The sequence below is a fragment of the Nicotiana tabacum genome, chromosome 16 (assembly GCF_000715075.1).
Source record: "Nicotiana tabacum cultivar K326 chromosome 16, ASM71507v2, whole genome shotgun sequence".
NCBI classification, from domain to species: Eukaryota; Viridiplantae; Streptophyta; class Magnoliopsida; order Solanales; family Solanaceae; genus Nicotiana; species Nicotiana tabacum.
Genome location: NC_134095.1, coordinates 94,623,687 through 94,695,775, shown reverse-complemented (window position 1 = coordinate 94,695,775; position 72,089 = coordinate 94,623,687). Strand labels below are relative to the sequence as shown.

Here is a 72,089-nt window from a genome sequence, read left to right as displayed (position 1 = left end):
GACTCTACTAGACACGGCTCATAGACAACCCCTAGGATAGACTTGCTCTGATACCAAGTTTGTTACGACCCAAACTAGAGGGCCATGACTGGCACTCGGACCATACTTGTCGAGCACCAACGTACATTTTATCTAACCTTTCTAATTATCTATAAGGGCCGACGAGATCAATATAAATGGTAGACATGAATCATAAACAACCAACAATTACAGATAATGGCATGAACATACATAACATGGGCCGACAATGTCACACCCCAACCTAGGTGAAGTGTGGCTGGCACTCGGTGTCTTACTGGCCCGAGCGAACCACTCTGCAACTCATGATTTTTCGTCGAAAACTAGAACATATATAGGCTGACTTGGATGAATTGATTCATTTTGTAACTATCATGGGCCAATATAGCCACAACTCGTACTATGTAACTGTAAGTAGGAAAATGTTGTATCAATGAGCCATCATACTCAAAATATAAATACACATGGGCTGTCAAGGCCTCTGACATGGTGTACATACTGAACTTGTGTCTACAAAGCCTCTAAGAGTATCTGACATCAAAATATGGTAAGGATAGGATACTGACCTACCCACAAGTATATATATATATATATACATAGGACAGTCTAATAACCTCTAGACTTGGTTGTACTCTATATGAAATGGAGCTTTGCCAATCCTAAGCTAGATATCAACTCTATATATGATAAGAGCCTGCCAAACTGGATACTTGAACCTGTAGGTATGAATGCAATGCCTCGACTATGGGACATTAGTACAAAGAAATGTACTAAGTATGTAACGCAGATAACATATGAATAACTGAATTGAAACTGAACTAACATGTATATATGATATACTGAAAGTAATCTGGAGGGTCAATGAGAATCATACTTACCTTATTCTGACTCGTAACATATCTGAATATTGAATTATCCAACTTACTTTACAAAGGATGTAGACAGAAAAGGGAAGGCTCCGTTGGCCGAGAACATCTAATGTCGTATATACATCTAATTCGTGTCATGATATACCTGAACTTGTTCCCATATGCTATATGTACTGGAAACCATCATATTATGGAACTTCATCTGTAACATTCTTCTAGCCATCATACCTTATATCTGAATACTTACCTCAGACAGATCAAACATCTCTAGGGCTACACTGAAACATAAAAGTGGCACTTACGTGTTTCATAGGAGACCGTCCGTAAGGCTCACTCATAAACATAAATAACTAGTGGCTCGTACGCGTAACATAGTAAACCGTCCGTACGACTTATAATACTGAGGTTTGGCTATGCGTGCAACTGAGACCGTCCATAACCAACATTCATTATGCACTTATGTGTGCATAGACCGTCTATAGGTCTTCATTGTACACCTATGCGTTCATAGACCGTCCATAGGGATCATGTCTTATACCTTTCATTTCATATCACTCATGCAGACATCATTCAATCATCATTAGATAAACTCGTATTCATAAACATACAAGTTCGCGACTAATTCGTTACAATAACCAATCCTTATTCCTTAGCCACTTTCTACGTCATCCTTCGTATTCCATATTATTTAGCCATAAAGAACATTGTAGCTATTTTTAAATCGCACTTATATCCTTATTTCACATCACCACTCATTTCTGGAGATTACATGATTCTTTCTACTTGTAGCTATGTAATATTCATAGCTTGTGAGGCTACTCATTATATATATATATATATATGAGCACATGATTTTTGCCTCACACGAATTACTCCAAAAGAATTCCCAAAATTAGGTCTTTTATTTAATTATGTGTTATTTTTTGGAATTATTACGCTATTTTCCTGATTATTTGCATATGTTTATGTACATGTTTAATTTTATTAACACATTAGAAAATACAAAAAAATATAGTATCTGCATTTAGGATTTGAGTTTACATTTTTTGGATTAATTAATAATTAGGAGTTTTACAAAAACGAAAAAAATAACATATTTTTAGTCAAATTGTGTGCTTTTCTTTTAATTTAGTGTCTAATTATTCATGTTAATTATAATTTAGAGTGAATTAGTATTTTTAAGATTAATTTTGGTTTTATAACTTAATTTAGGATTTTAATTTTTGAAAAAATAAAACAAGAAAAGAAGGAATTAATTTGAAAAGTAAAGAAATCAAAAATCAAAGTTTGGGCTGTTCTTTAAACCCAAATCTGCAGGCCCAAAAAATACGCCCATACCCGGTCCAAACTTTCAGGTCTCTGAGACCAGCGAAACGACGTAGTATAGAACTACGTCGTTTCAATTTCAACAGATCTCAACCATCCATTCATCTACATCCAACGACCAGAACTTTGCCCCATCACCCGTATCCGACCCTGACCCGCCCCTGAACCGGTCTTGCCCCATGAAACCAAAACGACCCCGTTTCCCTTTTACGATTTAATCAGAGCCGTTGGATTCCAATCATCCAACGGCCCTAATAAAATCAAACATTTAATATATCAAACCCCCCAAACCTTTACCCCTCTCAAAAACCCCTCTCCTTCGTCTCTCTTCAGAGACCAACCGACACACCACCGTCTTCTGCCCGCCGGAAATCGCCCACGGCGATGGACGGTGCCCAAACAACCCCAAATTAACACCATCGACTCTCCTTCATCTCCCCGTTCCGAATCCTCAAACTTTTACCTTCGAATCATCTCAGAACTCATCGAATATTTGATAGAAATTCGGACCCCTGAACCCTAACCTACCCAATTGACCCCAAATTAACACCACACAACCGCCTTGACCCCCTCATACCTAATCCATCAATAGTTTCCCTCGAATACCATTGAAACCCCTCGAATCTGGATTTGGAAGAAAAAAACGAACCCTAAATCCCAAAAATCCAAATCGTTAGATGTTTGAAGGTTTGAGGCCGGAATCGACCTTAGTTGTGTGTTCTCAGTCGAGAACACTCGATTAAGGTCTATTCCGACCACAAATTCGAAGAAAATTAAAGGCCTAATTAGAGACAGTATTCAAATATTTGGAGGTAGGTTTCCTAATTTTAATTTTTTCTATTTCCTTATATTATTATCTACTTCTACTCCTTTCTGTTATTAGAATATTTATTTGGTCAGTTTTGTTCTATGTTTTTTTAGTTAATAGATTGTTTGTTGATTTCGTTTGGTTTTTGTTTTGTTTCTCAGTAGTTTAAACTCACAATAATTCTTGAATTGATTCTTGCTAATTTCATTGAAAGATTGAAATTGTTTCATTTTAAGAGCTATTAGGCAGTCTGCTGGGAGAGTTTGTTTGTATAAAGATTGAATAGCCTTAAATGATATGAATTGGGTTCAGCCTGGTCCATGAATTTCAAGTTTAAAAACAGAAAATTTAAGATAATAGTGGGAATTATTTAAGTGTTCACCTAATTAAGAAGCTTCTCAATAGTGGTAGGGTTAGAATTACACTAATTAGGTTAAGTGGACAATTAAGAAATGAAAAGGTAAATTGGTAATGGAGAAGGCACTAAGCTGAATGTTTATTTAAAAGGGCTGAACAGACTGAAAAAGGGGGAGAATCTAAGAGATATAGAGCTTAAGAGTTAGAAGGGGTACTCGGAAACACAAAGAAAAACATTCAGAAAAATACGGGAAAAAATACAAAATATTACTGTTCCATTAAAATTTCTGAAATTCTTGAGGCTTTTCATTTCTGAAATAATTTTTGAATAATCAGAGGTTAAAAATGATTTGAACTTGTCGATTTTCAAGTGTTTGGTTCAAGTGTTGGCTGCATTTTGATTGCTGAGCATCATTTGATCGTTCTACTGGTTTGAATTTGGCTCAAAAATTGGTTTTCCTTGGTGTATTTCTACTGTTGGGGCTTGTTGTTTCTACTGCTGAATCTTACCCCTTTTTACTCTCATTTCCTGGTACATTGTTACTCTACCCGCTGTAAAACCTTTTGTGATATAGAAATCAGGAAGATTTGAAGCATGTTGGCCATTTATTCTCATTAGAAGAGTTTAATTCTGTCTTTATTTCGAGTTTTAGTTTGAATATGTTTACGTTTGAATGTTGGTCAGTGATAGTGCATTTAGGGGTTGAGTTTGGTTTAAAAATGGATATGGGATTTGATTTTGGTCGAATATTCTGTAATCTAAAAACCAGCACTGTGTAAATGGACCTGGTCATAATGTTTAAATCTGCTTAAAAGTTAGGACAACATGTTTGCTTAGTTAGGTCAGTAATGGAGTTCTGCATATAATATTGAGTAGCCATTTGCTTAATTAGATATTGAATGATCAAATATCACTAGATATGGTAACTTCTATGCAAGAGCAGTGTGATTAGTTGCGTTGTTGTAAAATTGAAATTGTTAAATTCCATTGTCTTTTGTTTATCGTTGAAATTGGAATTTAATATTGCTTTCATAATCAAACAATTATTAGGTTTGATTTGTTTGGCTTTTAAGTTTGAATGGAAATCTGAAGTATGTTGAATTACGATCCTTCATTTCTACTGCAATGAACTTGTCGTAATTTCGAAATCTGATTGGTTCGGTGTTAACATTCAAGAAATCTCGTAATCATCTTTCATAAAATGCATAGGTCCTTGGTTGAGTCTGTTAATTGGTCAAATCTGGATTAAATTGGGGTGGACTATAATTGAACTCGTTTATTATGGATTTTGAACTTGGATTCCTCTTAGATTTGGACTTTGTTATAATTTAAGGTGAATGAGCTCAGTTTCTTCTAGTTGAATGAAAAATAAATCTTGGAATTTGGTCATTAACTATAGAGTGTTGGTATATGTTTGTTTAAGTTATTTCGATGGCTATTCTCTTTTAAGGGCTTTAGATATAAACTAATAATCATTTAAAGCCAGTAATAATCGGCGGACTTGTATTGTTCTCTTGGTGTGTAAGAATTGAATAAATATAATTTGTCTCCTCTGTATTTATTTGGTCATTTGCTAGTATTCATGATTTTGCTGTTAGATTCTGTAGCTTCAATCTTCAGTTGGAAAATAAGCTGTTTGAGAAAAATGTGAATTTCGTTAAATTGAATTCCAATTGCCTTATTAATTGATAGGCTGCTTGGTTAGCATTTACATTGGTTAGGCCGTTTGTTAGTCTTAGGAAGATACAAAATTAGATTGGGATTAAAACAAATATGATCTGTTGGTTCGAGCCATTTCATATATGAATTGGTAAAGCAATTAAGTCATAAAGCTAGCATATTTTTCCATTTAGCAAAATAATCACTTATGAACATCCTTAGTTTGTTTTGGCTAAGTAAAGTAATTCGAGGTGTGCCATATTGAATAAAATCCCAAAACTCATGGCCCTCACTTAATTAATTTTAACTCTTTAGAATTGAGATTTGCCATTTTTATTAAATAATCCACGACCCTCAGATAATTAATACTAACTCTTTTATAATCGGGGGTTGCCATCAATTGAATTTTTCATGGTCTCCGCAAATTTCTTTTGTTATTTTGAACGATCGTAGTTTGCTTTAGACCCAATTTAGATTAGTATTGTGATTATGTATACGCTCGCATAACTTAATTGCAAATTTAACTCTAAAAAAAAGGGACTCGAGGGATGCGTTCACGCAGCTTCAACTAAAATTTTCTTAAATAAATAAACGTTATCAATTATGGATACGTACGCGTGACATGATTTTTGACGCTCCAAAACAAAAGATTATACGTACGCGTAACTCAATTCTTTAATTACGAATAATCAAGTGATTTTTTTAAAAAAAAAGCGGTAAAAGTAAAACGCATGTAGGATATTAAATAATTTAAACCAAGTATAAACTGTTAAGCAATCGTGCTAAAACTATGGAATTCGGGAGTGCCTAACACCTTCTCCCGGGTTAACAGAATTCCTTACCCATTCTTCTGGTTTCGCAGGCTTAAAACTGAGTCAACCTTCCTCGATTTGGGATTTAAAACAAACCGGTGACTTGGGACACCATAAATTATCCCCAGTGGCGACTCTGAATAAAATAAATAATCCCGTTTCGATCGTCACTTAAATTGAAAAAAACTCCCTTATACCCCATCTCGGGCAAAAAAGGAGGTGTGACAGCTCTGGCGACTCTGCTGGGGAACGGACCCAGAATCTCTGGTTCAGGGTTCAAGAATTTGAGCTTAGAATATTGTTATATTTGGCTTTATTTATTTTTATTCACATGTTTGTGCTTAATGTGTGAAATGTTGCTTTTTACCGCTTTGATATTATCTGAACTGTATGTATAAACTATTACGAAACCCTTCTTCTTTATGAGTCTTCTGAATTTATGGTGCATACGTGCGCGTGACCCACCTTTCTGTTAGAGGTCATACCAAATAGAACGAAGTTGGGCCAAGTAACTAGGTCGGATAGACTTTCGTGCTCCCGGTACGTTGCCCCCACTTCGGCTCAAGCTGTCCGCTTGGGAAAGCCAGGTCTAGAACAGTATACCCCAGGTTTTACACTTAGAATAACTCTTCTTCATGCCGGATCCCTAGTAGGAACGTTTGTTTGCATCATGTGCATTTGACTTCGGAGACTCAACACAGGGGTTGGGTCTGTCTAGGACAGGTGAAGACCATCTTGATACATCTTACTTGCTACTTGTGCATTTATTTGTTTCGGATTTGCATGTTGACCAGCTTATAGGAAAAAGTTAGAAAAGGAAAATCAATGTGAGAACCGAGAAAGAAAATTGGTTGTTTTTCGGAAAAAAAATAAATAAATTCCAAAATATTTTGAAATTCTGTCGAAATTTTGAAAAAAAAAAGAAGGAAATTTTGTGTTTCTTTTAAAAATAGTTTTATTATTACGAACTACGTAAGTTTGATTCTCGCCGTATGTGAGATACGTAGGCAACCCACATCGGGCCCAACTATTCAAAAAAAGATAAAAAAAGGGAAATAGATAATAAATAAATAAATAAATAAAAATGTAGGTACATAAATGTCGTTGTGTTGTCATAAGTAAGGCGATGCCATTCTTGTCCAAAATATGCCGAATGTCCCCAAAAGGGCGCTGGAAGGCTATTTTTGCAAGAACAACCACCTTTAAATCTTCTTCATCGAAGTGTTTTTTCTTATGAATTTTTTTATTAAAATATCGATGATTTTTTTCAAAATGAGTCTTGATTTTGGTTTTTAAAATTAAAATCACTCACAGGTACAAAATGAGCACCATCCAAAACCCACCGTTCACAAATGTAGATGAGTGTCTATTTCGGCTTCAGATGTGGTGGTATGAATTAGGAGGAGATGGTCAGAAATGGGTCATTAAGTATTTGGGACCTCTTACAGATATTATGAAAGTTAAACCATGCGATGATTTGATCATAGCACTAGTGACTTTTTGGGACCCCGTTCACAATGTCTTTCGCTTCTCTGATTTCGAGCTTACTCCCACATTAGAAGAAATAGCTGGATATTCCGATTTTGACGGAGATTTGAGAAACCAGAATCTTATATTCCCAAAGGCTCCCTATGTACACCGATTCTTTGGTCTTCTGAATATCAGTAATCAAATCAGAAAAAGCAACGTTGTCAAAGGGTGTTGTTCTTTCAACTTCCTATATTCAAGGTTCGGAAAGCCGGATGGATTTGAAATTCATGAAAAGGGCCTTACTAACAAACAAAATAAGGACACCTGGCAGATTCACCGTCGCTTCGCTTTTATGGTGGCTTTTCTGGGAGTCATGGTCTTCCCAAACAAAGAGCGGATGATTGATATTCACATAGCCAGAGTCGTACAAGTCCTCACTATCAAAGAACATCACACTCTTGCCCCGATCGTTCTCTCAGACATTTATCGAGCGTTGACTTTGTGTAAGTCCGGGGCAAAATTCTTCGAAGGGTGCAATATTTTGTTGCAAATGTGGTTGACTGGACATCTCCGACATCACCCCAAGTTCATGCAGTATGGTCCGAGCAAGGACAATTTCATTGAGAGTTATGAAGAAAGAATAAAAGATTATAAATCTCCAGAAGGGGTGGAAGCCTGGATATCCCATTTAAGATCTTTAATGACAAGTCAAATTGAGTGGACTTTGGGATGGCTCCCGGTAAGAGAGGTGATACACATGTCAACCTTAAAAGAGTTATTTGCCGTTGTTGGGTTTAAGAAGTGTCCAGCCATATGCGCCACAGAGAGTTCTAAGACAGCTAGGGAGATACCAAGTGGGGCCTGATGATGAAAATTTGAGTGTGCAAGTGATTGAGCTACACCCCGAAGCCACATTCCCTGAGGCTTTAATCCAACGGATTTGGAATGGTTGTCGATACTTGAAAGATGATACCCAAGTTCCAGATCCTGCGAAAGGTGATATAAATTCGGGTTATGCTAGGTGGTTTGAGAAAATATCCCGTGTGGATGATGCACCCGAACCCGATCCCAGAAGGACCATAAAAAGACCGCATGTTCAAGCCTTTGATGAAAAAATCCAAGAACGGTTGGCTTGGGGTGAAAAGGAAAAGGGGTACAAAGCAACTATTCATGCCTTAGAAGAAAGCCCGAGGAACCTCAATTTGGAGAAAGACTTACAAGCACAAGAAGCAGAAGGTGAAAAGAAGAGTCTGATTTGCGAGAATAAAACTCTCCGCGCTCAGTTTCAACAGATGAAGAAAGCCTCTGAAGCACCAGTGAGAAGTTGGAAAGATCAGAAAATCATTTCCAATATGATGGAAAGGATGCAAGATTATGACTCCATTTTGGCAAGAACCAAAAAGGCGTTAGATAAAGCTAAGGAAAAAATCATACAGTTGAATGAGGAGGCCAAATCTAGTAAAAAACACCAAGTAATGAGATTTGAATAAGAAATGGCTCATTCGAGAAAGAGAAGGATCATTGGATACGTTCAAAGGCTCAGCTCCATGCAGAATTAGAAGAAATGAGAATGTACAACAGAATATATCAGCATACAGATATTGATAGGGAGATAGCACAGGCAAGACTCGAGCAGGCCAGACTTCGGGCTCAATTGGAATCGGCTTTAGATCGCGAGGGCCACATAAGAGATATAGCCACCACTCGCCAACAGGAATTGCAAAACCAAGACCAAAATCTCCAAGATTTCAGAGCACAAATCCATGATTTGACCGTTTATACTTCTCAAAGTTATGTGAACTGACAGGGGATGGATTATGAAAGGTTTTTGGAGCATGCGCCTACTTTTGCCCGTCATCTTGCAGTAGAGATAGAGAGGACGTACCGTACATTAGGGGGTCATCCGGGACAAGCTCCGCCATAAGCAGATTTTCCAGTGATTGAAAGCAAAAGATTGTGGAGTGAAGCATAGTCATAGTTGTTGAAACTTTTCATATAATAGTCATGTTTTAGTTTGAGTACATGTCGAGTCTTTCAAACTATTTTCTTAAAGTGTTGTCCAAATGTAATGTCATTTCTGTCTTTGTACTGTTTCGTTTGTTAAAATAAATAAAAATAGTAATAATTGTTTCCACCAGAACTACGCTCGGTCTAATTCATGCAGGGTCATGATACGTAGGCAATCTTCATAAGATTCGACCACAACCAAAAGAAAAGAATAAAATGAAAAAAGGGGAGGGGAATAAAAGATAGGCGTGAGTGATAATAAAAGGGAAATGTTAGGAAAAGCTGGGATGATACAAGCAACCGAGCAAATACATGGTAGAAATGACTAATTGCCTAGGTGCATTGTATCCCTATGTGTGGTTATTTATTTGTTAAAACTCTAATCACTAACAAGTTTGGTTGTTGTTCCAGAATTCAAGCAGTTAGTACACCTAAGCATACTGGCAACCCACCCCTACCAAACCAGATCCAAAGGAGAAATAATCATGTTTATCCCAGATGTAGACACCAGTGTCATTGAAGGAGAAGAGTTGGACGTTAACTCCATAAAAGAAGAGATGTACAAGTTAAAACAACAAATGGCCGAAATGTATCAGGCCTGGGATAGACAACCGCCATCCGCCTACCCGGCTAACCCTACCTTCACTCCACCACCGGCTCAAACTCAGGATCATCCTACCACCGATCTATCCCTGAGCTTTCCCATTTACCAACACTATCGGGGCACCACTTCTCATACACCACAATCTCCACCCCCTAAACCGATTCCATACCCTCCTTCACCAGTAACTCCTGTCTTCGTAGCACCTCCACCAGCTACACTCCACAAATCTCCTAGTGAGCCTATGTTCTAGGCCCATGACAACCAATACTACCCCTCGGAGCCCACTTTCAAAGCTCCAGAAACCCATTCCTATACTCCTCGCTTTAACCTCCCGATAGAAGTTGATAAACCAGTCAAAAATACCGAACAGGAGGAGATGTTCGGGAAAGTTAAAAGCTTAGAACAATCATTCAGAGACATGCGGGGGTTGGGAGGGCAAGCCAGCGTGGCCTACAAGGACCTATGTCTGTTCCCAAATGTGCAATTACCGGTAGGTTTCAAGATGCCCAAGTTCGATCTATACAACGGGCACGACGATCCAGTAGCCCACTTGAGGGGTTTTTGCAGCAAGATGAGGGGAGCTGGAGGAAAAGATGAATTGTTAATGGCTTACTTCAGTCAGAGTTTGAGTGGATCAGCATTGGAATGGTATACCCGCCAAGACCATGGGAGATGGTACACATGGGATGATCTGGCGCAAGCATTTGCTTGTCACTTCCAATACAATCTTGAGATCATTCCAGATCGACTGTCCTTGACTAAACTTGAGAAGAAGCACAGTGAAAGCTTCAGAGAATATGGTTTCCGATGGAGGGAGCAAGCAGCAAGAGTAGATCCCCCAATGAAGGAAAGTGAGATGGTAGATTACTTCCTACAGGCTTTGGAACCTACTTACTATGGCCATTTGGTCTCAGCTGTGGGAAAGTCATTCAACGAAGTGGTAAAGATGGGGGGCATGGTAGAAGAAAGCCTCAAGTCGAATAAAATCATGAGCTATTCGGCTATCAAAGCGACTACTCAGGCTATTCAGGGCGGCATAGGAGGGATTGGGAAGAAGAAGAGAGAGGAAGCATCAATGGTTGATTCAGGAACTTGGTCCGGATCTAGAGGTTCACCTTACCACTACAATCAACCTCGACCCCACCAACAAACTTATCACCACAATCCACCCCAACACTACTATCCCCCACCAGAACCTCATTTTTCCGTCCACCATGCACAAGCATACAACCAACCTCCTGCCCACACTCAATGGCGTACTCCCGTCCTACAAAATACTTATCCACATCCACGAGCCTACCAAAGAACTCCCGGACCAAGTTTCCGGCCTAGTCAAGCATTCAAGGGTGAAAGGTTGCATAAAAAGAAAACCTTTACTCCGTTGGAAGAATCATACACTAGTCTGTTCCACAGGCTAAAACAGCTAGATATGTTAAGGCCGATACAGTCCAAACTGCTAAATCCTCCTCCAAAGAATCTTGACTATACTGTCAGCTGTGAGTATTGTTCTGGCACTCCGGGTCATGATACAGAAAAGTGCTGGCACTTGAAAAGTGAGATACAAGAGCTTATTGATACCAATAGAATTGAAGTTCAAGCTCCTGAGGCGCCCAATATTAACAGGAATCCAATGCCAGCCCACCAGGAGGCTAATATGATCAAAATAGTGCATGCGGAGGGAGAACCCAAGAAGCCATCCCAGACCGTCATGATGATTCGGTCTAGTGGAGTCAAGACAGATGAACAATCAGCAGGTGAGAAGTTGGTGGTCAAGCCAAGTAAAAAGAGTGTTGAGCCATCTGTGGCAGTTGAAAAGGGGTCTTTAAGCAAAGTTGCAATGAAACAGGAAGGGGTGAAGGTGATTGTACAAGGAGCGGCCAGCAAACCCGTCATAATCGTGGAAGGTGCCCACGCAGATCATGTTATTATCAAGCCGGTAACCCAGTTACCAATAATCAATAGCAAGGCTATTCCATGGAATTACGAACGGGTAACAATGATGTACAAAGGGAAGGAAGTCAAAGAAGAAATCTGTGAAGTACAGGGTTTGACTCGCTCGAGAAGGTGTTTTACTCCCGAGGAGTTAAGAAGAGCTAAAGACAATCCAGCGCTAGTAAAGAAAGCCGTAACTGAAGAAGAAGCAGAAGAATTCTTGAGAAAGATGAAGCTACAGGACTACTCTATCGTGGAACAATTAAGAAAGACGCATGCTCAAATTTCCCTATTATCATTATTGATCCATTCGGATGAGCACCGTCAAGCTTTAATGAAGATCGTGAATGAGGTGCACGTTCCTGATAAGATCTCCATGAATCATTTGGAAAAAATAGCCAACAAAATCTTCGAAGTAAATAGAGTCACGTTTTCTGATGATGAATTGCCTGTGGAAGGTACTGAGCACAACAGAGCTCTTTACCTCATAGTAAAATGTGAGAACTCTATGGTGACCCGGGTATTGGTTGACAACGGGTCAAGCGCAAACATCTGTCCTCTCTCCACTCTAAGCAAGTTGAAAATAGAAGACAAAAGGATCCATAAGAACAACATTTGCGTGCGGGGATTTGACGGCGGAGGTAAAGATTCAGTTGGGGACATAGTGCTGGAGGTGACAATAGGGCCAGTTGAGTTCACAATGGAGTTTCAGGTGCTGGATATAGCTATTTCCTATAATTTGTTGTTGGGTCGACCATGGATCCACGCCGCTAAAGCAGTCCCATCAACACTACACCAGGTAGTCAAATTTGAATGGGATAGACAAGAAATAGTTGTGCATGGGGAAGACAGTTTATGTGCTCGTAGCAATGCCATTGTACCAGTCATTGAAGTGGAAAATGACCAAGGACCATGGGTCTACCAGGTTTCTGACACGATGTTGGTAGAGAAAGTTCCGGAAGGGAAATACATTCCAAATCCAAAGATAATCGTCGCATCAGTCATGGTAGCCTATGAGATGTTGAAGAATGGTTTTGTACTCGGTAAAGGTTTGGGCTCATCTTTGCAAGGCATCGTACACCCGGTGTCCCTTCCTGAAAACTTGGGAACATTTGGTTTGGGATTCAAGCCCACTGCCGCAGACATAAGAAAGGCCAGAAAGCTAAAACAGAAGGCATGGGTCCTTTCAAAGCCAGTCCTACGTCTTTCCAAATCATTTGTCAAGTCCGGTACCAGAAGTTGCCCTGTAACAACAATTCCTAGTTCTGTGATTGATCTTGACAAGGAGTTAATTGAAAGATTTGAGAAGTTGTTCGACAGTCTGAACATGGTGGAAATTGGAGAAGGTTCTAGCAACGCGGATGTGCAATTTGTCGGGCCAAAAACAAAGCTTAACAATTGGAAAGCTACTCCTCTCCCCACTCGGAAGGAGTCTTGGTAGTTTATTTTGAGTTTCCTTCAGTTTGTCTGGGTTATTCCAGGGTTGTAATCCAGATTTTTTATCTTTCAGTCTGTTTGAAGTGTACAAACCTTGTTATCTTTCATCATTCAATGAAATGTAGTTTCCCTTTCTTTATCATTCCTGATAGTTTTTCTTTTGCTTTTCTTTTCTTTTCTGTAAAGTTCTTTTTACGCTGGTTCTAATGACATGGCATGCATGAGGAATCCTCAGCTAGTCTTAAAAATCAATCTGATTCCAAAATAATAGTTCAAGAAGTAGATTGTGACTACGAATCAGAATACGATGAAGATGAAGCCTTAGAAGAGATTAGTAAGGAGTTAATTCACTTCGACGAAAAACCCAAACCCAACCTGAATGAAACAGAAGCCGTCAATTTAGGGGATACAGATAATATCAGAGAAACTAAAATAAGTGTCCATCTCGAGCCAAAGATCCGGGAAGAGTTAATCAAAGCACTCATTGAATACAAAGATTTTTTTGCATGGTCGTATGACGACATGCTGGGTTTGAGCACTGATTTAATGGTCCACAAATTGCCCACTGATCCAGCGTTCCCTCCCGTCAAGCAAAAGTTGAGGAAATTCAAAACTGATATGAGTGTGAAGATTAAAGAAGAAATCACCAAACAGTTGGATGCAAAGGTTATTCGGGTTACTCGATCCTGTTTGGTTGGCTAATGTTGTGCCTGTGCCGAAGAAGGATGGCAAGAGCAGAGTATGCGTCGATTACCGCAATCTCAACAAAGCAAGTCCGAAGGATAACTTCCCACTACCCAATATCCACATTTTGATCGATAATTGTGCCAAATGTGAGATTGGATCTTTTGTGGATTGCTATGCAGGGTATCATCAAATTCTAATGGATGAAGAAGATGCAGAAAAGACGGCATTCATCATACCATGGGGGACTTACTGCTACCGGGTAATGCCATTTGGTTTGAAGAATGCCGAGGCAACTTACATGAGAGCAATGACTACTGTGTTTCATGATATGATACACAAGGAGATTGAGGTATACGTGGATGATATGATCATAAAATCAAAGCATCAGGCCAACCATGTTGGGGATTTGAGGAAATTCTTCCTGAGACTTCGCGGGTACAACCTCAAGCTTAACCCTGCCAAGTGCGCATTTGGTGTTCCATCCGGAAAGCTATTGAGATTCATAGTCAGCCGGCGAGGCATCGAGTTAGACCCATCAAAGATCAAAGCCATCCAAGAATTTCCACCTCCGAGGAACAAGACTGAAGTGATGAGTCTGTTATGGAGGTTGAACTACATCAGCAGGTTTATTGCTCAGTTCACGACAACTTGTGAGCCTATTTTCAAATTACTGAAGAAGGATGTTGCGGTCAAATGGACTGATGAGTGTCAAGAAGCATTTGATAAAATAAAAGGATACTTGTCAAACCCACCTGTGCTGGTTCCGCCAGAACCAGGGAGACCTTTGATTCTTTACTTGACAGTCCTAGAAAATTCATTTGGCTGTGTACTGGGGCAGCATGACATCACCAGCAGAAAGGAACAGGCCATCTGCTATCTTAGCAAGAAGTTCACGACTTATGAGGTTAAGTACACTCATTTGGAAAGGACATGTTGTGCCCTAACTTGGGTGGCTCAGAAATTGAAACATTATTTGTCATCCTACACTACTTACCTCATTTCGCGCTTGGATCCGTTGAAGTATATCTTTCAAAAGCCTATGCCGATAGGAAGACTTGTGAAGTGGCAAATCTTGCTCATAGATTTTGACATCATCTATGTTACTCGGACTGCGATGAAAGCCCAAGCATTGGCTGATCATTTGGCCGGAAACCCGGTCGATGAAGATTACGAGCCATTGAGAACTTATTTTCCCGATGAAGAAGTGATGCATATCGATGAACTGGAGCAAATTGAAAAACCAGGTGGGAAACTTTTCTTTGATGGGGTTGCCAACATGAAAGGAGTCGGAATAGGAGCTGTGCTTATTTCTGAAACAGGGCATCACTGTCCTGTTACGGCTCAGCTTCAGTTTTATTGCACCAACAATATAGCTCAATATGAAGCCTGTATTTTGGGTCTAAGGCTAGCTACAGACATGGATATCTAGGAAGTCTTGGTCTTGGGAGACTCGGATCTTCTGGTACATCAAATTTAAGGAGAATGGGAAACGTGAGATTTGAAGCTCATACCGTACCGACAATGTTTGCATGATCTTTGTCAACGGTTTCGATCAGTGGAGTTCAGGCATATTCCAAGGGTCCATAATAAGGTTGTCGATGCTTTGGCTACCCTGACATCAATGTTGCACCATCCGGACAACGCTTATGTCGATCCTCTGCATATTCAAGTCCGAGATCAACAGGCTTATTGTAACATGATTGAAGAAGAACTTGATGGCGAACCATGGTTCCACGATATCAAGGAGTACATCAGAATGGGGATATATCCAGTGCAAGCCACGGGGGATCAAAAGAGAATGATTCGACGGTTGACAAGTGGATTCTCCTTAAGTAGAGGAGTTTTGTATAAAAGAACACCAGACCTTGGATTATTAAGATGTATAGATGCTAGACAAGCTACGACTGTTATGTCCGAAGTACATTCATGAGCGGATATGTACTGGCAAAGAAAATTCTCCGAGCAGGTTATTATTGGCTCACCATGGAGCGAGATTGTATTAGTTTTGTGCGCAAATGTCATCAGTGCCAAGTACATGGAGATTTGATTCATTCTCCACCATTGGAATTGCACACAATGTCAGCACCATGGCCCTTTGTTGATTGGGTCATGGATGTCATTGGACCAATTGAGCCAGCAGCATCCAACGCACACAGGTTCATTCTGGTAGCCATTGATTATTTCACCAAGTGGGTTGAGGACAAAACTTTTAAATCGGTGACCAAGAAAACAGTGGTCGATTTTGTTCACTCAAATATCATCTGTCGATTCGGAATCCCAAAGGTGATCATCATAGATAATGGTGCTAATCTTAACAGTAACATGATGGAAGAGGTATGTCAACAGTTTAAGATTACACATCGCAATTCTACCCCATATCTTATCTCTAATAGTCATCCAAATTTGGATTTTCCTCTTTATTCTTAATTCTCAAAATCATTGCATTTCATTACTGTTAATTTTACTCCTCTAAAGCTCTTCCAAGGTTAGCCTTGTTTCAACAAATAAGAAGGAATGTCAGAGTGTACTACCAGATTCAAAATTGCACAAAGCAAAATGCGGCTAGAACATGCCGAAGATAATATGATGAAAAGTGGGACATGGGGTGTAAGCAAAGGTTATATCGGTGGAATGGTTCAGTAATGTCGTGGGAGATGTACGGGTTCAGGCAGAAAGGTCAGGAGGGGAGAATAACAGTTGGGGGATCCAGCAGTCAAGGATCAGTCAAAAGGTCAAAACAGTCTTTTCGACCAGTTCAAGGCAGACGAAGCAAAGCATGGCAAAGAGAAAACCACCCCCAGCAAGAATGCCACAACTAACTGCCACATTTTAAACGGATGAGATTTTCTTTGATTTGAAACAGAAGCAAAGATGGCATTTGCTTCAGGAAGCACCCTGTAAGGAAAACAAGTACCATGCAGGTTTGATCGTAGAATTCTCAGTACCCTCCTGGGAAATGGGACCTAGGTTAAAATCCAAAACAAACATAAGTAGTGAATACCAGACAAATGTGCACCAAAAGGAATAAGTTGGCTTCAAAGATTGCATAAGAGTTTTCAGGACCCACCTGAATAATGGGACATAACTGTACGCATTCCATTAGATAAGTGTTGTTATAAGAGAGTACAGTTTAGCCTTGAAACAGTCATTTGTAAGATAAGCTTTAATTTGAAATTTCAGGACCCTCCTGGATAATGGGATGTAGTTCTAAGACTGTCTTAGATAACATGATTCAACTGAATTCATACCTTTAGAAAATATAATGTAGCTTTGAAACTTGCATTTTACTAGAAATTTTCAGGACCCTCCTAGATAATGGGATATAGCTTGCAGATTGTTAGAGATGCTTGGTAAAAGGATTCAATTAACACTTACAGATGGGCCCGGTTACCAAACTGGGGCAAAAATTTTCCTTTTTGTTTTGTCTATTTTGTTGAAGTCAGGTACCCTTCTGAAGAACAGGGAAGAAGCACACGGATGTTAAGGATTAAAAGCAGTTCAGGATCAAGTAATCAGGAGCCCACCTGGAGAACAAGGGAAAACAAATCAAGTTTAAAGGAAGATTGGCACAAGTATTGGCAATCAAGCACCCACCTGGAAGAACGAGGGAGAACAAGTCAAAGAAAAGCAGTTTCAGGAAGGACAGTTGAAGTATCAGCAATCAGGCATCCACCTGGAGAATAAGGAAGAACAGTTGAAGTATCAGCAATCAGGTGTCCACCTGGAGAACAAGGAACAACAGTTGAAGTATCAACAATCAAGCATCCACCTAGAGAACAAGGGAATACATTTCAAATCCAGCAATCAGGAGCCCACCTGGAGAACAAGGGAATACATTTTGAGTTTCAGCAATCAGGAGCCCACCTGGAGAACAAGGGAATACATTTCAAATCCAGCAATCAGGAGCCCACCTGGAGAACAAGGGAATACATTTTGAGTTTCAGCAATCAAGAGCCCACCTGGAGAACAAAGGAATACAATCTAGATGTCAAGTAGTCAGGAGCCCACCTGGAGAACAAAGGAATACAATCTAGATGTCAAGTAGTCAGGAGCCCGCCTGGAGAACGAAGGGAAGAAGCAGCTCAAATTTCAAGTAATCAGGCGCCCGCCTGGAGAACAGAGGAAAGGAAACAATAGTCAGAGGAAGACATTTAAAAGGTTCAGCAATCAGGTACCCGCTTGGAGGAGAGGGAAAGCATCTCAAAAATACAATTCAAGTCAGCAACAAAGGAACTTCTAAAGAAAATACAAGTCAAAAAGGCAACAACAGTCACAAGACCAAGTTTGAAAATAGATCTTTGTAAAGGATAAATTATAGCTTAGTCTAGCTTCTTCATTTTTGTCATGGTGTAATGAGGAGGTCAGTAAGCAGTATCAGCAACAACAGTAGCAGTAACAGTGAAACCACAGCTTCATGGTAGTCCCAGCTACCGAAACTTCCCGAACTACATTGACCTGATTCCTTTATAACCAAGGATATGGAGGAAACCTTTGAAGTAGAGGTTCGGTCAAATCTTTCAAAAAATGCTTCCCACGGAGTATTCAAACGGGCAAAAATCGCTCGTATCCGCTCACTTTATCTTTGCACGTAAACTCTTCGTATTTCCGAGCAAAAAGGGGCAGCTGTGAGCACGTGATTTTTGCCTCACATGAATTACTCCAAAAGAATTCCCAAAATTAGGTCTTTTCTTTAATTATGTGTTATTTTTTGGAATTATTACGCTATTTTCTTGATTATTTGCATATGTTTATGTACATGTTTAATTTTTTAACACATTAAAAAATACAAAAACAAATATAGTATCTACATTTAGGATTTGATTTTACATTTTTGGATTAATTAATAATTAGGAGTTTTACAAAAATGAAAAAAAAAATAATAACATATTTTTAGTCAAATTGTGTGCTTTTCTTTTAATTTAGTGTCTAATTATTCATGTTAATTATAATTGAGAGTGAATTAGTATTTTTAAGATTAATTTTGGTTTTATAACTTAATTTAGGATTTTAATTTTTGAAAAAATAAAACAAGAAAAGAAGGAATTAATTTGAAAAGTAAAGAAATGAAAAATCAAAGTTTGGGCTGTTCTTTAAACCCAAATCTGCTGGCCCAAAAAATACGCCCATACCCGGTCCAAACTTTCAGGTCTCTGAGACTAGCGAAAGGACGTAGTATAGGGACAGAACTACGTCGTTTTGATTTCAACAGGTCTCAATTGTCCATTCATCTACATCCAACGACCAGAACTTCGCCCCATCACCCGTATCCGACCCTGACCCGCCCCTTAATCGGTCTTGCCCCATGAAACCAAAACAACCCTGTTTCCCATTTACGATTTAATCAGAGCCGTTGGATTCCAATCATCCAATGGCCCTAATTAAATCAAACATTTAATATATCAAACCCCCCAAACCCTTACCCCTCTCAGAACCCCCCCTCCTTTGTCTCTCTTCAGAGACCAACCGACACACCACCGTCTTCCGCCCGCCGGAAATCGCCCACGGCGGTGGACGGTGCCCAAACAACCCCAAATTAAAACCATCGACTCTCTTTCATCTCCCCGTTCCGAATCCTCAACCTATTACCTTCGAATCATCTCAGAACTCGTCGAATATTTGATAGAAATTCGGACCCCTGAACCCTAACCTACCCAATCGACCCCAAATTAACACCACACAACCGCCTTGACCCCCTCATACCTAATCCATCACTAGTTTCCCTCGAATACCCTTGAAAACCCTCGAATCTGGATTTGAAAAAAAAAACGAACCCAAAATCCCAAAAATCCAAATCGTTAGATGTTTGAAGGTTTGAGGCCGGAATCGACCTTAGTTGTGTGTTCTCAGTCGAGAACACTCGATTAAGGTCTATTCCGGCCACAAATTCGAAGAAAATTAAAGGCCTAATTAGAGACAGTATTCAAATATTTGGAGGTAGGTTTCCTAATTTTAATTTTTTCTATTTCTTTATGTTACTATCTTCTTCTACTCCTTTCTGTTATTAGAATATTTATTTGGTCAGTTTTTTTCTATGTTTTTTTTAGTTAATAGATTGTTTGTTGATTTCGTTTGGTTTTTGTATTGTTTCTCAGTAGTTTAAACTCACAATAGTTCTTGAATTGATTCTTGCTAATTTCATTGAAAGATTGAAATTGTTTCATTTTAAGAGCTATTAGGCAGTCTGCTGGGAGAGTTTGTTTGTATAAAGATTGAATAGCCTTAAATGATATGAATTAGGTTCAGCCTGGTCCATGAATTTCAAGTTTAAAAACAGAAACTTTAAGATAATAGTGGGAATTATTTAAGTGTTCACCTAATTAAGAAGCTTCTCAATAGTGGTAGGGTTAGAATTACACTAATTAGGTTAAGTGGACAATTAAGAAATGAAAAGGTAAATTGGTAATGGAGAAGGCACTAAGCTGAATGCTTATTTAAAAGGGCTGAACAGACTGAAAAAGGGGGAGAATCTAAGAGATATAGAGCTTAAGAGTTAGAAGGGGTACACGGAAACACAAAGAAAAACATTCAGAAAAATACGGGAAAAAATACAAAATATTACTGTTCCATTAAAATTTCTGAAATCTTTAAGGCTTTTCATTTCTGAAATAATTCCTGAATAATCAGAGGTTAAAAATGATTTGAACTTGTTGGTTTTCAAGTGTTTGGTTCAAGTGTTGGCTGCATTTTGATTACTGAGCATCATTTGATCCTTCTACTGGTTTGAATTTGGCTCAAAAATTGATTTTCCTTGGTGTATTTCTACTGTTGGGTCTTGTTGTTGCAACTGCTGAATCTTACCCCTTTTTACTCTCATTTCCAGGTACATTTTTACTCTACCCGCTGTAAAACCTTTTGTGATATGGAAATCAGGAAGATTTGAAGCATGTTGGCCATTTATTCTCATTAGAAGAGTTTAATTCTGTCTTTATTTCGAGTTTTAGTTTGAATATGTTTACGTTTGAATGTTGGTCAGTGATAGTGCTTTTAGGGGTTGAGTTTGGTTTTAAAATGGATATGGGATTCGATTTTGGTCGAATATTCTGTAATCTAAAAACCAGCACTGTGTAAATAGACCTGGTAATAATGTTTAAATCTGCTTAAAAGTTAGGACAACATGTTTGCTTAGTTAGGTCAGTAATGGAGTTCTGCATATAATATTGAGTAGCCATTTGCTTAATTAGATATTGAATGATCTAATATCACTAGATATGGTAACTTCTATGCAGGAGCAATGTGATTAGTTGCGTTGTTGTGAAACTGAAATTGTTAAATTCCATTTCCTTTTGTTAATCATTGAAATTGGAATTTAATATTGCTTTCATAATCAAACCATTATTAGGTTTGATTTGTTTGGCTTTTAAGTTTTAATGGAAATCTGAAGTATGTTGAATTACGATCCTTCATTTCTACTGCAATGAACTTGTCGTAATATCAAAATTTGATTGGTTCTGTGTTAACATTCAAGAAATCTTGTAATCATCTTCCATAAAATGCATAAGTCCTTGGTTGAGTCTGTTTATTGGTTGAATCTGGATTAAATTGGGGTGGACTATAATTGAACACGTTTATTATGGATTTTGAACTTGGATTCCTCTTAGATTTGGACTTTGTTATAATTTAAGGTGAATGATCTCAGTTTCTTCTAGTTGAATGAAAAATAAATCTTCGAATTTGGTCATTAACTGTAGAGTGTTGGTATATATTTGTTTAAGTTATTTCGATGGCTATTCTCTTTTAAGGGCTTTAGATATAAACTAGTAATCATTTAAAGCCAGTAATAATCGGCGGACTTGTATTGTTCTCTTGGTGTGTAAGAATTGAATAAATATAATTTGTATCCTCTGTATTTATTTGGTCATTTGCTAGTATTCATGATTTTGCTGTAAGATTCTGTAGCTTCTATCTTCAGTTGGAAAATAAGCTGTTTGAGAAAAATGTGAATTTCGTTAAATTGAATTCCAATTGCCTTGTTAACTGATAGGTTGCTTGGTTAGCATTTACATTGGTTGGGCCGTTTGTTAGTCTTAGGAAGATACAAAATTGGATTGGGATTAAAACAAATATGATCTGTTGGTTCGAGCCATTTCATGTATGAATTGGTAAAACAATTAAGTCATAAAGCTAGCATATTTTTCCATTTAGCAAAATAATCACTTATGAACATCCTTAGTTTGTTTTGGCTGAGTAAAGTAATTCGAGGTGTGCCATGTTGAATAAAATCCCAAAACGCATGGCCCTCACTTAATTAATTTTAACTCTTTAGAAATTGAGATTTGCCATTTTTATTAAATAACCCACGACCCTCAGATAATTAATACTAACTCTTTTATAATCGGGGTTTGCCATCAATTGAATTTTCATGGCCTCCGCAAATTTCTTTTGTTATTTTGAACGATCGTAGTTTGCTTTAGACCCAATTTATATTAGTATTGTGATTATGTATACGCTCGTGTAACGTAATTGCAAATTTAACTCTAAAAAAAGGGACTCGAGGGATGCGTTCGCGCAGCTTCAACTAAAATTTTCTTAAATAAATAAACATTATCAATTATGGATACGTACGCGTGATATAATATTTGACGCTCCAAAACAAAAGAGTATACGTACGCGTAACTCAATTCTTTAATTATGAATAATCAAGTAATTTTTTTTAAAAAAAAAACGGTAAAAGTAAAACGCATGTAGGATATTAAATAATTTAAGCCAAGTATAAACTATTAAGCGACCGTGCTAAAACCATGGAATTCGGGAGTGCCTAATACCTTCTCTCGGGTTAACAGAATTCCTTACCCGGTCTTCTGGTTTCGCAGGCTTAAAACTGAGTCAACCTTCCTCGGTTTGGGATTTAAAACAAATCGGTGACTTGGGACACCATAAATTATCCCCAGTGGCGACTCTGAATAAAATAAATAATCCCGTTTCGATTGTCACTTAAACTGGAAAAAACTCTCTTATACCCCATCTCAGGTAAAAACGGATGTGTGACAGAGCCCCTAGTATAGATATGTAATATGCTTAGTTTGCGAGGCTATATATATATATATATATTCATCAATACATAACAAGAGTTGCGGAATTTACGCTCTATCAACTTATATTCTTATGCCAACAAGGCTATCCAAAACTACACATGAGACGACACCTGTTTATGAGCCTTTAAAGGAACTTAAATGTTGTAACATTACCGGAATAGGGCCCCGACATACCCAAAATGTCTATAACAAAAACGCATACCAAGATCATGGCAAGTCCAGAAAAGGAATCTCGCCTATAATCGTTGAATTGGGCAGCCTATTATGGTGGGGGAGCTTCGTCTACCTGTCTATCAGGACCTGCAATACGATATGCAGCATCCACAAAAGTGATGTCAGTACGAATAAAGTACTGAGTATGTAAGGAAAGAAGCATAAATAAGAACCGTAATGTAAAGAGGGGTAGAGAATATACAACTTGTAACATATGTATGCCTCTGTGGGCGAAATCATCATCATATCATACTCGGTCGTAACAGGCTCGATAAAAATATATCCGACCATTATAAGGCTCGGTAGAATCGTACCCGGCCACATGAAGCTCGATAAAACCCAACTGATCAGTGGTTACACAATAGTTGCAATACCCGACCGACTATAGCATGGCTCGGTAGAGTAAAATAGGTGTATATATATATAATGCATGTTTGACTCATGGTAATCACCTTGTGAACCTTTCGGAATGACGTAAGGTTTGTCACCTCCGTATACGTTATTAGGGCTAAATCTTCATCATGAATCTTATAAGAATTAGGAAATACCAATAACACTGATAACATAATAATAATAGAAGAAACATCAACATCAATCGTTCCATAAGAAGGGAAACAATGTAAGTACTGCTAGCTTCTAAGAGTGGAGTATAATTGGAAGCTTGTTCGTTACATTATGCACTATCGAAGTCGCAAAACATAAGGAAAGAGATAGCCTCACATAACTTGTATATACTTCCCAACCTCAAGCTATGCAAATCTCACAGCTCATTAGTGCACAATAAGAGAACTGATACTGTCGTTATCGTTTAGCATCGTAACTAGTATATATAAACCGCAGCCTATTTTACAATGAAACGGACATCACCTCCCCTATTTGTATGACTTCCCACAATTTAAAACAATTACCAAACAACATCAATAATAATCATATTAAGCCTCCCAAAATAGTTCATCAATCAACAACATTACTAACAAGCCTTTCAATGGATATCCCACAAGTTCTAGCTTTAACGACTTAGCCGCAACTTGGATAAGATTAAACACATATAGAGTAAAAGGTTCCTTAAATTTACACATATAGAACAACTCCAATTTGAGTGTAACTCACCACTAAATATCCTTCAAATGCATCCACAAGAACAAGGAAGTGAAACTAGCAATCAATTCGGGTTTCTCGGTACTAGAATCACTTTAGAAGACTTGAAATCACCTAGGGTTGATATGAAAAACTTTAGAGAGTATTTTACATAACTTAAACCACTTTAAATAATCCCCCATACGAGCTAGAACCACACCAAAATCAGCAACAATAAAAAGAACAAAAAACTCACTAGCGCCACGAGATTCCCGATACTTGATTTGTGTTGTTTGTACTTTGTTTGGGTCTTGAATCATGAGAGAACTTTGAGAGAAAGTTCTTAGGTGTCTATGGTTTGAAGAGAGCAAAAAATAATGAGTTAAAACTGTCTTTAGGCATCTCATATATATCAATATATCTCAACAGCCTAAGTAGATCTCGTAGAGAGCTGTTACGCAGTCTTGCAAAAATATAAATATCTCTCTACTCCGATGTTGTATCGATGAACGATTTAATAAGTTAGAAACTAGATTCGTAGATCTTCAATTTGGAGTAGTGGATCAGCCTATAATTCCAAGTATATTTAGAGAAAATCTTAGTAACATTAGACTTAAATTCTAAGTAAAATTATAAACGTAAGTTGCGACAACGTTTGTCAACTTTTGTTTCATAACTCGTTTGACTTCAAGAATTATGATACGGATATTATATAATTCAAATACCTTAAAACACGACCTCCTTGGCATATTAAGAACATCTATTTTTATCCAAAAATACGGGTTACAACACCATTGATTCATTTAACTTCTAACTTCTAATAATTACTAACCACTCTTATACACCCTTGTATCATTTAAGACCAACATGATTAACTTCTTATCATTTCAAAAATAATCTTTTCCCCGATTTACATCGACTAACTTACGACGTGATTTAACGTACGCAAATATGGGTTGTAAAATGCCCTCTCAGCTCAGAGTTTATCCCGTGCTCCATCAGTTCAGGGTTCGTCAGTACCGGGTTCTACCAATGGTTATTCTAATTCTTGGGGTCCTATACAGGACCCACCACCATTTCTGGCTCGAGGTTGTTATTATTGTTGAGAGTTGGGGCATGTGAGGAAGTATTTTGGTCTAGTGCAGCCGGGAGGCCAGTCCATGGCTCCTGCACGAGTTGCTATACCACTCGCTCAGCCAGCTCAGGGTGGAGGTCGTACGGGTCGAGTTCTCCCCATATGGGGAGGTAAGACATGTGGTGGTCAAGCTTGATGCTATGCTTTTCCCACCTGGCTAGAGGCAATTGTTTCAGATTCAATGATCACATGTATTGTTTCACTGTGCCAAAGGGATTTATTCATATTATTTAATCCTGGTTCCACTTATTCATATGTGTCATCATACTTTGATCATTATTCGGATATGCCCCATGATTCCTTAGTTACACCTGTTCATGTATCTATGACGGTGGATGATTATATTATTATGGACTGTGTATATCGGTCGTGTGTGGTGACTATTGGGTGATTGGAGATGAGAGTTGATATTTTAGTGCTTAGTATGGTTGACTTTGACGTTATTCTAGGAATGGATTGGTTGTCACCATGTCATGATACTCTGGATTGTCACGCTAAGATCGTGATGTTGGCGATGGTGGGATTGCCTAGGATTGAGTGGAGAGGTTCTTTGGACTATGTTCCCTGTAAAGTGATTTCATATTTGAAGGCCCAATGAATGGTTGGGAAGGAATGTTTGGCATATTTGGCCTTAGTGAGGGATATTGGTACTGATACTCCTACCATTGATTCTGTTCCGGTAGTGCAAGATTTTTCGAATATGTTTCCTGCAGACCTGCCAGGCATGCGACCCGACAAGGACATTGATTTTGGTATTGACTTGAGGAATAAGGAAGAGATCATAAAGGAATGTTAAGGCACTTCCTTCTTTCTTTTGGTATGATCTAAAATGAAATGAACGTAAACGATACGCTATTCCATAATGGATACTGTCCATGTTGTTCTTTCCTTATAAAGTTATTCTAAGCATGTATGTATAATGCTTGTATCCTATTGAGGTTCATATGGATGGTATGGATGTCCATAACGTTAATCGAAGGTGCAATGACCTTATTGTCACTCCGAAAGGTGGAGAATGTGATTCCATGAGTTCAGCATGCATTATATATATGTACATATTTTACTCTACCGAGCCGCGCTATAATCGGCCAGGTACGACACCTATTGTGCAACCACTCATCAATTGGGTTTTACCGAGCTCGACATTTCTAAGTACGATTCTACTGAGCCTTATGATAGTCGGGTACGTTTTTACCGAGCCTATTACTGTTGGGTACGATATGATGATAATGCCCACAGAGGCGTATGCTTTCGAGTCTGATTAGTTTTCGAGCCTATTCGAGCCTGATTAGTGTCCGGCAATGCAAAGTGCAAACTTTTACTTTCATAATTTGTGATGTTTCGGAAGTGTTTGATAACCTACGAATAAAGATATCAGTTTTCTTCCTTTGACACTCAAACCAGATTTGTTTGCGTTTATGTGAAGTTTTGTTACATATAGTGATTGTTAGTCGAGTTCCTGGCCTCAACTGTAATATATTCAGCCTAATTATTTTTTATAAATGTGTGTTTTTTCACCTCCCTCATTCTTAAAGCTCTTAACTCTAATTCTTTATATTTGAACATTGCAGGTTTCAAGTGTACTAAGTTGCTATTAGTCTTATCTTTCATAGTTTATGATGCTTCATGAAGTGTTCGTTACCCTGTGAATAAAGACATGAGTTTACTCAACTGGATTTGTTTTCATATGTCTATAGTTTGTTACGTAGAGAGTATTGGTTGAGTTCATGGCCTCAACTTTTAAGATTGCTTTCTATAAAGTATGTAGTAATATATTCAGCCTAATTATTTAGTAGACTAATTGGATTCGACAGCAAAGTCAGTTCTTAAATTTAAGGAGGTTATTCTTATCTTTTTCTTAATTAAATCGAGCAATTTTAATGGCAAGCTAAACGTTAACCTGTTAAGACTTTTCGTTAAGCTAGATCACTGATTCCTCTTCCTTGCTGACGGTTAGGGTGGGGCGAGGGGACGATATGATTAATTGGCTTAAATATCCTTATTGGTTAGGGAAAGTCGATTCTAAACCACGATTTGCTAATTTGTTTTAAACTCTACGGTGATGAAGGTATATGTGTGGACGACATTAGTACTGCAGAATCCTTGAAGTATGATTTCTCTATAATTAGATCAGCGACAAGTAATTTCTAAGAATAGTTTGGCCAAACTTGTCCCTTTTAGATAACAAAATATTTTTGTTACACCTAGATACCAAAGAAGGGATGTACATGTAACACTTGAAACCATAAGGGAGGTAAGCGTTACAAGTCAAAACCTCAAGAGATGTCTCTGTAACTATGCCATTATTTTATTAAAAACTACTAGCAGAGATTATCCAGGTGTACTATTACGAGAGATTTAGTTTTAACGCATAGAAAGATAGTTGCAAAGAAAGGAAAGGAAAGGAAAATACAAGTAGTCCACCATTCATGCCAAAGTGTACAATGTTAGTTAAATGTTCCTTCTTATTCCTTTATCTTCAATCCTAATTGATCGACCTCTTATGCAACGCATCTAATGGTTCAAAGGCAATGCAATGCTATAATAGGAAGTAATCGCAAAACCTGAGACCAAATTCAATCCAATTTCAGGACATGTAAACTTCGTCTGAGAAAACAAGTCATTCAACATAAAGCAGTCATTCCATAGAATAGCCATTTCATGAAAAAGCAACACTTACCGCTGTAGTTCCAAGGTCCAAAGTATAGTTTAATTCACGAGATCACTTAAGCACTTGCTTCAGAAGGAAATGATATAACACCATAGCTTTGAATTGTTTAATAAAAAAAAAGGTCTCAGAGCATAGCAGTAAAAAAGGGCACACTATTGCAACATCATTGGCAATACAAGAAATTTGGTAGTGTAAACTGAAAAGTCAACAAGGAGAACTTTTTGGAGCTTCTGAATGATGCTTGGAAAAACAAATGGAGATTCAAAGTATTCTCTTTTGTTATTCTCGGCTAAATATGAGTTTTGAGGGTAACTACACATTTTTTTAGCACATGTCTGCACAAAAAGAAAAATTGCCAAATGAATTGTATGCCGCTTGCTTATGCAAGACCCCTCTGTTTGAACACATCAAGCATTGTGACCCCGATTTTTGCAGGAGACTCGCATACTGTAACCCCAGCTTCCTTGAGAGCCTTGATTTTGTCCTGTGCTGTTCCCTTTCCACCAGATACAATGGCTGCATGAGCAAGACAGATCACGGTTTAGAAAAGGAAATTAAGACTTCTTTTTACAGCACATGAAACATTAACTCTTCAAGACAATAATACAACAACTCACGAACCGAAAGGGTGAGAGTTGCTATTACAACAACTCACGGTCTGAGGAGGGTAGCGTGTATGCAGACCTTACCCCTACCTATGAAAGTAGAGAGGCTATTACCGAAAGACTCTCGGCTCAAGAACGTAAAAAAAAATGGAGCAATAGAGAAACAATAGCAACAACAATGTGATAAGACAGTATAAGCAAATAACACAAACGAATAATGACAGATCCGTGGATATGAAACTACAAGAATAGTGCAAATCCTACTGCTAATACTGACATACCCTATAGAAACAACGGACTAGGAATAGGAAGGTACCCGACTAGTACTACTACTACTACTACTGGTAAGACAAGGCAAAACTCTAGACTGTCTATCAATCCACCACCCTAGTTTTCGACCTCCACACCTTTCTATCGAGGGTCATGTCCTCGGTAATTTGAGAACTATCAACTCTCGTGAACTGAGAAAATCAAATCTCTCTGGGTGAATTTGGATTACCAAACTTACCCAGTGGATGAGAATTTAAGCAATTTCCCAGACTTCGAGGCAGGGATAAGTTGACAGTGCAGAAAGCCTGTTAAATCCAACGCGGTAGCTGCCACCTTGCTATTACAAGTAATAAATATTGTGTTCTTTCTAATTGAGGGAGTTGGGGAATGGATATAACAGTTCATCAGATTAGAATCCTTAAAGCATGGATTGATCAAATGCAGTTAAGAGGACTTCTTTCTTAACTTCTGATTACAGTTACTGTAACATGGACAGAATAAATTTTGTACTTGCTTAGCTTTGGATGTTAACTACAGTCAGAAATGCTACTCCAACCTTATTGAAAAAATTAATTTACCAACGTTTTCCTGCCCATTTTTTGTTTAGCAGAGAGGAGGTCAATCAAAAAAACCACAAGTAGATTAGCTGAACCAGAACAGTACCTCCAGCATGACCCATTCGCCGTCCAGGGGGAGCAGTTAGTCCAGCAATAAATGCAACAACAGGCTTTTGAGTTCCACTTTCCTGTTTAAGGAGCCGAAAGACACATAAATTCCCACCAATGCCAAAACAATTAAAAAAATAGATTTTTAAGAACATATCACAATTCACTGACATGGCAAGTATCCCAACATTCAGAAAATGGACATCTTTTTCCTCTCAACAATATAGTGTTTGCTAATGTAAAGAAATAAGTGATCCAGATATTTCAAGGGAAAATACATGAAGGTGTACAGTATTATCGAATATAGATTCATAAAAAAGCACATACAGGAAATTCAAAAGAGCATAATTAGTCTGGAGCAAATTTTATATCATTCCTTGATACTCCTCCAATACTTAGTAAGACATATTTTGGGATAGCTAAAGATGGATCTTTGCGATTTCCTGGTAAGGAGAGGTCGGGCGAACATAACCTTTCGTGTTGCCTAATACAGTAGGTTTACTGTGAAATTTAAACTAATCCTTGTACAGGCACTAACTTAAAACTACAAAACAAATAGTTACCATTCCATATATGGCGTTTAACCATGGTTTAGAATTTGACACAAACAATCTGCAAACAAGGTGGCGGACCCAGATATAAAATCATCATAATAAAAAGATGACCCAGCAAAGAGCATGTCAGTTATTCCATCACATACAAGAATGACCAGCATATAACACATCAGTCCTAATTGCAAACAACATTGTACTTCGTGATAGATATTAGTATTACAATTATCACTAACCTTTATCAAGGCTGCAGCATCTTCTTCTGCAGTACCACCGATCTCACCAATAAGAACTATACCTGACATGCAACAAGCACATATAACCAAGTCTTATCAAATGAAAAGCATAACAATGCACCAAGGTCTACTGGGGTTGAGATGCAAGCAAAATTAAAAGACGAGCTTGTGTAAAAGGCACATCAATCAAGTTCATAAAACATTTTTTAAATTTTGATTTAGATGAAAAGATGTAGCTTTAAGTTTCTAATTTAGGTTTAGTGACTAGATTTCTTGTGCTAAACATCTAATTTTCAAATCCTAATTATTAAAATATTCGTTCATTAAATTTTCTTAACAACTAACATATTACTGTGTCAGCCACATTCATTATTTGGACCCCACTATCTTCAAGATATAGCCTATGGACGGTAACATGGTTAGAGCACACCTTGTGTATATACTAAAGCACTGCCTATTAAAACGAAGAGCTCAACTTGTGTTGCACCTGGCTTCATGGTTTAAACGCACCTCACATGCGTCTTGAGCAACATAGATATAATAAGATAAAAAAAAACTACTTCCGCTAAGCATCTAGGTGCAGATCGTCTGAATCTTGTCCTCGTCTCAACACTTTCAAATAGAGAAACTGTCTAACCCTCATACCTTGAGAAATCAGAAGGCTTGAAGAAACATGAACGCTATAAATGTATGTTTTCCTCTCATAGGAATGAAGAATCTGAAAAGAGGCTAAAAGGACTACTTTATTTGAGCAACTTAAACCTAATCATGTAGGCATCTACAAGGGTCCTGGGGGATGGTCAACTATGGATATGGCAAAATCATTTTCTATTTCGCATCTATTCGGGGTTTCCTCCCTGTCCTTTGTTAAAATGTAAAAGTATTCTACCAGCTTTTAATGTTGTTTAACTCTGAGCCTCTGTTGCTTGAATCCTTCAAAATCCTTTATACACCCGCAACACAGTTTTGTGTGGGCGTAGGTTCGCACCGGATTTGGTCAACCTAACTTGGGTACTTTGATTACACCTATGACTAAGAATTATAGATTGCTCGGGCATTTGGTTTATATCATATGTATATTCACATAACGTGCTAGAGCACTTTGCCACAGAGTTTAAGAAAAAAATGAAGACTTTTGAAACTTTTGGTCTTAAAAGCTTAAAGCATAAAAACTTTTGTTGGGGCTTTCAATTTGTGTCTCTACAAAAGCTTCTCATTAAGGGTAAACTGGGTAAAAGAGAAAGTTTGAAGTTAAATTGTTTCCAAATATATAAATGTGTCATTCCTTTTGGAATGGACTAATAAAGAAAGTGTGTCAGATAAATTAAAACAGTGGGAGTGATGAGCATACAAGCTCAAATCATAATGCTAGAGAAGCACAAGTGGAGACCATGTTTTCTATAGCAATAGAGGCTTATTGGGTTCACGAAAATGTCAATAGATTTGGAGAATTGAGCCACGAATTTCAAATGCTTACACTAATTAGCCTTAATCCAATTGAGGCCCAAGAATCTCAAGAAGTCCAAGAACCCATTCAAGATTAGGATTTCTTTTCCTTAAAGATTAGGATTTCTTATTTCTTGTTTCCTAGTAATTTTATCCTTGTTTTAGTAGGATTATATTTGTAATTCTAGTCAAACTAGAATTGTTAGTTGATATCTCATTCCTACTAGAATTCTTTTTCCGATTTTAGATAGGATAGATTTTTTTAACCTTATTCTTATTCTAGTTTCCCTTAACTTCACAAAGTTTACTCATTGTAAGGCATATTTTGTAACGACCCGAATGGTCGTTTTGAGCATTTGCACTTCGTTTGGTGGTTTGAGGTCTTGAGTAGCTTCATAAGATATATTATGACTTATGCGTATCATCGATTTTGGTTTTCGGGTGATTCGTGATTGACTTGGAAGAATGATTCTCAACTAGGAAGCTTTAAGATGGAAGAGTTGATCAAGTTTGACTTTTGTGTATTTGACTCCGGATCGGAGTTTTGATAGTTCTGTTACGTCCGGATGGTGATTTTGGACTTGGGCATATGTCCGGATTTGCATTTGAATATTTCTAGAAGGTTTTGGCACTATTTGACGAAAGTTGGCAATTTAAAGGTTTGGAATGTTCATAAGTTTGACCGGAAGTTGACTTTGATGATATCGGGTTCGGATTATGGTTCCGTGAGTTGGAATAGGTTTGTTATGTCATTTGGAACTTGTGTGCAAAATTTGAGGTTATTCCGAACTGATTTGGTAAGGTTCGGCTTCGGCACGAGTTTTGGAAGTTGAAAGTTCATAAACTCGTCAAGTTTGGTTTGAGGTGTGATTCGTAGTTTTAATGTTGTTATGTGTGATTTAAGGCCTCAAGTAGGTCCCTATATTGTCTTGGAACTTGTTGGCATGTTCGGAGGGGGCCACGAGGGGCTCGGGTGAGTTTCAGACGTGTTCCGGACCATTTTTTTTCATGCGAGGGTGCTGGTTGCTGCTGGTTCTGGTGTTGCGCACCTGCGGTTGGTTTGGCGCAGGTGCGGTGGTCGCAGAAGTGAAAATATGGTCGCACCTGCGATGAAGGCCGGGGGAGTTATCCGCAGATGCGGGTTTATTCTCGTAGAAGCGAAACAGGGCTGAGCATGGGATCTTCGCAGATGCGGAACTATGGGCGCAGATGCAGAACTATGGGCGCATCTGCGGCAACGCAGAAGCGATGGTTTGGGACGAGAAGCAAGATGGAGCACAGAAGCGGGGATTAGGGTCGCACCTGCGGTTGCACAGAAGTGGACAAGTGTCTGTAGGTGCGAGAGGTCGGCTATTTAGTGGTGTCCGCAGAAGCGGAATTTGTGTCGCAGAAGCGGTTGGAGGTTCGCAAATGCGGAAATGCCTGAGCAAGTTGTATATATTCCGAGGGTTCATTCATTTTATCACATTTGGAGCTCTGATTTGGCCGATTTTGGAGAGGATATTCACCACATGGATTGGGTAAGTATTTTTGACTCGATTTTGATTATATTTCATGATTCCATCTTCAATTTTGGCATTTGATTGATGATTTTAAAAAGAGAAATTGGGAATTTTTGTCTAGTTTTTTCTAAAGTGAATAATTGGGTTTTGAACATCGATTCAGAGTTGGATTTGAGTGAAATTAGTATGGTTGGACTCGTAATTTAATGGGTTGGAACTTGTGAGTTTTATCGGGTTCCAAAGCGCGGGCCCAAGTTAACTTTTTAGTTGACTTTGAGTATTTGATTAAAGATTCAACCTTTGTCGTTTAACTTGGTTGAGGCACTAGTTGCTTGAGTTATTCCTGTGTTATAAGTGCGCATATGTGTAGGGTTAAAGCCCACGTGCAAGCACCGGGGTATTTATCCATGCTCGGGGTAGTGTTTAGGCTATGACATGCCTTGAATCGATTGAGCTTTATGTTACGATGTTTCTCATATATGTAACCTTGTTGTGAACTACTTGATCCATGTTTGATGTTACATAGAGGTTAATCCAGTGTTTTCATAATCGTTGAAATTGGAATTTAATATTGCTTTCATAATCAAACCATTATTAGGTTTGATTTGTTTGGCTTTTAAGTTTTAATGGAAATCTGAAGTATGTTGAATTACGATCCTTCATTTCTACTGCAATGAACTTGTCGTAATATCAAAATTTGATTGGTTCTGTGTTAACATTCAAGAAATCTTGTAATCATCTTCCATAAAATGCATAAGTCCTTGGTTGAGTCTGTTTATTGGTTGAATCTGGATTAAATTGGGGTGGACTATAATTGAACACGTTTATTATGGATTTTGAACTTGGATTCCTCTTAGATTTGGACTTTGTTATAATTTAAGGTGAATGATCTCAGTTTCTTCTAGTTGAATGAAAAATAAATCTTCGAATTTGGTCATTAACTGTAGAGTGTTGGTATATGTTTGTTTAAGTTATTTCGATGACTATTCTCTTTTAAGGGCTTTAGATATAAACTAGTAATCATTTAAAGCCAGTAATAATCGGCGGACTTGTATTGTTCTCTTGGTGTGTAAGAATTGAATAAATATAATTTGTCTCCTCTGTATTTATTTGGTCATTTGCTAGTATTCATGATTTTGCTGTAAGATTCTGTAGCTTCTATCTTCAGTTGGAAAATAAGCTGTTTGAGAAAAATGTGAATTTCATTAAATTGAATTCCAATTGCCTTATTAACTGATAGGTTGCTTGGTTAGCATTTACATTGGTTGGGCCGTTTGTTAGTCTTAGGAAGATACAAAATTGGATTGGGATTAAATCAAATATGATCTGTTGGTTCGAGCCATTTCATGTATGAATTGGTAAAGCAATTAAGTCATAAAGCTAGCATATTTTTCCATTTAGCAAAATAATCACTTATGAACATCCTTAGTTTGTTTTGGCTGAGTAAAGTAATTCGAGGTGTGCCATGTTGAATAAAATCCCAAAACGCATGGCCCTCACTTAATTAATTTTAACTCTTTAGAAATTGAGATTTGCCATTTTTATTAAATAACCCACGACCCTCAGATAATTACTACTAACTCTTTTATAATCGGGGTTTGCCATCAATTGAATTTTCATGGCCTCCGCAAATTTCTTTTGTTATTTTGAACGATCGTAGTTTGCTTTAGACCCAATTTATATTAGTATTGTGATTATGTATACGCTCGTGTAACGTAATTGCAAATTTAACTCTAAAAAAAGGGACTCGAGGGATGCGTTCGCGCAGCTTCAACTAAAATTTTCTTAAATAAATAAACATTATCAATTATGGATACATACGTGTGACATGATTTTTGACGCTCCAAAACAAAAGAGTATACGTACGCGTAACTCAATTTTTTAATTATGAATAATCAAGTAATTTTTTTAAAAAAAAAAACGGTAAAAGTAAAACGCATGTAGGATATTAAATAATTTAAGCCAAGTATAAACTATTAAGCGACCGTGCTAAAACCATGGAATTCGGGAGTGCCTAATACCTTCTCTCGGGTTAACAGAATTCCTTACCCGGTCTTCTGGTTTCGCAGGCTTAAAACTGAGTCAACCTTCCTCGGTTTGGGATTTAAAACAAATCGGTGACTTGGGACACCATAAATTATCCCCAGTGGCGACTCTGAATAAAATAAATAATCCCATTTCGATTGTCACTTAAACTGGAAAAAACTCCCTTATACCCCATCTCGGGTAAAAAAGGAGGTGTGACAATATATATATATATATATATATATATATATATATATATATATATATATATATATATCCAATCAATACATAACAAGAGTTGCGGAATTTACGCTCTATCAACTTATATTCTTATGCCAACAAGGCTATCCAAAACTACACATGAGACGACACCTGTCTATGAGCCTTTAAAGGAACATAAATGTTGTAACATTACCGGAATAGGGCCCCGACATACCTATAATGTCTATAACAAAAAAGCATACCAAGATCATGGCAAGTCCAGAAAAGGAATCTCGCCTATAATCGTTGAATTGGGCAGCCTATTATGGTGGTGGAGCTTCGTCTACCTGTCTATCAGGACCTGCAATACGATATGCAACATCCACAAAAGTGATGTCAATACGAATAAAGTACTGAGTATGTAAGGAAAGAAGCATAAATAAGAACCGTAATGTAAAGAGGAGTAGAGAATATACAACTTGTAACATATGTATGCCTCTGTGGGCGAAATCATCATCATATCATACTCGGTCGTAACAGGCTCGATAAAAATATATCCGACCATTATAAGGCTCGGTAGAATCGTACCCGGCCACATGAAGCTCGATAAAACCCAACTGATCAGTGGTTACACAATAGTTGCAATACCCGACCGACTATAGCATGGCTCGGTAGAGTAAAATAGGTGTATATATATATAATGCATGTTTGACTCATGGTAATCACCTTGTGAACCTTTCGGAATGACGTAAGGTTTGTCACCTCCGTATACGTTATTAGGGCTAAATCTTCATCATGAATCTTATAAGAATTAGGAAATACCAATAACACTGATAACATAATAATAATAGAAGAAACATCAACATCAATCGTTCCATAAGAAGGGAAACAATGTAAGTACTGCTAGCTTCTAAGAGTGGAGTATAATTGGAAGTTTGTTCGTTACATTATGCACTATCGAAGTCGCAAAACATAAGGAAAGAGATAGCCTCACATAACTTGTATATACTTCCCAACCTCAAGCTATGCAAATCTCACAGCTCATTAGTGCACAATAAGAGAACTGATACTGTCGTTATCGTTTAGCATCGTAACTAGTATATATAAACCGCAGCCTATTTTACAATGAAACGGACATCACCTCCCCTATTTGTATGACTTCCCACAATTTAAAACAATTACCAAACAACATCAATAATAATCATATTAAGCCTCCCAAAATAGTTCATCAATCAACAACATTACTAACAAGCCTTTCAATGGATATCCCACAAGTTCTAGCTTTAACGACTTAGCCGCAACTTGGATAAGATTAAACACATATAGAGTAAAAGGTTCCTTAAATTTACACATATAGAACAACTCCAATTTGAGTGTAACTCACCACTAAATATCCTTCAAATGCATCCACAAGAACAAGGAAGTGAAACTAGCAATCAATTCGGGTTTCTCGGTACTAGAATCACTTTAGAAGACTTGAAATCACCTAGGGTTGATATGAAAAACTTTAGAGAGTATTTTACATAACTTAAACCACTTTAAATAATCCCCCATACGAGCTAGAACCACACCAAAATCAGCAACAATAAAAAGAACAAGAAACTCACCAACGCCACGAGATTCCCGATACTTGATTTGTGTTGTTTGTACTTTGTTTAGGTCTTGAATAATGAGAGAACTTTGAGATAAAGTTCTTAGGTGTCTATGGTTTGAAGAGAGCAAAAAATAATGAGTTAAAACAGTCTTTAGGCATCTCATATATATCAATATATCTCAACAGCCTAAGTAGATCTCGTAGAGAGCTGTTACGCAGTCTCGCAAAAATATAAATATCTCTCTACTCCGATGTTGTATCGATGAACGATTTAATAAGTTAGAAACTAGATTCGTAGATCTTCAATTTGGAGTAGTGGATCAGCCTATAATTCCAAGTATATTTAGAGAAAATCTTAGTAACATTAGACTTAAATTCTAAGTAAAATTATAAACGTAAGTTGCGACAACGTTTGTCAACTTTTGTTTCATAACTCGTTTGACTTCAAGAATTATGATACGGATATTATATAATTCAAATACCTTAAAACACGACCTCCTTGGCATATTAAGAACATCTATTTTTATCCGAAAATACGGGTTACAACACCATTGATTCGTTTAACTTCTAACTTCTAATAATTACTAACCACTCTTATACACCCTTGTATTATTTAAGACCAACATGATTAACTTCTTATCATTTCAAAAATAATCTCTTCCCCGATTTACATCGACTAACTTACGACGTGATTTAACATACGCAAATATGGGTTGTAAAATGCCCTCCCAGCTCAGAGTTTATCCCGTGCTCCATCAGTTCAGGGTTCGTCAGTACCGGGTTCTACCAATGGTTATTCTAATTCTTGGGGTTCTATACAGGACCCACCACTATTTCTGGCTCGAGGTTGTTATTATTGTTGAGAGTTGGGGCATGTGAGGAAGTATTTTGGTCTAGTGCAGCCGGGAGGCCAGTCCATGGCTCCTGCACGAGTTGCTATACCACTCGCTCAGCCAGCTCAGGGTGGAGGTCGTACGGGTCGAGTTCTCCCCATATGGGGAGGTAAGACATGTGGTGGTCAAGCTTGATGCTATGCTTTTCCCACCTGGCTAGAGGCAATTGTTTCAGATTCAATGATCACATGTATTGTTTCACTGTGCCAAAGGGATTTATTCATATTATTTAATCCTGGTTCCACTTATTCATATGTGTCATCATACTTTGATCATTATTCGGATATGCCCCATGATTCCTTAGTTACACCTGTTCATGTATCTATGATGGTGGATGATTATATTATTATGGACTGTGTATATTGGTCGTGTGTGGTGACTATTGGGTGATTGGAGATGAGAGTTGATATTTTAGTGCTTAGTATGGTTGACTTTGACGTTATTCTAGGAATGGATTGGTTGTCACCATGTCATGATATTCTGGATTGTCACGCTAAGATCGTGATGTTGGCGATGGTGGGATTGCCTAGGATTGAGTGGAGAGGTTCTTTGGACTATATTCCATGTAAAGTGATTTCATATTTGAAGGCCCAATGAATGGTTGGGAAGGAATGCTTGGCATATTTGGCCTTTGTGAGGGATATTGGTACTGATACTCCTACCATTGATTCTGTTCCGGTAGTGCAAGATTTTTCGAATATGTTTCCTGCAGACCTGCCAGGCATGCGACCCGACAAGGACATTGATTTTGGTATTGACTTGAGGAATAAGGAAGAGATCATAGAGGAATGTTAAGGCACTTCCTTCTTTCTTTTGATATGATCTAAAATGAAATGAACATAAACGATACGCTATTCCATAATGGATATTGTCCATATTGTTCTTTCCTTATAAAGTTATTCTAAGCATGTATGTATAATGCTTGTATCCTATTGAGGTTCATATGGATGGTATGGATGTCCATAACGTTAATCGAAGGTGCAATGACCTTATTGTCACTCCGAAAGGTTGAGAATGTGATTCCATGAGTTCAGCATGCATTATATATATGTACATATTTTACACTACCGAGCCGCGCTATAATTGGCCAGGTACGACACCTATTGTGCAACCACTCATCAATTGGGTTTTACCGAGCTCGACATTTCTAGGTACGATTCTACTGAGCCTTATGATAGTCGGGTACGTTTTTACCGAGCCTATTACTGTTGGGTACGATATGATGATAATGCCCACAGAGGCGTATGCTTTCGAGTCTGATTAGTTTTCGAGCCTATTCGAGCCTGATTAGTGTCCGGCAATGCAAAGTGCAAACTTTTACTTTCATAATTTGTGATGTTTCGGAAGTGTTTGATAACCTACGAATAAAGATATCAGTTTTCTTCCTTTGACACTCAAACCAGATTTGTTTGCGTTTATGTGAAGTTTTGTTACATATAGTGATTGTTAGTCGAGTTCCTGGCCTCAACTGTAATATATTCAGCCTAATTATTTTTTATAAATGTGTGTTTTTTCACCTCCCTCATTCTTAAAGCTCTTAACTCTAATTCTTTATATTTGAACATTGCAGGTTTCAAGTGTACTAAGTTGCTATTAGTCTTATCTTTCATAGTTTATGATGCTTCATGAAGTGTTCGTTACCCTGTGAATAAAGACATGAGTTTACTCAACTGGATTTGTTTTCATATGTCTATAGTTTGTTACGTAGAGAGTATTGGTTGAGTTCATGGCCTCAACTTTTAAGATTGCTTTCTATAAAGTATGTAGTAATATATTCAGCCTAATTATTTAGTAGACTAATTGGATTCGACAGCAAAGTCAGTTCTTAAATTTAAGGAGGTTATTCTTATCTTTTTCTTAATTAAATCGAGCAATTTTAATGGCAAGCTAAACGTTAACCTGTTAAGACTTTTCGTTAAGCTAGATCACTGATTCCTCTTCCTTGCTGACGGTTAGGGTGGGGCGAGGGGACGATATGATTAATTGGCTTAAATATCCTTATTGGTTAGGGAAAGTCGATTCTAAACCACGATTTGCTAATTTGTTTTAAACTCTACGGTGATGAAGGTATATGTGTGGACGACATTAGTACTGCAGAATCCTTGAAGTATGATTTCTCTATAATTAGATCAGCGACAAGTAATTTCTAAGAATAGTTTGGCCAAACTTGTCCCTTTTAGATAACAAAATATTTTTGTTACACCTAGATACCAAAGAAGGGATGTACATGTAACACTTGAAACCATAAGGGAGGTAAGCGTTACAAGTCAAAACCTCAAGAGATGTCTCTGTAACTATGCCATTATTTTATTAAAAACTACTAGCAGAGATTATCCAGGTGTACTATTACGAGAGATTTAGTTTTAACGCATAGAAAGATAGTTGCAAAGAAAGGAAAGGAAAGGAAAATACAAGTAGTCCACCATTCATGCCAAAGTGTACAATGTTAGTTAAATGTTCCTTCTTATTCCTTTATCTTCAATCCTAATTGATCGACCTCTTATGCAACGCATCTAATGGTTCAAAGGCAATGCAATGCTATAATAGGAAGTAATCGCAAAACCTGAGACCAAATTCAATCCAATTTCAGGACATGTAAACTTCGTCTGAGAAAACAAGTCATTCAACATAAAGCAGTCATTCCATAGAATAGCCATTTCATGAAAAAGCAACACTTACCGCTGTAGTTCCAAGGTCCAAAGTATAGTTTAATTCACGAGATCACTTAAGCACTTGCTTCAGAAGGAAATGATATAACACCATAGCTTTGAATTGTTTAATAAAAAAAAAGGTCTCAGAGCATAGCAGTAAAAAAGGGCACACTATTGCAACATCATTGGCAATACAAGAAATTTGGTAGTGTAAACTGAAAAGTCAACAAGGAGAACTTTTTGGAGCTTCTGAATGATGCTTGGAAAAACAAATGGAGATTCAAAGTATTCTCTTTTGTTATTCTCGGCTAAATATGAGTTTTGAGGGTAACTACACATTTTTTTAGCACATGTCTGCACAAAAAGAAAAATTGCCAAATGAATTGTATGCCGCTTGCTTATGCAAGACCCCTCTGTTTGAACACATCAAGCATTGTGACCCCGATTTTTGCAGGAGACTCGCATACTGTAACCCCAGCTTCCTTGAGAGCCTTGATTTTGTCCTGTGCTGTTCCCTTTCCACCAGATACAATGGCTGCATGAGCAAGACAGATCACGGTTTAGAAAAGGAAATTAAGACTTCTTTTTACAGCACATGAAACATTAACTCTTCAAGACAATAATACAACAACTCACGAACCGAAAGGGTGAGAGTTGCTATTACAACAACTCACGGTCTGAGGAGGGTAGCGTGTATGCAGACCTTACCCCTACCTATGAAAGTAGAGAGGCTATTACCGAAAGACTCTCGGCTCAAGAACGTAAAAAAAAATGGAGCAATAGAGAAACAATAGCAACAACAATGTGATAAGACAGTATAAGCAAATAACACAAACGAATAATGACAGATCCGTGGATATGAAACTACAAGAATAGTGCAAATCCTACTGCTAATACTGACATACCCTATAGAAACAACGGACTAGGAATAGGAAGGTACCCGACTAGTACTACTACTACTACTACTGGTAAGACAAGGCAAAACTCTAGACTGTCTATCAATCCACCACCCTAGTTTTCGACCTCCACACCTTTCTATCGAGGGTCATGTCCTCGGTAATTTGAGAACTATCAACTCTCGTGAACTGAGAAAATCAAATCTCTCTGGGTGAATTTGGATTACCAAACTTACCCAGTGGATGAGAATTTAAGCAATTTCCCAGACTTCGAGGCAGGGATAAGTTGACAGTGCAGAAAGCCTGTTAAATCCAACGCGGTAGCTGCCACCTTGCTATTACAAGTAATAAATATTGTGTTCTTTCTAATTGAGGGAGTTGGGGAATGGATATAACAGTTCATCAGATTAGAATCCTTAAAGCATGGATTGATCAAATGCAGTTAAGAGGACTTCTTTCTTAACTTCTGATTACAGTTACTGTAACATGGACAGAATAAATTTTGTACTTGCTTAGCTTTGGATGTTAACTACAGTCAGAAATGCTACTCCAACCTTATTGAAAAAATTAATTTACCAACGTTTTCCTGCCCATTTTTGTTTAGCAGAGAGGAGGTCAATCAAAAAAACCACAAGTAGATTAGCTGAACCAGAACAGTACCTCCAGCATGACCCATTCGCCGTCCAGGGGGAGCAGTTAGTCCAGCAATAAATGCAACAACAGGCTTTTGAGTTCCACTTTCCTGTTTAAGGAGCCGAAAGACACATAAATTCCCACCAATGCCAAAACAATTAAAAAAATAGATTTTTAAGAACATATCACAATTCACTGACATGGCAAGTATCCCAACATTCAGAAAATGGACATCTTTTTCCTCTCAACAATATAGTGTTTGCTAATGTAAAGAAATAAGTGATCCAGATATTTCAAGGGAAAATACATGAAGGTGTACAGTATTATCGAATATAGATTCATAAAAAAGCACATACAGGAAATTCAAAAGAGCATAATTAGTCTGGAGCAAATTTTATATCATTCCTTGATACTCCTCCAATACTTAGTAAGACATATTTTGGGATAGCTAAAGATGGATCTTTGCGATTTCCTGGTAAGGAGAGGTCGGGCGAACATAACCTTTCGTGTTGCCTAATACAGTAGGTTTACTGTGAAATTTAAACTAATCCTTGTACAGGCACTAACTTAAAACTACAAAACAAATAGTTACCATTCCATATATGGCGTTTAACCATGGTTTAGAATTTGACACAAACAATCTGCAAACAAGGTGGCGGACCCAGATATAAAATCATCATAATAAAAAGATGACCCAGCAAAGAGCATGTCAGTTATTCCATCACATACAAGAATGACCAGCATATAACACATCAGTCCTAATTGCAAACAACATTGTACTTCGTGATAGATATTAGTATTACAATTATCACTAACCTTTATCAAGGCTGCAGCATCTTCTTCTGCAGTACCACCGATCTCACCAATAAGAACTATACCTGACATGCAACAAGCACATATAACCAAGTCTTATCAAATGAAAAGCATAACAATGCACCAAGGTCTACTGGGGTTGAGATGCAAGCAAAATTAAAAGACGAGCTTGTGTAAAAGGCACATCAATCAAGTTCATAAAACATTTTTTAAATTTTGATTTAGATGAAAAGATGTAGCTTTAAGTTTCTAATTTAGGTTTAGTGACTAGATTTCTTGTGCTAAACATCTAATTTTCAAATCCTAATTATTAAAATATTCGTTCATTAAATTTTCTTAACAACTAACATATTACTGTGTCAGCCACATTCATTATTTGGACCCCACTATCTTCAAGATATAGCCTATGGACGGTAACATGGTTAGAGCACACCTTGTGTATATACTAAAGCACTGCCTATTAAAACGAAGAGCTCAACTTGTGTTGCACCTGGCTTCATGGTTTAAACGCACCTCACATGCGTCTTGAGCAACATAGATATAATAAGATAAAAAAAAACTACTTCCGCTAAGCATCTAGGTGCAGATCGTCTGAATCTTGTCCTCGTCTCAACACTTTCAAATAGAGAAACTGTCTAACCCTCATACCTTGAGAAATCAGAAGGCTTGAAGAAACATGAACGCTATAAATGTATGTTTTCCTCTCATAGGAATGAAGAATCTGAAAAGAGGCTAAAAGGACTACTTTATTTGAGCAACTTAAACCTAATCATGTAGGCATCTACAAGGGTCCTGGGGGATGGTCAACTATGGATATGGCAAAATCATTTTCTATTTCGCATCTATTCGGGGTTTCCTCCCTGTCCTTTGTTAAAATGTAAAAGTATTCTACCAGCTTTTAATGTTGTTTAACTCTGAGCCTCTGTTGCTTGAATCCTTCAAAATCCTTTATACACCCGCAACACAGTTTTGTGTGGGCGTAGGTTCGCACCGGATTTGGTCAACCTAACTTGGGTACTTTGATTACACCTATGACTAAGAATTATAGATTGCTCGGGCATTTGGTTTATATCATATGTATATTCACATAACGTGCTAGAGCACTTTGCCACAGAGTTTAAGAAAAAAATGAAGACTTTTGAAACTTTTGGTCTTAAAAGCTTAAAGCATAAAAACTTTTGTTGGGGCTTTCAATTTGTGTCTCTACAAAAGCTTCTCATTAAGGGTAAACTGGGTAAAAGAGAAAGTTTGAAGTTAAATTGTTTCCAAATATAGAAATGTGTCATTCCTTTTTGGAATGGACTAATAAAGAAAGTGTGTCAGATAAATTAAAACAGTGGGAGTGATGAGCATACAAGCTCAAATCATAATGCTAGAGAAGCACAAGTGGAGACCATGTTTTCTATAGCAATAGAGGCTTATTGGGTTCACGAAAATGCCAATAGATTTGGAGAATTGAGCCACGAATTTCAAATGCTTACACTAATTAGCCTTAATCCAATTGAGGCCCAAGAATCTCAAGAAGTCCAAGAACCCATTCAAGATTAGGATTTCTTTTCCTTAAAGATTAGGATTTCTTATTTCTTGTTTCCTAGTAATTTTATCCTTGTTTTAGTAGGATTATATTTGTAATTCTAGTCAAACTAGAATTGTTAGTTGATATCTCATTCCTACTAGAATTCTTTTTCCGATTTTAGATAGGATAGATTTTTTTAACCTTATTCTTATTCTAGTTTCCCTTAACTTCACAAAGTTTACTCATTGTAAGGCATATTTTGTAACGACCCGAATGGTCGTTTTGAGCATTTGCACTTCGTTTGGTGGTTTGAGGTCTTGAGTAGCTTCATAAGATATATTATGACTTATGCGTATCATCGATTTTGGTTTTCGGGTGATTCGTGATTGACTTGGAAGAATGATTCTCAACTAGGAAGCTTTAAGATGGAAGAGTTGATCAAGTTTGACTTTTGTGTATTTGACTCCGGATCGGAGTTTTGATGGTTCTGTTACGTCCGGATGGTGATTTTGGACTTGGGCCTATGTCCGGATTTGCATTTGAATATTTCTAGAAGGTTTTGGCACTATTTGACGAAAGTTGGCAATTTGAAGGTTTGGAATGTTCATAAGTTTGACCGGAAGTTGACTTTGATGATATCGGGTTCGGATTATGGTTCCGTGAGTTGGAATAGGTTTGTTATGTCATTTGGAACTTGTGTGTAAAATTTGAGGTTATTCCGAACTGATTTGGTATGGTTCGGCTTCGGCACGAGTTTTGGAAGTTGAAAGTTCATAAACTCATCAAGTTTGGTTTGAGGTGTGATTCGTAGTTTTAATGTTGTTATGTGTGATTTAAGGCCTCAAGTAGGTCCCTATTATGTCTTGGGACTTGTTGGCATGTTCGGAGGGGGCCACGAGGGGCTCGGGTGAGTTTCAGACGTATTCCGGACCATTTTTTTTTCATGCGAGGGTGCTGGTTGCTGCTGGTTCTGGTGTTGCGCACCTGCGGTTGGTTTGGCGCAGGTGCGGTGGTCGCAGAAGTGAAAATATGGTCGCACCTGCGATGAAGGCCGGGGGAGTTATCCGCAGATGCGGGTTTATTCTCGCAGAAGCGAAACAGGGCTGAGCATGGGATCTTCGCAGATGCGGAACTATGGGCGCAGATGCAGAACTATGGGCGCATCTGCGGCAACGCAGAAGCGATGGTTTGGGGCGCAGAAGCAAGATGGAGCACAGAAGCGGGGATTAGGGTCGCACCTGCGGTTGCGCAGAAGTGGACAAGTGTCTGTAGGTGCGAGAGGTCGGCTATTTAGTGGTGTCCGCAGAAGCGGAATTTGTGTCGCAGAAGCGGTTGGAGGTTCGCAAATGCGGAAATGCCTGAGCAAGTTGTATATATTCCGAGGGTTCATTCATTTTATCACATTTGGAGCTCTGATTTGGCCGATTTTGGAGAGGATATTCACCACATGGATTGGGCAAGTATTTTTGACTCGATTTTGATTATATTTCATGATTCCATCTTCAATTTTGGCATTTGATTGATGATTTTAAAAAGAGAAATTGGGAATTTTTGTCTAGTTTTTTCTAAAGTGAATAATTGGGTTTTGAACATCGATTCAGAGTTGGATTTGAGTGAAATTAGTATGGTTGGACTCGTAATTGAATGGGTTGGAACTTGTGAGTTTTATCGGGTTCCAAAGCGCGGGCCCAAGTTAACTTTTTAGTTGACTTTGAGTATTTGATTAAAGATTCAACCTTTGTCGTTTAACTTGGTTGAGGCACTAGTTGCTTGAGTTATTCCTGTGTTATAAGTGCGCATATGTGTAGGGTTAAAGCCCACGTGCAAGCACCGGGGTATTTATCCATGCTCGGGGTAGTGTTTAGGCTATGACATGCCTTGAATCGATTGAGCTTTATGTTACGATGTTTCTCATATATGTAACCTTGTTGTGAACTACTTGATCCATGTTTGATGTTACATAAAGGTTAATCCAGTGTTTTGGAGAGCGAGAAGCGAAAAAAAGCGACAAGGCCTCGATTCACCGAAGCAAGAAGTGGAAAGCGAAGCGCGCGCTTTTTTCATGGGAAACGAATTTAATACATAAATAAAAAAAATTAAATAGGCATAGATAAATGACCAAGAACTCAATAAAAAAAACAGAGGAAAAAAAAACAGAACAGTCAAGCTGGATCTTTTTTTTGCTTGATGCCATTGAATAATAAGAACGATTTTACTTCACAAAAAAAAAAAAAAGACAACAGTTAAAACAGTTAAAACAGAGAAAAAAATCAGAAAAGTCAACAGAACAGAGATTAACAAAAAAACATAGCAGAAACAGAACATAGAAAACAGAGCAGAACAGAGAAAAGATGAACTGAAAAAAATAGAAAAGAATTAGAGAAGAAGAGAAAATAGGGGGGAGTCTAGAGGAAGCAGGTAAAGTAGAGAAAAGCATAAAAGGAAGAGAAGAGAAGAAAGAGAAAAAGAGAAGAGAAACTTACCTTGAGAAAAGTCGTAACAGTCAAGAGAAAAGGAGGAGAAATCACAAGGTTTGCAGCAGTCACTCGAAGCATATGTTTTGGAAGAAAGGTCGCGTAAGAGTGTATTTGTAAAAAAAATTAAAAAAAACCCTAGGCAGTTGTCGACCTCGCTGAAGCGAGCTTTTCTCGCGCGCCGCGCTTCTCGCTTTTTTGCCTGAAGCGTGCACTTTTTATCAGATGCCTCGCTTTAGGGCAAAAAAGCGCAAGTCTTGCGCCTCGCCTCGCTTCTGCGCTTTAAGCGAGAAGCGCACACTTTTAATAACAATGGGTTAATCTCTTGGATGAACTTCATAATTGTTATTTAAGGGATGAAATTGTTGATTTGATTTATGATAGCACACTTTGCACATGCATACACCTTAGTATGTCATTTATACCAGTCCAGAAGTATGAAATCTAACATTCATTGATCATATACATGTATTCTTGCATATTTGCTTATGTGCGATATGATTTGGACTGGATGTCTGTGACCACACCGTGCGGATTGTATTGTTATGCATGTGAGCACACGGGGCCGATTATGATATAGCAGGTGACCACGTTGGGCGGATCTGTTATATTGAGCATGTGACCACGTCGGGCGGATGCGTATTATGATATTGAGCCTGTGACCACGCTGGGCGGACTATGATATTGAGCTTGTGACCACGCCGGGCTTATAGCACGTTGAATTGGCCGTGTTGTGTGTAGATATGGATCCATCCCCCTAGGGTCATCCTTTCATGTTTCTCTCTTGATGGTGTACACGCGGACTATGAGAACCAACGGGTTTCTGGTTGATGTGAGCTCTGGGAGAGCTGGATATTGGTTTGGTTCGGTTACTGAGAATCTAATGTGGTCATGAGGGTCGTGATGTGATTTCTATTTGGATTGTGTTGCACGCCGCAACAGAGTGATATTTGGTTATTGCATTTCATCTTTATTTGCAATTTCCTTGACTGTTTACCTGATTTACTTACATACCTTCCTTATATGCTGAAATATTGACCGAGCAAAACACTTTAAAAAGAATTGTGAGCACGAACATGGTTTTATTTGTGTTTTCCTGATTTAATCATATATTTGTTCTATACTTTTTGTAAATTTATGAACTTGTAGAGGTGACTGGCGAGTATCATTTATAATTCTTGCTTCTATTACCTCGCCGAGGTTAGTTATGATACTAATTGAGTATATGGAATCGGTTGTACTCATACTACATTTCGGCACCTTGTGTGCAGAACTTGGAGTTGATGCAGTTGTATATGGCGGGAGCTAATATAGAAGACTTGTCCTTGGTAGCTTTAGATTTGAATTCTGTTTATGTATATTTCAAATAGATGTTGTATTTATCTCATATCAGTTTTGTAAATCTAAGTCTTAGTAGCGCATGACTTATACCACCAGTCATTGGGATCTTGTATAGAAGTTCGGGTATTTTATTCATTGACTCTTATTATTCTCATTTGAGTTGTGTTGGCTATTATTTGATTTACATAGCGGGTTGGGTTAGGTTCCATCCCGGCTAGATGGATTTGGGGTCGTGACATATTTAAAGGGCTCAACATGCTGAATGGGAAGTCTATAGAGTTAGGTAAGATTCTTCAGAAGAGGAAGATCAACATAGCATGCGTCCAAGAGACTAGATGGGTGGGTACGAAGGCTCGGGATGTAGACGAGTTTAAACTTTGGTACTCGAGGCGCCGTGGGCAAGAACGGCGTAGGTATTTGTTGTTGTGAGCATTAAGCTCGTTGTAGGAGGGTTTACTATGAACGTGATTAGCACGTACGCTCCTCAGATAGGCTTGGTGGATGAGATGGAGCACTCTAAGAGTCGGCGGGATATTTGGGTACTGTAGGCGTATTAAGGTAGGGGCTATGCATAAGATGAGCAGGGGTAGAGCGACGAGGCCAGACAAAATTCTAGTGGAATTTGGAAGAATGCGGGTCCAGCAAGCTTGGAGTGGCTTACTGGTTGTTTAATGTTATTTTTAAGACGAAAAGGATGCCCAAAGAATGGAGATGGAGTACGATATTTCTGTTGTACAAAAACAAGGGTGATACCCAAAATTGCAACAATTATAGGGGTATAAAGGTGTTGAGTCACACTATGAAGATTTTGGGAAAGGGCGGTGGAAGTTTGGGTAAGGAGAAGCGTGTCTATTTTCGAGATCCAGTTCGGATTCATGCTGGGGCGCTAAACTACGGAAGCTATTTATCCGGTGAGGAGATTAGTGGAGCAGTATAGGGAAAGGAAAAAGGACATGCATATAGTGTTCATCGACCTTGAAAAAGCGTATGATAGTGCCGAGAGAAGTTATGTGGAGGTGTTTGGAGGTTAGTGCTCTTCCGATAGCTACACTAGGGTGATTAAGGATATGGACTATGGTGCTAAGACTCAATTGACGACTGTGGGAGGGGACCCGGAGCACTTTCCAGTTGTGATGGGGTTGCACCAGAGATTGGCTCTTAGCCCGTTTTCATTTGCCTTGGCGATAGACGTGCTGACGAGACACATCTAGGGGGAGGTTTCATGGTGCATGCTATTTGTCAATGTTATAGTGTTGATCGATGAGACGCAAAGCGAGTTTAACGCAAGGTTGGAGGTTTAGAGACAGACCTTGGAGTCTAAAGGTTTCAAGTTGTGCAGGACAAACAGAATACTTAGAGTGCAAATTCAGTGACGTGACTCATGAAACAGACGAGGATATGAAGCTTGATAGTCAAGTTATACCCAAGAAAGGCAGTTACAAGGCTGAGATGGTCCGGCACGTAAAGAGGAGAAGCATTGATGCTCGTGTTAGGAGGTGCGAGAGGTTGACTTTGGCGGGTATGAAAAGAGGTCGAGGTAAGCCAAAGAAGTACTAGCGAGAAGTAGTTAGGTAGGATATGGCGCAGCTTCAGCTTACTAAGGACATAACCTTGATAGGAAGGTGTGGAGGTCAAAAATTAGGGCAAAAGGTTAGTAGGTGGTTGATAGTTTCTCCTTTTCTTACCAGTAGTTTTAGTAGCACTCATATTCCTACATATTCTTAATTAGATCTTTTTACGTCATGTGTTCTAGTTCGCTTCTGTTATCGTATTTCTTGTTGTTAGTATTTAGTACTACTTATCCCCCCCACCCCAATATCTCTCTTCCTATTCGCTCTTGTCTCTTTCTTCTTCCTCTCACCCTTTTCGAGCCGAGCGTCTATTGGAAACAGCCTCTCTACCTTCACTAGGTAGGGGTAAGATTTACGTATACACTACCCTCCCCAGACCCCACTTGTGGGAATATACTGGGTTTGTTGTTGTAAACTTGTAATATGCTGAAATTTGTTGTAAAATAAATATTAGTGATTAATTTTTCTAAGCTCTTGCTTCAAAAAAAATGATTTATCTTTGATTTCATTCTTCTTCCTTTATTCAACACTTGGTGCAATCTTGCGAGATTGAGGAACGAGGGTTCTTTTCATCTTACATTCTTCTCACATGAGCTTGTAGGACGCTTTGCTATTTCTGTGAAAAGCTTTAACGGGGTGCTTTTGTTTTTCCAACTTTTTTGTGGTTAGAGGAGCAAAAACCTTGAAAGCACATCAATTTAGCATCAGAGCCAGGTTCCAGGTTCGAATTCTTGAATTGCCATCTTGTTCATCATGTCGCCAGACAAGAAAATAGCAAGTTGGGGATCCTCTTCAATCGATGAGAAACTTCAGATTGAAAAATTAAGAACTACAGCCCTTCGAGAGAACGAAGAATTAAAGTGCAATTAGATGGCTTTAAAGTGCAGCAAGATGGCTTGAAGAAATCGATGGGGAATCTGACCGAATTGGTTGAACATTTGGTGATTCAAAATCAGCCACCATACAACTACCAAAACCAGCTTATATATAATATTAGTCAACAGGGGCGGACGTACCTTGTCTCAAGCGGTGTCATCCGACACCGCTTGGTCGGAAATGTTTACTAAATAGTATATGAATATCTAACTGATATGCAAATATGAGACAAATAAAAAAATTGCCATTGCATTAACATAAAAGCTCCTAGGTCACTTGGTCGGGCGTTGCAGTTTTGTGATGGAGATCAGGAGTTCGATTCCTTGTAGCTGCGTGTGTTGTTAGTGTTAGAAAAAATTTTCCCCTATATATTGTATTTTAGAAATTCTTTTCCCTATATATTGTATGCTAAAAGGATAAAAATCGAGATATTGAACCCTCGACCATTAGTTAAGGGCAAAGTTACCACTATATCACTAATTGCCTATAATATTAAGGCCATAATAAATAATTTTAAAATGAATATGGAAAAAAACAGTATTTAGTATTAATTCTCATGAGAATGTAATATATTAAAAAAATAAAATTTGTCTAGTAGAATTGTAATAATATACTTAATTGTGTTTTATTTATATATCACAGATGGTATATTTAATTTTTTATATGATGTCATTGCAACAATTGATTTATTTGATCACATCTTTAAATGTCGACACCGCTTACACAAAATCCTGCGTACGCCCCTGCCAATATTACCGCAACATCTTTCACTTCGAGATTCACTAATTCAACCTTGTAGAGCATGACATATTGAGCAAGTGGAAGAAGCTATAGCTACCATGGCATGAGAATACCGAAGCGCCATGCTCAATATGATAAAAATTTAGATTCGGAATACTTAGATAATCAAGGTAGTAAAGAGTATAAGTCTGATGAAGTTTAACATCAACGTGATAGGAGGAGACCTCAAATAAGGCAACACAATAATAATCGAGAGAGGTATCAACGTGATGATATTAAGCTTGAAATTTTGAGTATGATCGCAAATCTCAAGGCAATGAATTCATTGGCTGGCTTATAACTATTGATCGTGTTTTTGATTATAAAGAATATTTTGATGAGATGCTTAGAGGTTACGCATCGCTATGGTGGGAAAACCTCAAAGGGAGCAAGAGTTTGAAGGAAAAACATGAATTTGCACTTGAGAGAATGAAATAAGAATTGCACAATCAGTTCTTACAAGAGACATAAGAAGAAGATTCTTGAAGTTTCATTCTTTTAGATAAGGAACTTTATCTGTGGACGAGTACACAAGAGAATTTGAATATCTTAAGGCTCAAGTGTGACATTAAAGAAAAATCTAGCCGGCCTAATTGTTCGATATTTGGCTAGATTAAATAAGCCTATTGCGAATGTGGAATGGACCTTTGGAGATGTTGTCAAACTAGCCAAGGTCGTAAAGACACAACATTGGGAAGCCAAAGCCACGTTTCCATCAACTATCATAAAAAAGTCGAACACTTTAACTAGGGGAGTGCTAGTTTGAGCTCTACAAAGCCGCAATCATCTACAACAAAACTAAGTATCCAAAAAATTGAAGGGAAGCCCATAACTTCAGAATCTATTTTTAAAAGATTTCACAAATGTGGAGGACTTGGTCATATACAAGCGCATTGTCCTAACAAAAAGGCATTCACCATCCTTTAAGGAGTAACTGATGAAAAAGATTATCATTAAGAGCAGCATGATGACAAATTGGAAAAAGTAGCTCAATATGGAGATGATGGAGAATACCTGATGATCCACGATTCTTCATTCAGATTCTAGCAAGGAGTAACCACAGTTGCGGCATAATATTTTCCATACACTGGTATGCTCATCATTCCCAAAATGATGGGCAAACCGAAGTTGTCACCCGGAGTTTAGTTGCTTTGCTTCGTGGATTAATAAAGAAGAATCTCAAAGAGCGGAAATCGTTACTTCCTAATGTTTAGTTTGCCTTCAACAACTCAACCAATCGCACTACGAGAAAGAGCCCGTTCGAAGTCGTCTATGGCAAGAACCCTCTTGGACCACTTGATATTTCCCCTCTTCTTGTTACTCATTCTTTTGGTACAGATGTCGTTGATCGAGTTAAGAACTCAAGAAACTACATGAGAAAGTCCGAGCACATATTGAGAAGCAAAAAGCTAAGTATAAAGAAAAGGCTACACATAGGAACCATGTGGTGTTGAAGGAAGGCCACCTAGTTTTGGTTCATTTGACCAAAGAGAGATTTACAAACCGCAAGGTTCCAAAAATACAAAAGCAAGTTGATGGACCTTTTAAGGTGCTTCAAAAGATTGGTGATAATGTTTATTGCTTGGAGCTTCCCAATGACTTTGAAGTATCATCCATCTTCTATGTAACAGATCTTACTCCCTGATATACAGATGATTCGAGGGCGAGTTCTTTTCAACCAGGAGAGAATGATGAGCATACAAGCTCAAATCATGATGCTAGAGAAGCACAAGTGGAGACCATGTTTTCTACCGCAATGAAGGCTTATTTGGGCTCACGAAGATACCAATGGATTTGGAGAATTGGGCCACAAATTTAAAAAGCTTACACTAATTAGCCTTAATCTAATAAAGGCCCAAGAATCTCAAGAAATCTAAGAAGTCCAAAATCCATTCAAGATTAGAATTCTTTCCCTTTAAGGATTAGGATTTCTTATTTCTTATTTCATATTAATTTGATCTGTGTTTTAGTAGGATTATATTTGTAGTTCTAGTCAAACAAGAATTGTTAGCTGGTATCTCATTCATACTAAAATTCTTTTTTCTGTATTAGTTAGGATAAGTTTTTCTTAACCTTATTCTTATTCTAGTTTAATTAGGATTAGTTTTCCTTAACCTCATAAATTTTACTCATTGTAAGACCTATTTAAAGGGCTCAATATGCTGAAAATAGATATTGGTGATTAGTTTTTCTAAGCTCATGCTTTAAAAATGTGATTTATCTTTTATTTCATTTTTCTTCCTTTTTCAACACTAACGTGCAATCTTACGGGATTGACGAACAATGGTTCTTTTCATCTTACATTTTTTTCATGTGAATTTTGTGAGAAGGCACGGGAGAAAATATGATATATTGATATTGTGTGTCTAATGCAATACAAGATGGGCTAATTTATAGCTACTCTATACAAAGGGCATATTACACCTATTCCAATGTGGGACAACTACATATCTATATCTAACACTCCCCCTCAAGCCGGAGCATACAAATCATATGTACCGAGCTTGTTACATATATAACCAATGCGAGGACTGGTGAGAGACTTGGTGAAAATATCTGCAAGTTGATCATTCGACCTCACAAACTTCGTAGTAATATCTCCTGAAAGTATCTTCTCTCTTACGAAGTGACAATCAATCTCAATGTGTTTAGTTCTCTCATGAAACACCGGATTTGATGCAATATGAAGGGCAGCTTGATTATCGCGCACAAGTTCCATCTGACTGATTTCACCAAATTTCAACTCCTTGAGTAATTGTTTGGTCCAGACTAGTTCACATGTTGCCATAGCCATTGCTCGATATTCTGCTTCTGCACTAGACCGAGCAACTACATTCTGTTTCTTGCTTTTCCAGGACACCAAATTTCCTCCTACTAAAAAACAATATCCAGACGTAGAACGTATATCAGAAGGTGATCCTGCCCAATCAGCATCTAAGTACCCAACGATCTGCTCATGACCTCGATCCTCAAACAGTAATCCTTTGCCTGGAGCCAATTTTATATACTGAATAATGCGGACGACTGCATCCCAATGAATATCACAGGGAGAATTCATAAACTGACTTACAACACTCACAGTATAAGAAATGTCGGGTCTAGTCACTGTAAGATAATTTAATTTACTAACCAACCGCATATAGCTTGCAGGATCGCTAAGCGGCTCCCCCTGTCATGGCAGAAGTTTAGAATTCGGATCCATCAGAGTGTCAACAGGTCTGCAACCTATCATCCCTGTCTCCTCAAGAATGTCTAAAGCATATTTCCTTTGAGAAATAACAATACCTGAGCTAGATTGAGCAATTTCAATACCTAGAAAGTATTTCAATCTGCCTAGATCCTTAGTTTGAAAATGCTGGAAGAGATGCTTCTTCAGATTAGTGATATCATCCTGATCATTGCCAGTAATAACAATATCATCAACATAGACTTGAAGCAGAGTGTCGATAAAACACAGGGTGATCAGCTTCACTACGAGTCATGCCAAACTCCTGGATAACCGTGCTGAACTTACCAAACCAGGCTCGAGGAGACTGCTTAAGACCATAAAGTGACCGACGCAAGCGACATACAAGGCCACGAGACTCCCCCTGAGCAACAAAACCAGGTGGTTGCTCCATATAAACCTCATCCTCAAGATCACCGTGAAGAAAGGCATTCTTAATGTCCAGCTGATAAAGGGGCCAATGACGAACCGCAGCCATGGATAGAAAAAGGCGGACTGATGCCACTTTAGCCACAGGAGAGAAGGTATCACTGTAATTGAGCCCAAATATCTGAGTATATCCTTTGGCAACAAGACGAGCCTTAAGTCGATCAATCTAGCCATCGGGACCAACTTTGACCGCATAAACCCAATGACAACCAACAGTAGATTTACCTGAAGGAAGAAGAACAAGCTCCCAAGTAGCACTTGTATGTAAAGCAGACATCTCGTCACTCATAGCCTGTCGCCATCCTGGATGAGACAACACTTCACCTGTAGACTTAGGGATGGAAACCGAGGACAAAGAAGATATAAAAACATAATGGGGAGATGACAGACGATGATAACTCAAACCAACATAATGAGGATTAGGGTTAAGTGTGGTCCGTATACCTTTTCGAAGTGCAATCGGTGTACTAGGAGCAGGGTTCACAGTAGGAGCAGGGTTAGGTGCAAGATGAGAACCAGTTGGGCCTGATGTAGGGCACAGACGACGATGATAAGTCAAGAGTGGTGTTCCTGTGACTGGGGAACTAGGAGGAACAACACTAGACTCCTCAATGGTTAGTATAGGTGAAACCTCTATGTTCGAAGGTGGAGGAGGAGCTATAGGAAACTCCTCAAAGGTAGGTATAGGTAAGACCTCAGATATATCATGGTGGTTAGCAGAAGAAAAGAAAGGTTTAGACTCAGAAAATGTGACGTCAGCTGACATAAGGTACCTACGAAGATTAGGTGAATAACAACGATATCCCTTCTGAACACAAGAATAGCCAAGGAAGACACACTTGAGAGCACGAGGAGCTAATTTATCTTTCCCAGGGGCTAACTTATGAACAAAACATGTGCTCCCAAAAACACGAGGTGGAAGAGGGTATAAGGCTGACTGGGGAAACAATACTGAATGCGGAATCTGATCCTTGATGGGAGATGAAGGCATCATACTAATCAAATAGCAAGTTGTGAGAACTGCATCGCCCCAAAAACGCAACGGAACACGAGATTCAATTAGAAGTGTGTGAGCAGTCTCAATAAGGTGCCTATTCTTTCTCTCTGCAACCCCATTTTGCTGAGGGGTATAAGGACAAGATGTCTGATGAATAATTCCATGAGAAGTCATAAACTGCTGAAACTGAGAAGATACATATTCTAAGGCATTATCACTGCGAAAAATGCGAATAGAGACACCAAATTGATTTTTTATTTCAGCAAAAAAACTCTGGAATATAGAGAATGACTCAGAACGATCTCTCATTAAGAAAAGTCAAGTACATCTTGAGTAATCATCAATGAAACTAACAAAATAATGAAATCGCAAGGTTGAACTGAGTCTACTAGGACCCCATATATCATAATGAACCAAGGAGAAAGCAGACTCTGCATGACTCTCAACACTACGCGGAAAGGAAGCTCGGGTATGTCTCCCAAGCTGACACGACTCACAATCTAATGTAGACAAACTGGATAAACTAGGCACCATCTTTTGAAGTTTGGATAAACTTGGATGTCCTAAACAACAGTGGATTAGGTCCGGAGGATCGGTAACTAGACATGTTGTGGAAGGACCGAGTGAATTAAGGTAGTAAAGGCCTTCTGATTCACGTCCTGTATCAATTGTCTGTCTCGTACTGCGATCCTGCATAATAAAAGAATCATCAGTAAAATATATACCACAATGGAGGGCACGAGTCAAACGACTAATAGATGCAAGACTAAAAGGACAACCAGGGACATAAAGAACGAAATTTAGGGTGATAAAAGACAATGGGTTAGCTTGTCCAACTCCTTGTGCCTTATTTGATATCCATTGGCTAAAGTAAAAGTGGGAAGAGACTGTGAATATACAGTATTCGACAAAAGTGATTTATTACCAGAGATGAGATTAGAAGCGCCTGAGTCCATGACCCATGGTCCAAAAGTACTAGACTGGGAAACACAAGCAAAAGAATTACCAGCAACAGGAGTATCAGTCTGGGCAACTGAGGCTACTTGTGGAAATGTCTGCTTACTTGCTCGATACTGAAGGAGCTCATTATATTCTTCTTTGGATACAGAAAAACCTTGGTTACCTGTAGTCTCGGTCTGAGCAACGTAAGCATTTTTGGGTGGACGACCATGTAAGGAATAACACATTTCACGAGTGTGTCCAAGTTTGTGACAATAAGAACACTTGGGTCTAGATCTCCCAAAACGACCTCGTCCTCCTTTGTTCTCCATAGTTTGAGACGCCCGAACATCCACTGTCTGCGATGCGAGAACAGAGGAATCAAGTATATGTGATGAGATCACTGGGTGACTTGGTGTTGCAGTAAGGTGGAGTAATCGAGAGAATAATTCATCAACTGTGGGAACAGTCAGACTAGCCAAAATCTTGTCTCGCACTGAATCAAGATCATTAGGAAGTCCAGCGAGTGTAAGAACTAGAAACATCTTTTGTTGTTGCTCTTGTTGTTTTGCCACACTAGCAGAAACTGGCATTAATGTCTCAAATTCCTCCGTGATTGCTTGTACTTGACCCAAGTAAGTAGACATATCTAATTCTTGCTTCTTTAAGTTTGTCATCCGTGATATCACATCATAGAAGCGAGATATGTCATTAGTGTATAAGGTACGAGCCTTTGCCCAAACCAAATAACATGTCTGGAATGGACGAAACAAAGGCATCAACTTGGAATCAATAGAACGCCACAAGATGCTACATAATTGAGCATCAATCTTTGCCCAAAGCGCTATCGCCTTTTCATCTCCTTCGCTAGACTATTTAATTAGATGATCTTGAACACCTTGACCTTTACACCACAACTCGATAGATGAAGCCCAAGCTAAGTAGTTTGAACCTCCCATTAAAGGTTTCGAAGTAATCATAAAACTAGAGCTTCCAGAACTCATGTTTTTAGACCCAAAAGCATCAATTCCCAAAGACATCGTTGCAAATTATTACCAAATTAGAGAAATAATCAAATGTAATCCCCTGAAACAGAGTAAGGAACAGTGAAACAGAATAAGGAAATACTGTAGCTGTCGGAATATTACTGTAGCAGTTGGAATAGTACTGTAGATGCCGGAAAAATTCAAAGTTGTCGGAATGAAATAAAAACAATAAGGGTAGGATCGGAATTACCAGACGACCCAACTGTTCTGAAGAAACGTTTTCAAAAAATGGCCGGAAGTCCACTTTTGAAATCACTATTCACGCCGGAAAAATATAAAAGTTGTCGGAATTTGGTGTAACTTGGATAGGTAGGCTCGGAATTGCAAGGGGAACAATTTGTCCTGAAGAGTCGTCGCCAAAAAATGGCCGAAAGGTGGCCCACGTGACGTCGGAACTTCGCTAGAAAATTTTCTTCCGGTGGCGAGTGGCGGCCCATGGAGGGTATTCTGACGGAGATTTTTTTATGGGTTGGTCGCCGGAGCCCGATCTACTTCATGGTGGTGTTGGTTTTTGCACAACACTGACGAAAAGTGGCTTTTTTTACTTGCGGCAGACCTGCCGGAAAAAGGCTTCCGGTCAACTGATTTTCCTTTCCAGAGTCGCTGGAATTTATGCACAGCGATAAATCTCTCACGATTGCTCTGATACCATGTGAGAAGGCACGGGAGAAAATATGATATATTGATATTGTGTGTCTAATGCAATACAAGATGGGCTAATTTATAGCTACTCTATACAAATGGCATACTACACCTATTCCAATGTGGGACAACTACATATCTATATCTAACAAATTTGAACAACGATTTCGCCAGTTTTGTGAAAAACATTAGCGGGGTGCTTTATTTTTGTCTCTTCTGTGTGCTTGAGAGGAGCAAAACCATGCAAGTACACCAGGGAGTATTAAATATTAATTCCCCACAAAGAATTTAATTAGACCAGCATAACTATTAATTCTCCACAAAGAATTTAATTAGACCAGCATTAACTTAATAGCTTCTATTAATTGTTGAAATGTATACTTATATATGTCGCAATATACATTTCTTGATTGTATCTTAACACACGTACATATACATCTCTTGATTGTACCTTAACACTCGTACATACACATTTCTTGACTGTATCTTAATACCCATACCCATAGTCCTATACCCATGAATCCTAAGATTAAAAAATACTACTCCCTCTGTTCCAGTTTATGTGAACCTATTTCCTTTTTGGTTCGTTCCAAAAAGAATGACCCCCTTCTAAAGTTGGAAAAAATTTAGCTTAAACTTTCAACTCTACCCTTAATGAGAAACATTTATAATCACACAAATTCTCTGAACCACTTTTTGACTTGTTTAGGACCACAAATTCTAAAAGTCCTTATTTTTTCTTAAACTCCGTGCCCAGTCAAACAGGTTCACATAAATTGGAACGAAGGGAGCAATACTATATTTATATCAATTCCTAATTACATAATAGTCATTTTTTTATTTAACTTAGTTAATAATAATGGATTTAAATCACATTGTTAATTGAAAAATAAGTTATTTTCCGACAATCTAAAATAATTAATTGTCATATATATTATTCTAATATATACTAATATATTGTTCCCATAACTCGTATCCGTACTCTGACCCATACCCCTAAATCCTAACATTGATGAGATAATGAATCCAACCTCCAGATCCGCATCCATATTGAATACCCCCACCCGTATCCGAGCAATAAAGCTTTCAGGCAGCACATCTTAAAATGTAATTATATGATCTGCTAACTATAGAAAATAAACATCAACTTTTTTCTATGACGGTGTATCAAGACCAGTTTGCATGATCTTTGACTAATCAAACAGGCAGTCTGTTACAACCCACAAGCACGTGTCAGGTAAGAGAATTGGTATTAATCACCAACGAAGAAACTCATAGAGCACACCTTCATAAATGACCAAAAGAACTGTCATGTAAGCAATAATTTTGATTAAGATGAGTTAATATGCTTCAAGAAAGTCTACCTTCTGTCTGTGGATCAGCGATAAATTTCTCTAAGCAATCGACAAAATTTGTACCATTAAAAGGGTCACCACCAATCCCTACACAAGTTGACTGCCCAAGGCCAACAGCAGTTGTCTGAAAAACCTAAATATGGCAACAGAGAGAAATAACTAAACCATTTTCTCATACCAAATAATCACAACCCATAACAAGTAAAAATAATTTGTACAATAAGTTTTCATTCAGATTCAGATAGCTAGTCCAGGATCTTGCTTTTCGAGAGAAAGATACCCAACAAAGATCAAATGCAACAAATAGATTGTTAATGATTGGAGATAATTCTAGTTAGATCAAGCTTTAAGACACTCAAATTTATTGAATTTTAGGCCCGTAGCAAGTCTGGTCGCTGGTGTGTTGTTCGTTTTAGCGATAGGCTCCAAGTGTGATTCTGATTCTAAATTCGGTTTTCTGTTCTGGACATAGGATAATAAAAATTATCTCTGGGTAGTCAATAAATTATCACAGGAATAAATTACCAAGACAATTCTAAGGAAGAAATTTGGTTTTATTTTGCATCCTAACTCAATCAACCACTTGAACACTTGAGTCTTGAACAGGTAAATGCACACATGCAGCAATAAGGTCAATTCAACTTCTATCCATTTGCATCCATTCTTTAGAAAGAAGGCCCTTTAGATTTCATCTGTGATGGAAAATACTATTGCAGTGCATAAATTGAACCCTTCCAACTTCCAAGGGTTACACTTGACAAGGCAAAAACATTCATAATTATCCACATTGAGTTGATACTAATAAAATTGATCTTGACTTCATAAAGCAAGCGAAGAAGAAATTAGCACTTTCTGATACTGAAACAACAATGAGATATAATTAATGAACAGAAGAATCAGTAAATTTTTGCACGATTTGTGAGGATTGATGTGTGCTTCTAAGGCAGCGGAAGATTCAGTAATACAAATGAGGAAGCAGTATGCACAAGACAAGTGTAACAATTTGCTTGAATTGGCTTATCAAAAAGAAAAGGTTAAGTCATTTTGTCGCACATATTGCTTCCTCCTTAGCGTAATATGACCTAAGTGTTATCCAAGTAGAGAATGCAAATCATCTGAGTCAAATTGGTTAAGGGGAAGGGTGCTCCAGAAAGATAGAATACTCATTATCTGAACAATACCACATTTGCGATTCCTCGTGCCAAGAAGTAATACAAAGATGTTCAGTTTTTTGGAGTAAAACTTGGAGATAACAAGGACAAGCTAGATCACAGTTTGAACCCATTGAAGTAGGAAATACAGGAGTAGGACAGAAACCCACACAGTACAGGGATTAAGTGGTGGAAACTATTAGTATCTATGAGCAGATAAGGACAAGGAAATAAATGCGACTTTGATCCACAAGGGTGGTTAATTTTAGTCAAAGGGTGTTATGTAACATTTAAGCAGCCAATAGTGCTTTTAAGGTTGTCTAGTTTTGTCCATTTGAGTTTGAAAATTACATAAGGATGGGCAGTTGGTTATAATTTGATTCTACCAACCTTCTTCGGGTGTTCTACTTATAAATTTATTTAATTATCAAAAAGACATTGTGCACAAGTCGCCCTTCAATGCTCTTTTTTGAAATTATGTACTTATCATAAGAAAAAAGATAATCATTGATAGCTAATAAAGCTTGTAGAGGTAAAACAAATCTGAAAATTGGACTTCTTCCTTCAAGGCATGTTCTGGCTTTAGTTCCGATCAAAGAGAAAAACTCCTGTCCGGCTTTAATTCAGAAATCACAACTCTGGAACTTTTTAACCAATACAGCAGTCACACGCTCCCCTAATGCCTTCTCATTATGAAAATATATGAACGAAAAATATCCAATGTAAAGCATACTATTTGGGTTCCCGATAGTTCATAATTCAGCAACCTAAAATTGACTGCATCCACGAGTTACAGTGACAATAATGAAATCACTTCAAGATTTTTAGATGTTCTAGAGAACAACCAATACACCACAACCCCTCCCTGCCACAGTTATAGTCTTATAGATACATAAAAGGAACAAAGAAAAAGAATGTAAATCTCCATACTTTTTCCCTCCAAGGTGTACACTAGCTTTCTTCACACTTGCCAATCAGACTTCAATATACCAGAATAAACTAAGCTGAGCCGGCCACCAAAATATCTTCACAAACAGTAAAGAAATACTAATAGGAGCAAAAGATACTAGTTAAGTTCGCTGAACTTCGCAAGAAAACCTGCTATATTTCATTAACCCCCTTTTTAGCACAAAACGTGTTGCTACACCAAAAGCCAATGCTCAAAGATTTATTATTTTTTCCTGCAACAGTCTGTGCACTTGTTCTTTATGCGTTTTCACAATCATAAAGGGATGGTAAAACATGGAAGTACAAGCAGGAAATTTCTCTATTTTTGTTCCTTGTAACAGTCAGTGCACCAATCTTCTGACCATTTTCACAATTGTAAAGGGATAGTAACAAACAGAACAACTAGTAGGTATATTCTTAGTGCAATAGAAACAGGCAGACTTAAGAATATGAATTCTGTACGAGATCTTTCAAATATCCAAAAATCTTCAGCCCGTAGTTAGACTAGAGAGGTGGGAACAATATGTGCAATTTAACCTGTCAGCAAACATTCCTAGAGAGAGAATAAATCTTACTGCTTCGTATGTCAATGTACCAGATCGAGAAACAATTCCAATACGTCCAGGTTTGTGAATGTATCCAGGCATAATACCAATTTTGCACTCTCCTGGTTTGATAATACCTGGGCAATTTGGACCAATCAGCCGAGTTTTCGATTGCTTCTTAAGAGCAGCTTTTACACGGACCTGTAGATTCATACAGAAAATCAAACAATAGAAGCAAGCTACTGCAACATTAAATGTGTAATGCTTTTCTTTAGTTCCAAGGTTGAAAAGCAATTGCATGAGCTTATATAAAAATAAATACCCATGAAACCCAATTGAACTTTTATTTCACCCAACCCAATTATAGGATTATGGCATGTAACCACGACAATCTGTCAAATTATATTTCCGTAATTTCTTATTGGATCAAACAGCTTGAATCTAGAGGTTCAACTTTCAGTTTTCAAGCTTGCATCAGCACCAGTAATGCAATTGAAGCCTTTTTACATCCATATACCTCCCAAAAGTATACAACAACCCAGTAAAATCTCACTAGTGGGATCTGGGGAGGGTGGTGTGTATGCAGACCCTACCCCTACCCTGAAGGAGTAGAGAGGTTGTTTCCGAAAGACCCTCGGCTCAAGAAAACAAAAAAAGACAAAAGGAGACAATATTAGTATCACCACAGAAATCATAGGAACTTCCCAAAAGTATATAGTATTAAAACCTAAAAGATAATGTGACATAGTAAAGACATATTTTCCATCCACTTAAACGATAGCCATAACATAAATCAGACACCACAACAAGTTTCTGTATGTCGGCTATAATCCATGTAAACGCATCCAGTTTTCAAGCGAAAAGGTGATTGCTCCATGGAAAATACCCAAAAGCAGATAATACTGAATAATACTCTTTGTCCTAATTTATGTGATACTCTATCTTTTTTAGACAGTCCCAAAAAGAAAAAGAATGGCATCTTTCTATATTTAGTAATAATTGAACTTTAAACTTCTCATTTCACCCTTAATGTGATGATTTATAGCCGCAAAAATTTCTACGGATTGTTCCAGACACAAATTTCAAAAGTCTTTCTTTCATTCTTAAACTCCATGCCCAGTCAAACACCATTATACAAAATGGTATGGACTGAGTACCTAGTATGATGTAAAAGATCAAAAGAAACAGCAGATAACAGAATCCCTGGAGGATCTAACAGTTGAAACATTCAGTTATCAAGCTATTCTTCTTTGAAACTCATCTACTCATACATCAATCCCAAAAATATTAAACAAGTTGCCTTTAAGACAAATTAGTCCTTTAAACCTCACTTGTTCTTACACGACTATGTACACAAGACTTTTACCAGAATAAAAGGACTCCTCGCAAACATCAACATTAATATAAATGTAACAAAAGCTAAACCTTAATCCCAACCAGGTGGAATTGCTTATACAAATCCTTTCCTTTCATTATGCGCTATTCTTAGCTAAACCAGTATTGATTTTGGGAGGTGGTAGATCTTTTGAGGCAACTTCCCTCTACCTCTATGTGATTTAAGGTCTACTTATCTCCTTTTCTCACCTTCAATAATCATAGAGTTCCCACCTAGAACCAATGCATATGGAGGTTTACAAAGGACATGGATCAAACTATCTCAAGTGATTGCTCAATGTATGCTCTAAGTGTGCTATTCCAACCTCTGCTAAATGAGAACAGTTCGTGTCTTGTCCAATCTTATATGACTGTACATCCATCTTATATTCACATATATGACATCAACCTTGTGGATATGTTACGCCATATAAGTCTTACATTCACTTACGTATAATATTGCTAGTCTCACAACCAATCTATAGAACTCTGTTTTTCATATTATTAGGTATCTTCTTATCACATATGACTCCCGTAACTCCTCCAGTTGCATCCATCCTATTTTAAATTGTATATGCTATGTCTGCATCAATCATGTTATGCTCCTACAAAACTAAGCCCAGGCACCTAATTTGATTGCATTTAGACACCATAGTTCTATCTAAAATCTCAATCCACCTTTACTCTAGTCTACTTTACTAATAGAGACTATAATCAAAGTGCATATATTATGTTTTACTTCTACTTATCATAAAATATTTATATTCTTAGAGTGATGCTCCATAATTCCAACTTCCAATTGACTCCCTCTCTGGTTTCATCAAAACCTCATATACTCATCCACGGCCAAAAAATCGCTTGAACTTACTAAAGAAATAAATTCCACAGCAGAAGTAATTGAGAGGTTTGGCATTAGCAGATAATAAAAGAATGTCATACATTATCCATTAGCCAATATATTTTGTCAACTTAGGAGAGACTCAGCTCTATCACCTTTCTCCTTTCGTTTTCTCTAGCAGGAGAAGAACTGCCAACTTTACCAAACAAATTATATGAGCAAAATCAGCTATTCAAGATTTTTAGCCAGAAGGGGATTGAATGAAATGACTTGTTTATCTTATTGATACAACATTCCATTTTCTCAGTGCAAAAGAAACCAAAAGGTTTTATATTTTCAGCCTTGATCACAATCTTAGTTTAAGCTGACATTTCATTTCTGGTCTTTCCGTCTCATTTATGGGAAAAGAGAATTTATTCCAGCTCACCTGTCTTGCGGAGCTTCTACGCTATATGCCATGAACCACACTTCCCAGAAATAAGACCTATTTTAGGCTTGCATCTTCTGAAAAGGCTGCTTTTTGCTAGCATTTCATTCCTTATCTCTCATATTAATAAATCATGCCAGCTAACTGTTGTGGTTTTATACTTTTTCTTCAGGGAAAGTCATCATATCAACCATGGCACGCACTATAACTCTATCCCATACCAAGCAGGTCTTAAGTTGATCAACTCTAGTATAGGTGATATCGAAGGAGTATTCCCTCCACTTAAAATCGATTGTCTGGGGATATCTTATTAAAATATGACATCTGTAATGCCAAAGCACACATTTACATATACCACTTTGCTTCTTAAACTTCACATTACCTAATATAAAGGTTCACTTGAAATCAGCTTTTTCCTAGACTCTTCTCATACCAAAATTGCAGATATACTCTAAATATTTTAGATAGGAAAGACATTTCGGTGTTACTGCTGCTGCTTATTTCCTTGCATTTCATTCCTTATCTCTCATATTAATAAATCATACCAGCTAAATGTTGTGGTTTTATACTTTTTTCTTCCGGAAAAGTCATTTCATATCAACCACCGCATGCACTATAACTCTGTCCATACCAAGTAGGATTTAAGTTGATCAACTCTAGTATAGGATATCGAATGAGTATTCCCTCCACATAAATTCGATTGTTTCAGGATATCTTATTAAAATATGACATCTATAATGCCAGAGCAGACATTTACAAATTATACCACTTTGCTTCTTAAACTTCATATTACCTAAAATGAAGGTTCACCTGAAACCAACTTTTTCCTAGACTCTTCTCATACAAAAAATGCAGATATACTCTAAATATTTTAGATAGGAAAGACATTTGGGTGTTACTGCTGCTGCTCATTTCCTCACAATTTCGAAAGTAGGATTGAGGGTGCTGCTAACCCAACGTCCTAATCTCTTGACCATGATCTTTTACTTTTTCCTTCTCTTGTTTTTTTTTGGGGGGGTTGGGGGGGTTAAGGGTTCAGACATAAATCATGTTTCTAATAACAATTTTTCATCTAGCAAATCCTCTGTAAGAAATATATCACAAAGTGATCATCCACCCACAAGGGAAGAATAGGGGTGAGAGACCCGTATCCATGTCACAACCTTGTAAACTATTTCATCAGTTTTGACGGCTAAACTTCTACAAGTAAAGAAATATACAGATGCAATCCTCTAGATCATAATGCAAAAAAGCGGAACGATTTTTCCCTACGACTGCTCCCATCTTTCCACCCTGTTAATAACTGAAATTGAACCCTGAGTCCAAAAATATAAAAGCAAGATCAACGGGAAACATCCATAAAAATATAGTGCAAAAAGAAGTCAATGATTCAAGCTCATGAAGATTCCAAAAGCATAAAATGGGAATCTCAAACTAACTATAGCAGTTGTTTTTGTTGACAGATATCATATTACTTTCAAACAATTACAAAAACGAAACAGCAAAAAGTGGAGAACATCTCAAGAAACTTTTTTCATCAAGGGGCACCGTGCTCATCGGGGGCTAGAAATGTCTAGCGCATGGCCAGCCACGGGTCTCTGGGCACTTGACTCGAAAATGGCTACCTGGGAAAGAGCAACATACTTGTGGTAGAGTGAAAGCTACCCAGTGTGGAGCCGTCGAGGACAACTGCGGAACATGGTGGTTTGTTATGGTCCATTGCAAGGTATGGGACTTGAGTCCCACATCGGTATTGCAATGTGTTGATATAGGGTTTATATAGCCTTCAATAGACATGTCTTTGTTAGGATCATAAGTTTCAAGGACGGCAATGTAAAACATCTCTAATGATAAACTAGCACTAGATGTCCTAAAATCTAGTGCAAGCGTAGACTAGAATGCATTCACTAGAACAACATCCACCAACATTTTTCCGACATAAGAGAACGAGTTAGATGGCTCAAATTTTTGCACAAAATCGGGGTAGGCCTTAGGGAAAAAAAGACAGTTTAGTGCACAAGGCATCCCCATTCATGCTAGAGTTCGGGAAGTGCCGCACCCCAAGGGGGTTGACGTAGACAGTCTACCCTAATGCAAGCATTAGTGGTTGTTTCCACGGCTCGAACCCGTGATCTATAGCCCTGTCATAGAACAAGTAAAAAGAAAAAAAGCTAAAGAAAGAAATTCTGGGTTTCCAATAACATCATTAGTTATTATATGCGTTGTTTTTCCTCTTTTTGGGTGGGGGAACAAGAGAGTATTTACTAGATAGGACTTCTATCTTACCATATCATGCTGAGGAATCCCCTCCGTTATGCAGACTACTAAGTCCAACTCAGCTTCCATGGCCTCCATAATAGCTGCTGCAGCAAATGGTGGAGGGACATAAACCACTGAAGCATTAGCCTTTGTCTCTGCTTTTGCCTCTTCAACAGTATTAAAGACAGGAAGCCCCAAATGTTCTGTTCCACCCTTCTTGGGGGTCACTCCACCAACCTATTAAGGCGCGCAAAGCATACATGAGGAGTAGAATTAGAAAATCGTATTTCTAGCCTCAAAGCTTTTTATTTTCCTTGAAAATAAGAGCATTCAATCTCAACATTAAGAACAAAACTTTTGAATCAGCTACTGAAAAATTGCATCCTAATCTATTAAAGAATCAAATTGTCGTTCATACAAAATCATTTCATTTTTAACTGCTTCTGTTTTTAATAGATACTCGGTACATAAAATTTAATTTTCTTCATGCACTAGATATCAATAAATAAGAGACCAAAATATAGTATTGTCAAGATTTGAGGAGACCAAATGTTATCGTGAGAGCACAAGTTTCCCATGAAAGATGGTTTAACAGAAATGTTATTCAAAGATGCAAAACATGGAATGCTCTACCTTGAGGGACAAATAGGAAGCAACTACTCGATTGATTATTTTTACCCTTTATTAGAGCACTTGTAACTTACTCTCTTTATAGACCATCAACTAAGCTTTCCTGTATTGTACTAAATCAAAAAAGGTCCAGCCACCCCTTGAATTCAATCATTTTAAACTCTAAGAACTTCCCTGATATAATAGGGAACTATCTTATATAACCACTTCAGTTAGGGTAAGCTCACGAACTAACTGCTCATTTAAGAACATTTACTTTCCCTGTATGCTCCCTTAAAATGCCCCACGACAGCACCACAATGGATAATAATTAACCGCCCTTCTAATTGGTTGATTATAATTACAGTTCTTAAAATTTATTCAGCCTTGATGGAAAGAGTTACTAATACGGGTGGGAGGTAGCAAATACCCGATGGAATAGATGAGGTGCCCACAAGTTAGCCCCAACCCCACGGTCATCAGAAAGAACAGTTACACAAATTTAAATTCTTTGCAAAACTAAAAGCAAGCGATGCATCCCTATAAATCCTCTAATGATTCAACTAAATTCGATTCGGGATCCACAAGACCGTAGCCACATCACAGATATTCAAAGCAGGAAAATAACATTTTGCATCCCAACCATAGATCACATCCCAACATTTGTAATGTGAGATAGGAAAAAATGTGAAGGTGAAAGATGGTATACCATTTTAGTACCATACTCAATGGCTTGTTCGGTGTGGAAAGTACCGTTTTTACCAGTGATGCCTTGGCAGATAACGCGGGTGTTCTTATCGACGAAAACAGCGGGCGGCGGCGGTGGAGATCCAAAGTAGCGGTACTGATGCCACAATGGAGAAGATGGTGAAGCAGAGATCGTGGGACTATTAGGGCTAAGCTTTGAACTCAACTTAGAGACCAGTCTTGTGGCTTGGCGAGCCATGGATGCTGATGCTCTTCCTCCTCTTTTTCTCTGTAATAAAAAAACCAGAGCGAGGGCCTACTTTTGGTGGCGTGGTGTTTAGGTTTTGTGTAAAAATCAGTCAAAAACAGAGCAGCAAAGCGAAGTGTCTTTTTCTCTCAGTGGGGAAAAGGCCGAAGTGGGCATGCCAAAATGGAAGCAACTTCAGAGCGAAAGTCGTGGGTGTGACCCATGAGTCGGGTCATACGTTCGGGTCAATAAGCTTTCCGGGGTTCAAAAAATGAGTGTTTTTTTTTTTTTGCCTTAGTTTGATTTTCCATATGTTTTGTAATATATATATATATATTGTTATAAATATATTATATTATGGATGTTTATTTAGTACTCCGTTGTAAATAAGCTTCTTATCCATATGGGACTCCACCGTAAATATGTTTATCTATTTAGTACTCTATTGTAAATAAGTTTCCTGAAGAAGCTTATCACTTCGGTACCCGGTTATGGATAAATATTACCCCGGTAGAAGATTATCCATACCAGGTATAATAAGCTTATCCTTTCAGTATCCAGTTATGAATAAACATTATCACCGGTAGAAAATTATCCATATTGGGTATAATAAGCTTATCCTTTCAGTACTCCGTTATGGATAAACATTGCTCTCAGTAGAAGATTATCCATATCTGGTATAGTAGCAGCTTACACAGCAGCTTCATTTCTTTTATAAATAGAAGAGATTTCAGTTCATTATGTACATCAGTTTGAATTCGAATAATATAACAGTTTCTCTCTATACTTGTCTTTACTTTACAGTCTTTATTTTATAACACGTTATTAGCACGAGACTCTGACATCTCGAGCAAATACTTTGAAAGTATTAGAGGTAAGAACTTTCTTTTCCTAAATAATGTCAAATTTGTAGCCCTGGATATATCGGGCAAAAGCTACATGTCTTGGGTGCTTGATGCTGAAATTCATCTTGATGCGATGGGTCTGGCAGACACCATCAAGGATAAAAATCAGGCATCAAACCAAGACCGTGCCAAAGCAATGATATTCCTACGCCATCACCTTGATGAGGGCCTGAAAATGGAATATCTCACTATTAAAGATCCAGTCATACTGTGGAATAATTTGAAAGATAGATATGACCACCTGAAGATGGTCGTTCTTCCACAGGCACGTTATGATTGGACTCATCTAAGGCTACAAGATTTTAAATCTATCAGTGAGTATAATTCTGTTATGTTCATAATTATTTCCCAATTGAAATTATGTGGTGATAATATTACTGATCATGATATGTTGGAGAAAACTTTCACCACTTTTCATGCCTCGAATATGCTCCTGCAGCAGCAATATCGAGAGATGGGATTTAAAAAGTATTCTAAACTTATCTCACATCTTCTTATAGCAGAGCAACATAATAGGTTATTAATGAAAAATCATGAAAGCCGACCTATTGGTTCTTGTCCATTCCCTGAAGTGAATGAGACGAACTTCCACCAAGCTAAACGTGGAAGAGGTCGTGGCCCCAGTCATGGTCATGGCCATGGTCGGGGAAGAAACTCCAATCATGGTAATAATAATGCACCAAAGAAGCCTCCTCACCACCAGCAGTGGAAAAGGAAGGAACAAAAGCATGAAGCGGTGCAAGCGCCAAATGCAGAAAATGCATGCTATAGATGTGGAGGAAAAGGGCACTGGTCACGTACCTGTCGTACGCCAAAGCACCTGGTTGAGCTTTATCAAGCCTCCCTGAAGAAGACAGAGAAAAATGCTGAAGCAAATTTTATTTCTGAAGATAATTTAGACTTCATGCATTTGGATGTAGCTGATTACTTTGCACTCCCAGAAGGAGAAACAAGTCATGTAATCGGTAGTGAATCTGTAGAAATGTAAATATTTTAATTTTTGTTGTTTGTAATAGATAGTATGGTTATGTAATTGTTGTACATAAATAAAATTTATGCTTTGATAATGATGTTTACTATAATATATTTTATTTATGTTATTTTGAAGAATATGGATAACCCTCAAATTATGTTTGGATCAAAGACAAATCATGAAGATATTTGTGTTATTGATGTCACGACCCAAACTGGAGGGCCATGACTAGCACCCGACCATACTTGCCGAGCACCAACGTACATTTCATCTAACCTTCATTATTATCTTTTAGGGTTGACGAGATCAATATAAATGGTAGACCTGGATCATGGACAACCAGCAATAAAATATGACGGCATGAACATACATAGCAGGGGATGACCAGACAATCAAGAAACTACATATAAGGTATGAGCTACCACGCTACCATGAAAGACTATACAACAAAAACCAGCCGACAAGGCATACCAAACTATACATGAGTCGACACTTGTCTATGAGCCTCTAAATGAACATAAGTGCTGCAACATAGCCGAAACAGGGCCCTGACATACCCATAATGTCTATAAAAGAAATGCATACCAAGACTACGGCAAGTCCGGAGAAGGGATCTCGCCAATCATTGCTGAACTGAACAACCTACTGTGGTGGGGGAGCTGCACCTGCCTATCTATTAGGGCCTGCAGCACGACATGCAGTGTCCACAAACAAAAGGACGTCAGTACGAATAAAGTACTGAGTATGTAAGGTAGGGAACCATAAATATGAACAGTAATGTAAGCAGGGATAGAGAATATACAACCTGGAACATCTGAGTACCTTTGAGGGCTACTGA

At 38.0% G+C, this 72,089-nt stretch overlaps 1 protein-coding gene and 1 long non-coding RNA gene across 2 annotated transcripts; both read right to left on the bottom strand.

The window, feature by feature from the left end:
• Window positions 1-28,247: 28,247 nt before the first annotated feature.
• LOC142170734 (uncharacterized) lies at window positions 28,248-31,112 on the bottom strand. The gene is made up of 4 exons (XR_012700167.1): window positions 31,088-31,112; window positions 30,443-30,504; window positions 29,654-29,735; window positions 28,248-28,631 (listed from the first exon to the last, which is right to left on the bottom strand). It is a non-coding gene; the product is annotated as an uncharacterized LOC142170734 (long non-coding RNA).
• A 9,724-nt stretch (window positions 31,113-40,836) lies between these two features.
• LOC107791622 (succinate--CoA ligase [ADP-forming] subunit alpha-2, mitochondrial) lies at window positions 40,837-69,570 on the bottom strand. The gene is made up of 7 exons (XM_075233064.1): window positions 69,149-69,570; window positions 67,858-68,067; window positions 62,963-63,133; window positions 60,298-60,421; window positions 43,100-43,161; window positions 42,311-42,392; window positions 40,837-41,289 (listed from the first exon to the last, which is right to left on the bottom strand). Exons 1-7 carry the CDS (start codon window positions 69,383-69,385, stop codon window positions 41,153-41,155), a joined length of 1,023 nt encoding a protein of 340 aa, XP_075089165.1. The 5' UTR covers window positions 69,386-69,570; the 3' UTR covers window positions 40,837-41,152.
• Between the last annotated feature and the right edge of the window lie 2,519 nt (window positions 69,571-72,089).

Coding starts and splice junctions, on each gene's coding strand:
- LOC107791622 (XM_075233064.1), bottom strand. CDS start 69,385: ATGGCTCGCCAAGCCACAAGACTGGTCTCTAAGTTGAGTTCAAAGCTT. Junction 63,134..67,857: donor GGATTCCTCAGCATGATATG/GTAAGATAGAAG, acceptor ATGAATCTACAG/GTCCGTGTAAAAGCTGCTCT. Junction 43,162..60,297: donor CGCTGATCCACAGACAGAAG/GTAGACTTTCTT, acceptor GTTGCATGTCAG/GTATAGTTCTTATTGGTGAG.